Source organism: Cicer arietinum, chromosome 5 (genome assembly GCF_000331145.2).
Source record: "Cicer arietinum cultivar CDC Frontier isolate Library 1 chromosome 5, Cicar.CDCFrontier_v2.0, whole genome shotgun sequence".
Taxonomy (NCBI): domain Eukaryota; kingdom Viridiplantae; phylum Streptophyta; class Magnoliopsida; order Fabales; family Fabaceae; genus Cicer; species Cicer arietinum.
In genome coordinates, this window is record NC_021164.2 from 59,376,646 (window position 1) to 59,437,124 (window position 60,479).

At 28.6% G+C, this 60,479-nt stretch overlaps 5 protein-coding genes and 1 pseudogene across 5 annotated transcripts; 2 read left to right on the forward strand and 4 right to left on the reverse strand.

Annotated features, from left to right (window-relative positions):
• Positions 1–9,693: 9,693 nt before the first annotated feature.
• Positions 9,694–12,886, forward strand: LOC101510055 (cation/H(+) antiporter 15-like). Its single transcript, XM_004500464.4, has 3 exons — positions 9,694–10,223; positions 10,417–11,418; positions 11,498–12,886. Exons 1-3 carry the CDS (start codon positions 9,984–9,986, stop codon positions 12,743–12,745), a joined length of 2,490 nt encoding a protein of 829 aa, XP_004500521.1. The 5' UTR covers positions 9,694–9,983; the 3' UTR covers positions 12,746–12,886.
• A 1,636-nt stretch (positions 12,887–14,522) lies between these two features.
• LOC101500546 (uncharacterized) lies at positions 14,523–16,888 on the reverse strand. Its single transcript, XM_004500519.1, has 4 exons — positions 16,810–16,888; positions 16,578–16,712; positions 15,442–15,880; positions 14,523–15,351 (listed from the first exon to the last, which is right to left on the reverse strand). Exons 1-4 carry the CDS (start codon positions 16,886–16,888, stop codon positions 14,523–14,525), a joined length of 1,482 nt encoding a protein of 493 aa, XP_004500576.1.
• Positions 16,889–18,680: 1,792 nt separating this feature from the next.
• On the reverse strand, positions 18,681–20,500 carry LOC101500861 (uncharacterized). The gene is made up of 8 exons (XM_004500520.1): positions 20,404–20,500; positions 20,245–20,323; positions 19,934–20,140; positions 19,726–19,858; positions 19,528–19,634; positions 19,264–19,384; positions 19,075–19,146; positions 18,681–18,887 (listed from the first exon to the last, which is right to left on the reverse strand). Exons 1-8 carry the CDS (start codon positions 20,498–20,500, stop codon positions 18,681–18,683), a joined length of 1,023 nt encoding a protein of 340 aa, XP_004500577.1.
• A 4,147-nt stretch (positions 20,501–24,647) lies between these two features.
• Positions 24,648–29,041, forward strand: LOC101501189 (cation/H(+) antiporter 15-like; annotated as a pseudogene).
• Positions 29,042–29,234: 193 nt separating this feature from the next.
• LOC101510384 (laccase-12-like) lies at positions 29,235–38,521 on the reverse strand. The gene is made up of 6 exons (XM_004500465.3): positions 38,336–38,521; positions 38,096–38,247; positions 36,427–36,671; positions 35,916–36,044; positions 29,927–30,865; positions 29,235–29,606 (listed from the first exon to the last, which is right to left on the reverse strand). Exons 1-6 carry the CDS (start codon positions 38,456–38,458, stop codon positions 29,476–29,478), a joined length of 1,719 nt encoding a protein of 572 aa, XP_004500522.2. The 5' UTR covers positions 38,459–38,521; the 3' UTR covers positions 29,235–29,475.
• Positions 38,522–47,061: 8,540 nt separating this feature from the next.
• LOC101510712 (laccase-12-like) lies at positions 47,062–51,545 on the reverse strand. Its single transcript, XM_004500466.4, has 6 exons — positions 51,328–51,545; positions 51,092–51,243; positions 50,482–50,726; positions 49,674–49,802; positions 47,862–48,800; positions 47,062–47,602 (listed from the first exon to the last, which is right to left on the reverse strand). Exons 1-6 carry the CDS (start codon positions 51,448–51,450, stop codon positions 47,472–47,474), a joined length of 1,719 nt encoding a protein of 572 aa, XP_004500523.1. The 5' UTR covers positions 51,451–51,545; the 3' UTR covers positions 47,062–47,471.
• Positions 51,546–60,479: the final 8,934 nt, after the last annotated feature.

Below are 60,479 nucleotides of genomic sequence, written 5' to 3' on the forward strand. Positions count from 1 at the left end.
GGAAAGAGAAAGAAAGAGGGTGGAAAACAAACCATGACGTTAAGTGACGTAGTTGACTATGGAGAGAGTGAAGTGAAGAATAGGAAATCAGATTCTCTGCCTCCAATCCAAGTCTATTACGCACTCAGTGCTTTATGAACCGTTCGATTCAGATCAGACAGAAATATCGATTTTAAAATACGAACCGTTGATTTCAGTCTAACGGCTCAAGAAGTGTTAACGAAATGAATGCGCTTTTTATTGAGCGCAGGAAATCACAGTTTGAAGAGTGTGAGAAACGTTTCAAAAAACCTAAAATTCTGTGCGGATTCATATGAGAGAGAGAGTGGACGCTGAGAAAATTCGCGGTTTAAAGTGCACAAATGTAGGATTAAATAACAGTCAAACACACGATCTTAAAAATAAATTGGAATTTTTTTTAAAATATTCCTAAAAAAAAAAATAAATTAACTTTTTAGTATAAGAAAAATACTAAATATCGACAACTAAAAAAATTCTATTTTAGTATTTTAAAATTTAAAAATTTAAAAATGTATTTGTATAATTTATTTTTAAAAATTTTTATGTAAAAATATTTTTAATATTATACTTTTTAAAACTAAAAAAGCAAACCATATAAATAGTGTTTTACTTATATGTATTCAATTTTTTTAACTCTTTAGTCAAAAATTATTTTAATAATTGAAGTTGATAAACAAATTTTTTTAAAATTTTATTTTTAAAAATAGTTTTTTAAAATTTATTTATAAAATAATTTTCAAAAAACTAAAAAATAAAACACAATCAAATAAGCCCTTAAGAGTCTACTTGATACAGTTTTTAAAAACTGTATTTTAATTTTTAAAAATTTAAAAATTAAAAACTTATTTTTTAAGAATTTTTATATTCAACCATTTCGTCAAACTACGTTAATTTTCTGGTTTAAAAAGGAAAAAGCAAAAGCATTTTTTAGATATTTTCCTTTCCTATTTTTCAGTTTAAAAAACTTATGGGAAGAGAGAGTTTTCATTAATGGCATTTGTGTAATTACATAGAACTTTCTCTTCTGTATTTCTATTATTTTATTTGTTTTTTTTTTCACACACTTCTATATTTCCTTTCTATACTTACATTGGTTTAGATGTGAAGGTGAATTTTTTGTTTCTTTTGTCTATTAAAAAAATAATTTTTTGTCCTTAAATTATATCTCAAGTTGAATGTCACAAATTCGAACCGAGACTATGTGAGTTATTTATGATAGTATTTAATTATGTGAGTTATTTATTAATTATAATAAAATATTTTATTTGTATTTAAATGCTATTAGTTGAATTCTTTATCTTTTTTATTTTTATTATTTAATATAAGAAAAACAGATTTTGAAAATTGTATTACCAAATATTTTTTTTAATTCTCTATTTAAAATCTATTTTAAAAAATTAAATTATCAAATAGGTTTCTTTTTCATCTCAAAATAATTTTTAAAAACAAATATTTCAAACAAGTTTTTTTCTTTAATTCTATTCTTTAAACCAATATTTATAATCAAATTTATACAACAGTTTTTAAAAACTAAAATGCAGAAGTGTTTCAATCAGACCTGAATTTCTAGGATTTTTATCTCATACAATCTCTTTTGATTTTTTCTTCTTCCAACATATCCACCTTTCAACCTAATATACTAAAATATCAATCTTTTTGTGGACCTCCAGGATGTTGCAGACTGGAGATACGACTATGTAAAATTTTTTTTTTTACCTCATTCAAAAAGTTGCATTTGGGAAATATGACAATGTAGACATAAATTTTATTTTTTGTAACAAATAAAAAATATATTAAATTAATACATAAAATATAATAAAATAATTAAAAAAATTATATTAATAAAATTCAACAAAACATATTAAATGGAAAAAAAATACATCAAATTTTAATTAACCATATTAACCTAAATGCATTTAGTCCCACACTTAGGCAGTCGCTCTACCTCTTTAAACGACTTGAGATTGCTTTGGTTATCGTCTTTCTCATCGTCATTCTCAAATTTTGAAAATGTATGCAACTTAAAACTTTGATAATTTATGTGTGGATTAGAGCTACTACTTGTTTTCATATAATTTTGAGCCACATGACTATACATGGAATAAAAAACAACATAAACCGACTAAGGAATTGTGCAATGAATTTCAAACAAATTATAGAAAATCTCATATTTTATTGAGTAACCAGAGATTTGTATTTTTGGCATTGATGGAACGTAATATTGAGTCGACATTTCTATAAGTGTATGTAGATGTGGTGGTGGTAGACTTTAATGTAGATTTTCATGTCCTTTGGTGGTTGTGTTATTTGTTGATGGAAGCCGAACTGAAGTGTGAATTTATATGTTTTTCAACAATATGATAACAATGCCGATAGGTACGTCCATTCTATGTGACCATCTCTTCTTCGAACATTGTGTTAGAAACAGAAGTACGATTTCCAATAAAAGGTCCTCATTTGATGTATTTTGTTGAGTTTTATTAATATAATTTAGTTTTTAAATTATTTTTATTATATTTGATGTATTAATTAAATATATTTTTTATTTGTTAAAAAAAAATTACATCTACATCGTCACATATTCATTATGCGACATCACGAAGGAGGAAAAAAACATCTTTAACAAGTTCGTATATTTGCCCGACGAAAAGATAAAAAAATATGACATTTTGATATATTAGTTTTAATGTGGGATTTTTTTGTTCAAAAGGGAAATTATGTGGGAAAAATCATAATTTCTACCTCATCACACTTAGTTTGGTTGGTTAAGAAAGGAACATGAAAAAAGAGAAAATAAATAAAAAATAAGTTGATTATTTAATAGTTTGGCATAAGAGAAATAATTTAATTCATATTCACTATCAATGTAAATCATTTTTACATTGTTAGTCAATCACAACCGTTAGATAATTAAAGAGATTGACCGACAATGTAAAACTTTTTAGTGCATGACAATTAAACTCTAAGAGAAAATGAAAATAAATTATAATAAAAAATGTGTATTTACAAAATAACATAAATACCCTTAAAAAAATAATAAATAAAAATAAAAATTTCAATTTTTTTTACAAGAAGAAAATGTTTCAATTTAATAAACTAAAATATTTTATTTTTTTGTTAGCATTTCTTTTAATCATGTCTAATTTTTTATTAAGGATATTTATGTCATTTTATAAATACAAATGTTTCCTTTCGACACATTGATAGTGTAAACTTATTTGACATCATTATCCAATCATAATTGACATATTTGATAGCTTAACACTTAAAATTAATAAGCCTAAAAATAATCATAAGTGAGTACCTAATCAAATAACTCTTAGTGCAATTTTTTCATTGAATGAAGAGTATTAATTTTTGATTTTTTTTTAATTTAATTCCATTGAAATATTTTTGAAGTTCCATTTGTTGTAGATTATAAAAAAAAATTATTTTGATGCTGAATAATTTAGAGATTAATTTTATATTTTTTTACTTTAATTTTCTTCTTATATTTTTTTTATTGATTGTTCTTTGATCGTATCTAATTTTTCTTTAAAGACATTTATGTCATTTTATAAATACACATTTCTTTTATTATATTTATATTTTTTTAATTTTCTCTTATACCAAATTATTTAATATTTAAATTATTTAATATTTCTTTTTTCTTCTTTTTATTTTATTTTCTTTCTATATGATCAACAAAATAGAGTGTAAAGAAGGGAGGACTAAGTTAGCTCAATTTAATTTTATAAATGATTAAAAAATTACCTTGTATTTTGGGCTCAACAAAATAGGAACTAAATTTAGTAGAGGGATAATAGGAACCAAATAGGAACACAATAGGAACTAAAAGTTACCTTACAAATGACTAAAAGTTACCTTATATTCATGACTCTCCTCTTATATATTTTGGGCTTCATTACCAAACTTTCCTTATAAATTATTAGTTGATTCTAATCATCATAAATGCAAAGTAGAGGGATAATAAGTTGGGAGTAATGTATATAGTATTAGTTAAATGATAGAATTAGTAAAAAAAATAAAAATAAATTAAAGTTGCATTAAAAACAAAAAACGACAATTATATTAAGACATTTTTGTTTTGTTTTGTAAATGCAACAATTACTACAAGACAGAAGGAGTAAGAAAAATAATCACACCCAATTTCTTGCCATCCTTGATGCAAACCAAAATCCAAGATCAAGTTTTTACTTGAGCCAATTGTTAAGTGATATGCTAATCTCTTTGAAAATTAGTTTTTTTTGCATACCCCACAAACACAATACCACAATACTCCAAATAAAATATCTCATCTTTTGTTGTGTTGACAAAAGAAGGAATAAATTCTACATAATTGCAATAAAAAGTAATATTTTAATGTAAATAAGTTTTTTATTTAAACAATGATATCCACTAATACTTATAAATATTTAAAAATTCGTAAATATTCGCTAACGAATATAGATAAGGTACAACTATTATTTTTATCTAATGTGTAGGATAGTATATATGAGTACTATCCCTACATGTGATTATCCATTGCCATCCTTACTTAAAACTGGTTTAGTACGTTTAACTGTAAATTCACTGATTTTTGTTGGTTTTGACTAAGTTACATTGTTTTATACCAGGTCAACAACATATGACTGATCTATTAAGCCACCTGAATCAATTACCTTCCCAGTTGGTTCGATTGGACCGGTCGATTTTCAACACTTCCACCTAGGGGTGGACATCGAGCGGGTATGGATGGGTTCGGTCCTAAAATGTAAAACCGGCCCAATCCATGGGTTTGATGTTTTGGCCCAATTTCGTCTATATTTTAAATTGGGTACGTCGGGTTCGGGTAGATCGGGTGTCGGTTATGTATGGGCGGATAAAAATGGGTTGGATTTTATTGGACTTTTTTTGCTTTTTATTTCATTCTAAATTATTCAGTTTTTTTTGCTTTTATTTAAGAAAAAAAATCTGCTCTTTTATAATTTATTGGTCCAATCTGCTACCTAACTTATTTTTAATTGGGCTGAGTTGTTGGACTTGGTTCTGTTGTTGGGCTGGACTGCTTTTAAAAAACATTTGCCTTGTGGCTGGGTTTTTTTAATAAATTGGCTTTTTTTTTTAATTTTTGGCAAGTGACTTTTTGTGTATTTTAAATTTATATATTAATATATAATATAAAATTAATAATATTAATATATAATATAAAAATAATAATATAAATCGGTCGGGTTCGGGTATCAGCGGATCCAAATTACTCATCCGAATCCGACCGTATAAACTCATATGAACCCTTATTTTTCACCCGCTTAACCCATCAACCCGAGTAAACCCGTCCGCAAATTTAAATTTAAGTAAGCTTTTGTAAAAATCATTTTTAAAAATCTAAAATCAAATTTATTTTAAAAATATCTTAAACAAAAGACTTAGTATATATTTTTAATAATTATTATTCAACCCTCAATAAAAAAAGTACTCAGTATATATTTTTAAATAGGTTTCCATTTGTTTTATTTTACTTGTATATTTTTGGGTATATTATTCTAATTTTATAAAGCAAAAAATTTATTCGTGTAGTACAAAATGTCAAGTTGTTGTAGTTTGAATATAACAATAATTAAAATCATATTTTAACTCAATTTATCGTATGTACATTTGTAGTTATTTAATTTTGAGTGGCGTATTTTATATTTTATTTCCAAAAAATAAATTATTTGACTAATGAGCACTTTTTACATTAAACTTTTAAAGATTAGTGCAATTTAGCTAAACTAAATCACAACAACTAATAACTTGTTTATGAAAATGTGAGAACTTTCATACTCTTGACTTTTGAGTTTAATTTGATAAATTACCCAATTAATCATTTTGAAGTCACATCATTTTTTTTAATTTTGTCTTATAAAACTCAGTACATATAAATCAATTATCCTTACTCATTAAACCATGTACAAATGAAGAGAGAAAAATAGTTGTTTGGACTAAGTTAAAAGATTTAAACATAAATCACTAATTTAAACTCAATTTGTTAACAAAACTAATTTTCAAACTAAAGATCATTTAACACTTTAGATCATTTAACATTTTCAAACTAAAGATCATTCAAGGTCGGAAGAACATTCAAAGGAAATAACAATAAAAAGAAATAACAATAAAAGGAAATAGCAGTATTTAATGACCCTGAGATTGCACCGGAAGAATATCTCCTCCTGGGTTCTCATTTCCGGCGACATTGTTCCAGCAGTTTCCGAGAAAGCTTGTTAGGTTGAAGCAGTTTCCGAAAAAGCTTGTTACGGGGTGAAGATGAAATTAAGTCTTGTGTCGTTCTCGAATAGAGTGGTAATGTTATGCAAAACCTCCAAAGTTTGGCATAGTATCATTTTCCATTGAAAAATAACAATGATACCAAAAGGGGGAAACCACGTGAAAAAAGTAGTCAGAATAAAATGGCAATCGGAATATAGCATGCTAAATGCCAATCCAGAGACTACAGCGTTAAATAACATTGCAGAATGCATCCATTAAATTTCTCCATGGACAGAGTACCCATCATCATGATGAAGGACCAGGTAAGGACTTTGAAAATCACATTCAAAAACGCTTTGTTATGTTCGAAGAGGTTTGGGTTTGAAAAGACCAAGAAAGGAACCCATAATGTAATAAAAACTTGTGCTTAATAAAATGAACTTTTGAAAGCGCTCACTATCCTGGTTGTTGGGAGGCATGGTGTGAATAGAAAGATGATTGTGAGTGACAATGAAAACAGTGACAGAGACGCCAAAATTCTTTGCAGAATTTTAGTCGTTACCAAAATTTTTTGGTACAGAATGGATACGCCAAAACGAAAACGTTTGGTACAATTGGAGAATGGATATAAAGGACAAAAAATTATGTTAGTGAGTAAAGAGTAGGGGTGGACATCGGGCGGGTATGGGTGGGTTCGGGCCTAAAATGTAAAACCGGCCCAATCCATGGGTTTGATGTTTTGGCACAATTTCGTATGTATTTTAAATTGGGTACGTCGGGTTCGGGTAGATCGGGTGTCGGTTATGTATGGGCGGATAAAAAATGGGTTGGATTTTATTGGACTTGTTTTTGCTTTTTTTTCATTCTAAATTATTCAGTTTTTTTTTCTTTTATTTAAGAAAAAAAATCTGCTCTTTTATAATTTATTGGCCGAATCTGCTACCTAACTTATTTTTAATTGGGCTGAGTTGTTGGACTTGGTTCTGTTGTTGGGCTGGACTGCTTTTAAAAAGCATTTGCCTTGCGGCTGGGTTTTTTTTAATAAATTGGCCTTTTTTTTTTTAATTTTTGGCAAGTGACTTTTTGTGTATTTTAAATTTATATATTAATATATAATATAAAATTAATAATATTAATATATAATATAAAAATAATAATATAATTCGGTCGGGTTCGGGTATCGGCGGATTCAAATTACTCATCCGAACCCGACCGTATAAACCCATATGAACCCTTATTTTTCACCCGCTTAACCCATCAACCCGAGGAAATCCGTCCGCAAATTTAAATTTTATATTGGGTCAGTCGGATTCGGGCGGGTTCAATAATTATGTCCACCCCTATCCACCAATTTGCGAATCCACATTCTGACTACTAGAATCAAACTACCACAAAATCCTCACCAAGAATATGCTTATTTACAAACACATCATACAATGATGGAAATAGATCACAAAAAGCATTCATACCAAACCATTTATCCTCCTAAAATCTAACCACGTTACCTTTGCCTACCTTTAAAGCAACATCATCAATAAAACTAATAGAACTTCAATTTAGCAAATCTCTCCGCCACAAAGAAGCAAATCATGGATCAATATGCCATAATTATAAGATAACAATTCAAACCAATAAGCACATGTATTAGAAAGACAAAGCCACTTTGAACTTGCTAGTAATAGACTAGCATTAAAGATGTGTAAATTTTTTACTCCTAAACCACCTTTTTCTTTCGGTAAATAGATATTATCCTAGCTGATCCAACAAATTTTTTTAGTGTCAATTGCACAAAAACTTCGTTGCAAACTTATAACATGTAAAATCACATTGACATACTATTTACCGCGGAATTTATCAAAATCACTCTACTATAGATGCTTCTTATTTCAATATTGACATATTCGATATATTCTCGAAAAAACTAATTTATATTTTTTTTAATATTGACATTAATATTTGTTGAAAAGAAAATGAAATGGAAGCCACATCAATGATCGTTGATTTTGTAAGATATTTCGTAACATAACAAAGCTGTTTTTTTTTTTTCTTGATAATAAGTAAAGCTGTTTTTTTAAGAAAAAGGAATGAATTATTCACAACTTCTTAGTTCTTGCTGTGAATCACAGCCTTTGCTTCACCAACTCGCTTTGCAATGGTCAAGCAAAATTTGATTGGTTGGAATCTCATTAAAAAACTCATCAATTTTCTTGTAATTCTATTCCTATTATTTTTTCAACATAATTAGCTTATCTTGCCAGTTGGATACTAATTTATGTTTTCTTCATCTAGACATCGACAAATTTTAACATGGTTTGCTCAATTTTTCATCATCGACCAAAATTCCTTAGTTATATATCTTTTGTGCATTTCAAACATGAAAGAGATTGAGAAAAAACATGTAAAGGAATTAAAGAATGTTTTTACCAAAATAATGAAATCGAAACAATTTTTTTTAACAACCTATAGAGAATGGGAAAGCTTATAAGTGAGTACAAAAGTTCCTTCGTTTGTGTTTAATTGTGAAGCAATCAAATTGATCATGGTTGTTCAAAAAAAGACATCTACCATGGTATGTAGAGACCGGTGAGATGGTGGCGGTAAAACATTTAAAAATTGAATCACAAAAAGGAGAAAAAAGACATAAGAAAGTAGTGTTCAGTTTTTTCTAAAAAAAGACATATAGCGGTATTGTTTTTTTTAGAAAAAATCGTAAATTTTATCATAATTAATTGATACAACTTTTAAATTTAAAATAAGACAAGATGTCAAATCTAACAATATTAACAGTTGAGCTATGATTTAAGAACAACAATACTATTTTTTTAATTGAACATTTTTGATGATCCAATATATCTTTATTATCAGGCAATTCGAATTGAACCCTATATCCCACTCATAACAAACACAAACACATTTTACTTTAAAAAAAAAGCATAATTTAAAATAATTAAACATGTTAAAATTAACGCATTTTGACTTTTTTGAAAAATAACATGTTTTGACAAATTATTGTCCGACATCGATCCTTAATTAGGTCATTGTTTTCTACTTTGACATTGTATGAGATTAATTTTAGTGGTGTGCTACTTTTAAGTATAATTTTCTGAATATATCCATACACTATACTATATTTTTGCTAAAATAGCAATTTCTTAAATTTAGACAATTAATTTTTTAATAATAAAAAGAAGAGCAAACACTAGCTAACAATTATTTCTTTTTATTATTATAAGTTAAAAAATAGTATAATTTAGACAAGTATATCACATTTCTACTTGAAATATTTGCAAACCGTGTCCTATTTGTTTCTTTGATGTCTATTTCCTACTATTGTATGAGTGGCTAATAGTTTAGTGTCCCCGTTGGAGTATTATACTTACAACTCACATTTTTGACAAAAATATCAAGCGTGTGTCTATTAATATAGTTTAGTATCCTTGTGTATATTATTTCCTCACATCCATCACCTTTTTTATTTCATATATATAAAACCTTCCCACCTCTGCCTCTTGTATTTTTCTCTCCCTCTCCACTACAATTAAATTTTCTGTTCCTCTGTATTTGTGGTTGCGTTTGCAGAAAACTGCAAATACGCAACACAAACACAAGAGTGAACCAATTAGCATGCGTTTGGAATCACGGTAGTAAAATTTATGTAGAGAGGCATACTAGATTATTCATCTGACCGTGAATCCAAACACACGCTTAATTGATTTGATATATCAATCATTACAATGATGACTTCACGAGGCAACGGAACCGTCTCGATTGGTTACGACGACAAAGGAAGATGGCAAGTTTGTGTAAAAAATGATAGAAATGTTGGATCTTATGGCATTTTCTTAGGAGATAATCCATTCGATTTCGCGCTTCCTGCAACGTTGTTCCAACTCATAATCATTATCTCAATCTCTCAAGTGCTTTACTTTCTTCTCCGGCCACTAAGAACACCAAAATTCATTTGCAGCGTTCTGGTAAGTTCTAACAAATGAATTCTCCACCATCCATTTCATGAATGCACCACAATCACTACATTTGAATTCTATTTTCCCCTTGTCCTAATTTTAGACTCATATATTAATAGCACAAAGATACATATGTTAATTTATAGTATAATAGTTAAATTTATACATTTAAGTGAAAAATGTATGCATGTGTATTGTGCAGGGTGGAATTATTTTGGGACCATCCTTTTTGGGGAGAAATGAGATTTATTGGAATGCATTATTTCCACCAAGACAAGCAGAGGTTTTAATAATGATGTCAATATTGGGAGCAATATATTTTTTATTTTTCTGTGCATTGAAAATGGACATATTAATGACTATAAGAGCAGCAAAAAGTACTTGGAGAATTGGAGTATTACCCTTCATGGCTTCATTTATAGTTATATCAACACTCCTAAATCTTTTTTATTCACCACAAAATTTCCCTCATCTTCAATTAGATGCTTCACGTTCCGCATTAAGTGCAACAATGGCGTTTAGTAATTTCCCTGTTGTGTCCGAAGCATTAACAGAACTTAACCTCATAGCAACTGAATTAGGACAGATTGCTCTGTCTTCAGCCACACTCAATGATTGCATACAATTTTTTATCATAGTAACACATCATCTCGTAGACACGGATAAAGTTAAAACTTTAGCCTTAGGTTTGAGTTTTTGGTTATTGTTCATTGTTGGTAGTATCTTTATTCTAAGACCAATAATGAAGTTGATTGCACGCAGCACACCAATGGGGAAACCAGTGAAACAGATTTATATTGTGTTTATTCTTACTGGTGTGTTAGTTATGGCAGGTATAACTGACTCAATTGGGGTAACATTTCTTATTGGACCATTAATTTATGGTTTGGTTATACCAAGTGGACCCCCTTTAGGGACAACATTGGTTGATAAATGTGAAGTTCTTATCGCAGAGTTTTTGTTACCTTTTTTCTTTGTTTTTGTTGGCATGAACACTAATATTTCTGCACTACAAAAGAATTGGCGAGAGTTTGTAACTTTGCAACTTATCTTAATTGCTGGTGATATAACAAAGGTGCTTGCTTGTGTCTTGGTTTCTATGACTTATAACATTAAGGCCAAACATGGCACTGTGCTTGGCCTCATGTTGAACATCAAGGGTATTACTCATATTATAGCCTTTGCTAAATTGAGGAAAATCAAGGTAACTAACTAATTAAGCTTAACTTTGTTATGGTTTAATTAATAATATATGATTAATAAATATGAATTTATGTTTGCAGTTATTGGATGATGAGACGTTCAGTCACTTGGTGATTTGTGTGGTGGTTACAACCGCGATAATCACACCTTTGGTTAAAATATTTTATAAACATAGACCTCGAGTACTAAATTCATCGAGCATATACGATGAGGAAATGAGAACGATACAAAACATGCCGAGAAATTCAGAGTTTCGAATAGTGACTTGTTTACACAATGAAGGAAACGTGTGTGGCATGACAACATTATTGGAAGCTTGCAACCCTGTTCCACAAAGTCCGTTATGTGTATATGTGATACACCTCGTGGAGCTATTGGGAAAAAGTGCACCAATTTTACTTCCTATAAATTACAGACAAAATAGAAAATTCTTGTCAGTTAATTACCCCGACACTAACCACATCATGCGAGCCTTTGAGAATTACTCAAAAAACTCTGGTGGTCCTGTTACTGTTCTTCCATATGTCAACGTGGCACCTTATAAGAGCATGCTTGATGCCGTGTGCAATCTGGCACAAGACAAAATGGTGCCTTTAATTGTAATACCTTTTCACGAAAATGACCATATTGACCTTAGTGGCCACGTGGCTACATCTATTCGAAAACTGAATACTAGATTTCAAGCACGTGTGCCTTGCACGTTGGGGATACTAGTGGATAGATATTCACGTCTTGGCGTGAATAACGATCACTCCAAAACGTATTTTCATGTGGGGATATTTTTTATTGGTGGGCCCGACGACAGAGAAGCATTGGCTTTGGGTATTCGAATGTCTGAGCGAGCGGATATGAAGGTGTCTTTGTTTCGGTTTATTGTGATGAACAAGAAACCACGTGGATGTAAAATTGAATCAAGTAGAGAAGATCAACTAGATTTGGAAGAAGCTGAAGAAATGTTGGATGAGGGTTTAATTGATGAGTTTAAGAGTATGAAATTTGGAATTGGGAATGTTTCTTGGTATGAGATTATGGTGGGGGAAGGAGTAGAGGTAATGGATGCAATTCGTAGTTTGGAAGGAAACTATGACCTTGTCATGGTGGGGAGGAGACATAATATTGAATCTTTGAAAGATGAAGAAATGGGAAATTTCATTGAGAATGTCCAAATTTTAGGAATATTTGGAGATATGTTGTCATCAACGGAATTTTGTATTGGGATGGTTCCTGTTTTGGTCACACAATGTGGTGGAGACAAAAGGGTCAATCTTAACAAGCTTGATAGAGTAGGTTCAGTTAATGTCTCTCAAAGAAGTTTGCCGATTAATTGATAAATATCTTTTTTTTTTTTTTTTGTCTACCAATTAGATTTGTGCACATATTCAAGCACATTCACTTTTTTTCACTCATCAAGCACCCCATATGTCATTAAAAAGATGTACTACTAGTGTCAGTGTATTTCTTTTTGGAGATGTGTTGTCTTGTCTCAATTAAACCAAAAATGTCTAAAATCGTATTACTAGAGAATTAAATTATAGTAAATTTTAATTAATATGTGTATGTAGTAAAAAAGCAATTGTATTCTTCTCAATCGTTCTTGAAAATTTGTTCTACAGAAATAAAATAATTATTAAAAATAAAATCTTTATTAATTGAAATATATATTTTTAAATTATAGTTTAATTATATAAAAATAATTGATTATCATCGTATTTTAGACCACTAAATGTGAATTATTTTTCATCTGGAACATGTGATGTATTGATAATAGTTGAATTTAATATTCTATTAGAATAATTGAATTCGTAATCGTTAATATTCAAATTAAATGATAGTTTATAGATATTTTTACACCGTTAATTAATTATAATTTATTACATGATTTTTTATTTTATTACAAAGATTATTTATAATGTTTTTCAACTCAAAAAATATTATTTATGGTTAGTTAACGGTTAAACATACATCAAAGTTAAACTCAAAATAAAATTCAATTTAATTTTGACAAATGTCGCACAAATTATCACTTATCATCACAGTTTATTTAAAGGAAATCTTAGTTAAGAGCTGGATGGTCCAAAAATAGAAAACAACTTGTATGGCAGGATCCATACATCATTATTTTCTTTTAGGTTTAATTATAGTTTTGGTCTCCCTATTTTAGCTGAATTGCGAAAGTAGTCCCCCATTTTGTTTCTCTCCAGTTTTGGTCCTTAAACAGAATATTCGTCTAAAATTTGATGAAATTTCACTTTTTAAAGACGTACTACACCATTTATGATCATATATTTCAGATACAATTTTTGCAAATGAGATATTGAGGCATTGTCTGACTTAAATAAATGCAAAAAAAAAAAAATGAAATTTTATCAAGTTTTAGACCAAAATTATGTTTGAGGGACCAAAATTGGAGAGAAACAAAATGGGGGGACAAAAACTGCAATTAAGTATTTCTTTTATAAGCTCCATACATCAATTTTAAATCTATATCTATATTAAAATACAATAAAAATTTATATTTTTTACACTATTTACAATAAACACTTAACTCATTATTCACAAAATTAAAATTAATACGTGTCGCTTTTAAACTTATAATTTTGTCAAATTTCACATAATAATTTTACAACAATTTAATTTTTTAATTGTCAAAAATAACTTTAACAAAAAAAAATGCCAAAAATAACAATTGAACATAAAAGCTCTTTAAGAATTTTCGCTCAAATTAAGCTGCAAAGTTGTAGTTTTGATATTGTTGGTCAAAAAACAAAAAATTGACCAACTTTTGCCGATAAATAAGGTCAGATATGATAATATTTTATAGAAAAGTATAATCTTCTATGTGTGTGCTGTGAAAAAGCTAAAGCGTATGTTAATATATAAAATTGAATTTGACCTTTATGAGAAAGCTATAATTTTCATTGTAAAACGTATTCTAATTTTACTCAATTTTTCGTTCACCTTTAACTCCCTTCACTTATTATGTGATATCTAGACCATCACTTGCTTTAATTTTTTATTTCTAGCCAATTAGCATTGCACGTTAGAGTGATAAACAAATCAGGATACCCAAACTTTTTGTAAATCGCCATTGCATACTAACAGTTATTAAACATGTATCGTGACCTCTGGTAAAAGATGCTGACATTGCCAATTAGCATTGCACGTTATGGTGATAAACAAATCAGGATACCCAAACTTTTTGCAAATCGCCATTGCATCTTGACAGTTATTAAACATGTATCGTGGACCTCCGGTAAAAGATGCTGGCAATACTACACGTTTTCCAACTGCAAATGTATGGGTTTCTCCGCTATGAATTGCTTCTTGTAAACTATTTAATATGTCACATCTAATTGTCGATTGTTTCATTCGTATCCAGTATAACCTTTGCGACTCTATCATAGAGAAACAATCAACGACAAACTGTTGAAATAGTCTGTAAGCATTTACAATAATGCCATGTTCGAAATCTCTCTCTTGTATGCGGAATGCAATAAAGTCTCTCAACGTAACGCCTATCCTCTTTCGTTTTCCTTCCTTCATAACATTATCTCTAATAGGAAAGTTTTCTTGATATTGGTCCTCACCAAATGGAAACAACAACGGATACTGAAGGGGTAAGAACGAAGCATGAGTCTCTTTTATTTTCTCCAAGTAGCCGAATGTCTTTCTAACAATAATGTCTCGACCAGGATCAAGGTTGTCCAACTCACCAACTATTAAAGCAGCAACCTCATCACATGATGGCATATTATGTGTTCTTGGATCCTTTGTTCTGTTTCGAAACAACCTTAGGCACACATTAGATGTGCTATTGTGTTGTAGGTGGTCACGAACTTTCCTAAAAGACTTAGCTAAGACATTGTGTTCATCCACCATTCTTGTGAAGTCTTCAACTAATGTTTTGTCTAGATCTTTGTGTTGTTCATTTGATCTGGATAATATTTAAAAAAAAAAGTGGTCACATAAACAAAAACAAAATATTCAAAACTATTGTATAAAATGTACCAAATAAGATTTATACCTAAAATGATTAAATCTGTTAGATATCTCATTCACTGTGTCATAAATATATAATTGGGCAAATTTTGGAGTTGCTTCTTCCTCTGGAATTAGACTGCCAATTCTGTGGAAATTTTGTCCACTAAGAATACATTGTGGTGGTCTTCCACCCCTACTCGAGTTTGATTGGATCTTTCCACCAATAGAGGTGAAACAAAACATACTATTATATGCTCGAATATTTTCATTAAAATGTTTACTCCTTGGATCTTGTCCATGTATTAAGCTCATTAGCAACTCCGGAGGCCTTTTTAAGTATGGAATCTGTACTAATCCTTTCATACAACAAAGTGAAAACTTAGGTAGGTTGCTATTAACACTTTTCTCAGCTCGCTCCTCATACCACATTTGAGCACCACATTCAGAGCATGTATAAGAGGGATCTCCAAAGTCTACTATTTCTGTTGAATAAAACGAACTCAAATTTTAGGCAATAAAGTCAATTATGGTATTATTCATGAGTCTTTGATGGAAATAGGTTATTGAGGTGTGAATGTGACCTTGTGTTTCAGCAAGTGCAAACATTTCACAATGGAAAATAGTCATTTGACCACTTGTACTTGTACATGTTGAGTAAAAGAATAGAGATACAAATAGAAAATGAGGATTTGACTGTCAAAGTTTTTGAAAATGGAACCTATTGATTAGAAAAAACAAATACATTTTTTGTTCACTTGTTGGAATAACGAACCATTTGGAAAAATAATTACGAATGAAGATATCGATTCAAGAACATGGTAAGGTTGAGATACAAGTTTCGTAACATGTATTTATTACATCTAACATAGGAGTGTCATCTATCAATTGAGTAGCGCATATACAATATAAAATAAAGAAATATGTCATTTTAAATGCAATGAATCTTATAATTTGTAAATGCCAAAATGTAGAAGGTTAATAATTATCAAGAAAAAAAAATAAGAAAGCGTCCAATATGAAAATAGAATATACTAACCAGAAACAAAAACATGTTTTATTGGTTGTGCTATGTTGCTTCTCATTATGTTTTTCGTACGAATTACAGAGGAAGCTAAAATACAAACATAGTTTAGTCATATATCATTTTGAGTTGATTTTAATAATAATAGATTGCCGAACCTGCATCAACTGTATGGTCACAAGAGGTTGTAGTGAAATAAGTAGGCTTCTTACGTTTGTTGTTGTTCAACATGATTGATTGTATGTCAATTGAAGTTGTGGCAATGGAATTAATATGTGTTGTTCCATTTGTTGCTACAAAAAAAGATTGTAAAATAGAAATCATTGAATATTGATATGAATGATTGAATTCAGTTAAGCATTGAAGATGAAATTATGTATGTCTATTTACCAATGGTTAACTCAGACAATGGAGTTCTTGCAACAAAATTTTGTCCAGTGGTTGAAACACCACGTCTACTTGTATGCATGTGTGGCGTACCATTTTCATCTAACAAAGATTAAGAAAGTTTGTGTTAATTTCATAAACTTGATAGTTAAAAATTTAAGTCGATATATACATCATTTTGTGTGTGGATATATATAGTCCATGCTTTAACATACTATTAATACCTAAGATATTAATGTTTTGTTTAGATGACTTGGCTCTCATCAATATTTTTCTTCTCAATCTTCTAGAAGCTGAGTTGTTTGCATCCATGGGTAAAAGCTGAGTACACTGAATCTAATTTTGTGGCCGTAAACATGTAATAGAGAATTTAAAATCGGAGTTATTAGGACAAACCTTATCAATAAATGTTTAAAAAACAAAATAAAAACCGTCTAATCGTGTAATGGATTTGCTAAGATAGTGTTTTAAAAACTCTTACTTTAAAAAAAACAACTGTCAAATCTGGATTATATTTTTTTTTAATTCCTAAATAAATTTTATAGTTGCCTAAATAATTTTTTTTTGTTTGGATTACTTTCATTACATTTAATCTAATTTTGTGGCAGTAACCATTTAATAGAGAATTTAAAATCGGAATTATTAAGACATGTAACGTTTGAATAAATGTATAAATATGCAAAAAATAATAAAATAAATTTTTTCATTAATAATTTGGAGCAGTGGTTGGTAAAGTAGTATTTGAAAAAACCCATTACTTTCAACAATAAAAAAACTGTCAAATCATGATGTAATGAATTTGAGAACGTTGTTTGAAAAACCATTACTTTCAAACAAAAGAAACTGTCAAATTGTTTTCAAACAAAAGAAACTGTCAATCGTGATGGAATGAATTGTATTTTTTTTAATTCCTCGATAAATTATATATTTATCTAAATAATTATTTTTTTTTTGGATGACGTGGCTTTCATAGATATTTTTATTTTCAATCTTGAAGTTGAGTTGTTTGTTTACATAATGGGTAAAAGCTTGAGTTCCATATAGATTCAATCTAATTTTGTGATATCAATTATTTAGTGGAGAATTTAGAATCGGAGTTATTACAACAAACCTTACAAATAAATGTTAGAGTAGAGGCATATGCCCTACAAATTTTTTAGTAAAATTTAGAAACATACACAATAAAAAATATATAACAAAATAGAGACACCTATCTTTTTTTTCTTCAAACATCACAATTTGTACAATAAAATAATTTTTTTAATTATAGTTATTTAATCTTCATTGACAAGTTGAAGTGGTGGTTGTTAAAGCAGTGTTTTAAAAACCATTACTTTCCAAAAACTATGTAATGAATTTGCTAGTATTTCAAATCGTGATAATGTATTTGCTAGTATTTAAACAACCGTTACGGTCAAATCGTGATAATGGACTGCATTTTTTTTTAATTATTAAATAAATTTTATATTTGCCTAAAAGCTATGTAAATTCAATCTAATGTTGTGGCATCAACGATTTAATAGAGAATTTTAGAATGGAGTTATTATGACAAACCTTACACAGTAAGATTGGATATAGACATACAGATATCCAACACTTACAATTTTTTAAGACAAAATTTAGAAACATAAACAATAAAAAAATATATAACAAAATACAGATACGTGAATATAACATTGCAAAAAATGTATAACAATAAATGAAAATTGATAGAAACTTAATGTGTGAATATAACATTGCAAAACTAACAAATTTTAGCCAAAACCAATGCTACCATAAGTTAATTTAAAACAAAATAACAAAAGTATCATCTTTAAGTTAATTTATAAGAAATTTGATTATCACTCCTTCTCAATTTTGACATTTTTCACATTCTATGAATTGACTTCATCGTTATCATTAGCGACTTCTATGAATCTCCTTTTAAAAGGGGTACAATCATCAGAATCATATTCAACTGGTACGGATACATGGACAGAGTTTGGGGCTTGATATTTGTCATCAGTAGCTTCTTCTTCAAACTTATTATTCAAATCATTCATTACACCACCTTCTATGTCGTTATCAAGACCAACATCAACCTTAATCACGCGAAAATCAGAAAGTAATACATATTGATTTAGATAAGTAAAATAATTTACAAAAAGTAAAAGAATAGAAACCTTTTCAATAGCAACATATTTGAATTTTTTTTATAATATCCAAGTCACCACAAAGTTTTTTGACTCGAAATGATTTTTCAAAATTTGAGTTCACATCATTTTTTGCCTCTATCTTAAATAGCAATTGTTTTTCAACCAAATCTCCAATTTCTTTTGGCACGGTGTCAGATTGTGGATCCTAATATTCACATTGTTGTTAAAAACATTAATTCAGATCATCAAAATAAACATAATCAGACCACATCAATAATAAATAAAGGTTGAAGATACAATAAAATTGAGAAAATATACTGACTTGATCCATTTCATGAAACAAATTTAGACATGATTTGTTTGTTAGCGAAATTCCGTCATGATCAAATATGACAAAGGTAGCAGAATCAGTATCATCAACGACTCTAACCTTGATACGGTACCTTTTACCAAAATTAGATAATGAAATTTATTAGTATCAATAATAGTTTAAGGAATTGATAAATTAACATAAATGAATTTTATTTGTTAAACACACCTGGGCACAATTGTCCATACATATTATTTACATTTTGAGCAAAAAAACCTTTTAGATTCAATAACAACTCCTTTGTTGCATACACATGCTCCATTCCACCAATCACCTTCACCAAGAATATGTTTAAATGTACCAAAGACAACACAAACCATGTCCTACAAAAGAAGTAAAAATTATAAATAAAATACATGATTAACAAAACTAAATGAACTGTAATAGATATGACATTGAAAGTGTGAAAATTACATTTTGACAATCCTTAAGTTCCTCTATAGTCATGCGTTGGAAAAGACTTAAAAATTCTTCTTCTAAACTTAGATGAGAAGTATCCTTCTTATGAGTCAATGGTTGAATTGGCGAGTCAAAGTTATGCGAGTGTCTGATAATAAAAAGAATAAAATGAAAAATTTGAATAAGTTAGTTAGTAGTACTTCTAGTTTACTTTTAAACTTACTTGAGTTTGAAAGAAACTAACTCAGGAATTTCAGGGTTGAATAAAAGCTTAGTACAATTCATTGCATTTTGTAGTTTACTTTTACCATTAAACATCTTCACTTTTAGAAACTGAGCAAGTACAACAATATTTTTATTATAACCGGATTGCAAATATGCATCCAGTTCATCAACATAGGATCCAAACAGTGCACATTTAATCCTTATACTACATAAAGAAAATAAAATTAGTTAATAATTAATAGAGAAAGTTATTAAATATTAAAAAAAATTATATAGTATAAAAAGTCTCACCCATCTGACTCTAACTACATAACTTTAAATTTTGTAGTGACACCATTCCTTTCATAAACTCTGTCTTGTCCCACTCCAACTAAAATTCTCATGACATCTATTTAAAAATAATAATAATAATGATTAAACTGTGAATAACTAAAATAAAATAACAATGACAAATTGAAATAAACTTACCAATCAAGAAATCCATGTCAACATTTCGAATTTCTGGGAATGAAATCAATGAGTACGGAGAGGCTGTGACCAAACTGGTTTCTAATTCTTGGACCATTGTACTATTTTGCAAATTCAATTTAAATTGATGTCCGGTTGTTCTATATGCTCCAGAGTTAGATGCAACACCGAGAGAACGAAAGTTGTACACAACTCCCTCACGAATAGTAGTCTAAAATCGAGGAATAAGAGCTTTTCGCACTGTTGCTTGAATTTTATCACCCTAGCAATATGAAACACAAATTCGTTAAATTAATAACATAACAAATAAGTTTGTGTATAATTTAAAACTTTGATTTTATAAAAGAAAGACACAATATGAAACACAAATTTGTTAAATTAATAACATAACAAAGAAGTAAGTTTGTGTATAATTTAAAACTTTGACTTTATAAAAGAAAGACACAATATGAAACACAAATTTGTTAAATTAATAACATAACAAAGAAGTAAGTTTGTGTATAATTTAAAACTTTGAATTTATAAAAGAAAGAATTAAACCAATTTATGTTTGACATTGAGATCAGACAAAAACCATAATCGCACAACTCTAACAATCAAATTCCATTATTCCTTTTTTTGGAGAAATTGAAGCAACAAAATCTGATTTTTTTTTCAGACATCGGATAACGATAAACACAAAAATAAATAACAAATCTTTGAAATAGAAAAAATTAAGAGGAAATTGTGTATAGATGAGATAATATGAATGATATTTATAAAAGAGACACAAAAATTGAGAGAGATTATTGAGGAGAGAACAATACGAATTAAGAAAGAAAGTCTGAAGACACTAAAAAAATTCATAAAATAAAATAATTTTTTTAATTAAAATAATTTGAAGCAGTAGTTGATAAAGTAGTGTTTAAAAAACAGTTACCTTCAAAAAATTGTCAAGTAGTCGTTGTATTGTATTTTATTTTTAATTTTTTAATTGGCCATAAATTTTTTAATTAAATTAATTTGAAGTGGTAGTTGATAAAGTAGTGCTTTAAATAGCCGTGGTGTTGTATTTTATTTTTATTTTTTTAATTGGCCATAAATTTTTTAATTAAATTAATTTGAAGCGGTAGTTGATAAAGTAGTGTTTAAAAAACAGTTACCTTTAAAAAATGTAAGTAGTCGTGGTGTATTGTATTGTATTTTATTTTTAATTTTTTAATTCGCTATTAACTTTTCAATGGATGCATCGTGTATGAAGGTCGTGATATAATGAAAGTTTTATTTTTTTCTTAATAAAAAAATCTTTTATTTTTAATTCATTCTTCTTATTTTTTAATTGGTCATTAACGTCTCAACAAACTCATCATGTATAAAGTCGTGATATAATGGAAGTTTAATTTTATTCTTACAAAACAAAATCCGCACAATGAAGTATTATTTCTATTAATAGAAATTTGATATATTTCTAACACTCTATTTAGCCGACAGGTGTCAAACTTTGCAAATTATCATGTTTGCTTTATTATAATGTATAGATAACCATCGTTGTGCAAATTTTTTTAAAATAAAAAATAAAACTCCAATTGCATCACGATTTCATATGATGCGTTTGTTGAGAATTCAGTGACCAATTAAAAAAATAAAAAGAATGAATTAAAAGTAAAATACAATCAATTACATTTGAGACAATTTTTTTGAAAGTAATGGTTAATAGAAATAACCACGTCGTGCACATTTTTTTTTTAAGAAAAAAATAAAACTTCTTTTTCACCACGAATTCGTTGAGAATTTAGTGGCCAATTAAAAAATAAGAAGAATAAATTAAAAATAAAATATAATCAATTAAATGATTTTACAGTTTTTTATTTGTAAGTAATGGATTAAACACTATTTTAGTAACCACCACTTCAAATGAATTTAATTAAAAAAATTATTTTATGTTACTTTTAGTTCATTCATATTTTTTTAATTCGGCATAATCCATAAATGGTCTCTCTTCCATAATCTCGTACGGTGTCTTCTTTATAAATATCATTAATATTATCAGATATACACAATTCCCTTTTCATTTTTCTTTACCAAAGATTCGTTATTCGTGTTTCATTTCTCCGATGTTAAAAAAAAAAAAAAAAACTAAATTTTGCTGTTTCAATTTCTCCAAAGAAGGAGTCATGGAATTTGATTGTTAGAATTGTGCGACTATGATTTTTGTCTAAATTGTCTGATAAAATTTGTGAGGAGCTGTGTACAATTTTGTTTGTGTGTAACTCTGAAGCGTATGGAACAATCGAACACTTCTTCAAATTCAGTAAATTTATTTCAATCTGTTGCATCAATTCGAAATGTTTAATTAAAAATTTTATGTATCTATTTTGCTGGATATTTTGTTTATTTTTTTTATGTTTCTAAATTTTGTCTAAAAAATTGTATGTATATCTATATCTCTATCCTCCAAGATTTGTGTTACTAACCCCGATTCTAAATTCTCTGTTAAATAGTTGTTGCCAATTCTAATAATTGTAATTCTAAATTCTTTAATAAATAATGCTGACACAAAGTTATATTGAATATACGGTTAAAACGAATACAAGCTTTTACCTATGAGTACAAACAACTTAATTATTAGAATATTAATTAGAAAAACAATAATATTACAATATTAATGAAAAAAATAATAATTTATAGGAAATAAAAAAAAATAAAATCCAATTCGACAATTTTTTTTTTGTTTTGAAGTCAAACACTACTTTATTTTTTGTTTTAAAGTCAAACACTACTTTAGTAAATCCATTATATCACGATTTGACGATGTAATACTTTTGTAAAACTATAATAATTTTCCAAACACTACTTTTTTCAAAGGTTACATTTTAATTTTACTAATACACTATACATTTTATCTTCTAAATTTATTATTAAATATCGTGCAAATTCAAATGATTCATGAAGACTAACATGCAAATTCAAACATAAAAGATATAAAAGATAATCATAATTTTTATTATGTGTATTGTAATTTTTTTTTGTCATGGGAAAATTATTTTTCTTTAGTATTTTAGTACTGGAATGAAAGATATTTTGCCATTTGATACAACAAAATTTATATGAATTATTAAATGTCATGTATTTCATATAAGTAACATACTATGTTGAATAATAAAAATAAAAATTAATTATTAAGTTACTTACTCATCTTTACATTTACTAATTTACTAATTTACTTAATTTATATATGTCCATATATATTATTTTAAAAATTCTTATTTTATCTAATCTAATTATTGTTTTTATTTGTTTAAAATTAAAAGTGTTGTTTTATAATAAGTTTTATGGAAAGAAAAAAGATTATTTGGAGAATTAAAGAGTAAGGCATCATCGTTAAGAATAAAGAGCGAGTCATGCTTTTGATTGGTGACATTGACAATGTAAAAAATGATTTTTTAATTTAGTTTACGATTGGATTCTTTTATTTTATTTTTTTTATAAATTATTTATTTTTAAGTCAATTTATATATTTAATATCAATGTCAATAAAATTTATGAAAATTGATATATATAAATTAATATAATAATTTATCCTTTCTCCATAGCATCTTTATGGATTTAGCTTCAGAAACCCCAATAATTTCTCCTTCGCCGCCTCCACCTTCGTTTCCGGTAACAACCAATCGCACCTACCAACATGATATGCTTGATCCATACTTCATGCATCCAAGTGACAATCCTAGTGTCGCGCTGGTTTCTCCGCCTCAAATTATCACTTGTGGTCGCGTTCAATGATTGTTGCCCTCCGTTCGAAGAACAAATTAGGGTTTGTAAATGGTTCTCTTCCTCGTCCTTCTGATCTTGATCGTCTTTCTATGGCGTGGGATCGCTGTAATACTATGTTGATGTCTTGGATGACGAATTTTTTGGAGCCGGATATTGCTCAAAGCGTGATGTGGATGGATTTCGTTGCTGAAATCCGGTCTGAACTGCGTGAATGATATTATCACGGAGATGTGTTTCGTATCTCTGATTTGCAAGAAGAGATTTATGGCCTCCGTCAAGGTGACTCTTCGATTAAATCTTATTATATACGGTTAAAGAAACTTTGGCAAGAGCATGAGAATTTTCGTCCCCTACCTTCTTGTACCTGTGCAATCAAATGCTCTTGTGCCCTGATTCCCAAAATTCGTGAGTACCGGGATGGGGATTATGTGATTCGATTTCTTAAAGGTCTAAACGACCAATATTCTAGTGTTCGGTCCCAAGTCATGCTCATGGATCCCCTCCCTAATATCAACAAAGTATTTTCATTGTTAGTGCAGCAAGAACGTCAAATCTTTCCTAATTCTGAAGAAATTCCAACCATTGCTAATGTCTCAAACTCTAATCGTGCTAATTCAATGGGGCATGGTGATACTCGTGGTCGTTCATCTGGTAGTAGTGGTCGTCCCTCAAGAAATTGCTCTCACTGCCACCGTTCAGGTCACACTGTTGACGTTTGTTTCCGCAAACATGGTTTTCCTCCTCATTTTCGAAAGAATGGAAATTCTTCTGCCAATAATTGTGTTGCATCTGATGTTGATAATGACGATAAAAAGTCCAGTTGTGCTGATGATTCTCTAGGTGATTTTCCCCAATCTGGTTTTACTACTGAGCAACAAAAGGCTTTATTGGCGTTATTACACACATCTCAAACCAGTTCTTCTCCTGTCGTGAATCACCTCTCTAATTCATCTCATACAGGTTCTTTTTCTTTTCCTCATATTTCTAATATCATAAATACCCAATCTTGGATTTTAGATACTGGTGCTACAAATCATGTATGTTATTCTGATACTCTTTTCCAATCTTTGAAACGTATTAAACCTGTTCGTATTCGTTTGCCTAATGGTTGTACAATCATAACTGAACTTGCTGGAACTGTCTTCTTTAATTCTGAATTTTACCTATGTGATGTTCTTTTTATTCCAGAATTCTCTTGTAATTTGATTTCCATTCCTTGTCTAACTATGTCTTTAAACTGCAATTTAATTTTTAATGCTCATAATTGTTGGATACAGGACAACCTTTCCCAGAAGAGGATTGGTACAGCTGATTTAATTCATGGATTATACTTGCTTTCTGATCCATGTTTACCTATTGTTTCCACTCTTGTCGCCAATTGTACTTTTTCTTGTTTAACAAATGTTATAGGTTCACCTGTTTGTAATATTTGGCATAATCGCCTTGGACATGCTTCTTTTGATGTTTTGAACCATATGAATAAAAGTTTTTCCTTTGTTAGAATTTCTAAATCTATTTCTCCATGTGATGTTTGTTTTCATGCTAAGCATAAACGTTTGCCTTTTCCTAATAGTACTACTATTGCTGATTGTTGTTTTGATTTAATTCACATGGATATATGGGGTCCTTTTTCTATGCCTTCTATTTTGGGTTACAAATATTTTTTAACAGTTGTTGATGACAAATCTCGTTTTTGTTGGGTATATCTCATGAAATTAAAATCAGAAACTTCGCTTCTAGTTAAATCTTTTGTTTCCATGGTCCAAACTCAATTTCATAAAACCATTAAATGTATTCGTTCGGACAACGGAAGCGAGTTTTGCCTCAAAGAATTTTTCCAAACCAACGTGATTTTTCATCAAACATCTTGTGTGGAAACGCCTCAACAAAATGGCATTGTTGAGCGTAAACATCAACATATTTTAAATGTTGCTCGTGCTTTAATATTTCAATCACAGTTATCAATTAACTTTTGGGCACATGTTGTTATACATTCTGTTTTTTTAATTAATAGGTTGTCGTCTAAGTTTTTAAGTTACAAGTCTCCTTTTCATATTTTATATGGTTTTTTACCTGATATTTCTGAAATAAAGGTTTTTGGTTGCTTATGTTATGCTTCTACCTTAAAATCAAATAGAAAGAAATTTGATCCTCGATCTCGTAAATGCATTTATTTGGGCCATAAATTTGGAACTAAAGGATATATTTTATTTGATTTACATAATCGAGAAATTTTTGTTTCTCACGATATTGTTTTCTTTGAAAATGTGTTTCCTTTTAGTGGTTCTCAACAGGATAAACTACCTTCATCAATTCCTATCATCAATCCTACTTCAATTGATTCTCTTTTTGATTTTAGGGGTTTCTGAATGATATATTAAACTTCCAATCTTCACATTTTATTTATTTAAATGCAGAGGGTGGTGTTCTCATCAGGACCAACATTTTTAGGCCGCAGCATAACATTGATTCCTAACAACATTGTCAAAACTCAAAAGTAGGAGCCGCATATTTTGTGTTCATCTACGCATTAAAAACAGACATAACAACAACCTTAAAAGCAGCCAAACGTTGTTGGCGATTCGGTGTTATTCCTTTCTACTCTTCATATTTCGTCACAGCAATCCTCTTGGATTTGTATAGACCAAATGGTGATAAAGAAGAATCTCTTACAGGCTCAGTATATTCCATCCCAAATGTTTTCACCGTTACAAGTTTCGCCTATGTTTCCCAAGCTTAAACGGAACTCAACCTTATAAGTACGGAATTAGGACAAATTGCTTTATCTTCAGCCATGATAATATGGGTTACTATAACACTACAATTCAACTCCGAAACAAGTTTCATGCTTTCCGTTGGATTCTTAACTTGTTCATGTTTATTCGTTTTGTCTTTCTTTTTAATCGTGATACGGCCGAGTTGATTATTCGACGAGCACGGGTCGGAAAACCGGTTAATGAAATGTATATTATCTCGATCTTTGTTGGTGTTCTAGTTATGGCAGCTCTTAGTGATGCAATAGGATTGTATTTTTTTATTGGGCCTATTCTTTTTGGTTTGGTTATGCCTAACGGACCTCCTTTGGCAACTACTATAACAGAGAAGAGTGAATTGATCATTCAAGAATTTCTTATGCCGTTTTTCTATCTATATATTGGCATAAACACAAATCTTTATAGGATAAGAAATCATTGGAAAGTGGCTATTACTTTTCAAGGGATTTTATTTGCGGGATTCTTTACAAAGGTGGTTGCTTGTGTCCTTGTTTCTCCAACATATGATATTAGGCTCAAGCATGGCTTGGTACTTGGGCTTATATATTGAGCATCAAGGGCATCATGGAACTAATCTTTTTTGCTAAGCTCAGGAAACTCCGGGTACCTAGTATTCTTTCTTGTTTTTCATCTTACTAAGTTTTTTTTTTAGTCAAAGACTTTATAAAAATTTTAAAATAATTTTAAAAATTGGTAAAATTGATCTAATGAATAAGACTTTTAATTTGATGAAAATGTGTTATTATATTCATGTAATAGTTGAACATGCCTTAATATTTTAATGAATGAATTGTTTGCAGATTATTGATGATGAAGTATACAGTCAAATGGTTGTATATGTGGTGTTAATGACCGGGATATGCGTACCCTTAATAAAATGGATATATAAACATCACTCTCGGGTGCTAATAGCAAAAAGCATACACAAAGGTAGAGTGAGAACAATCCAAAGCACTCCTCATAACTCCGATTTCAACATAATTTGTTGCGTACACAACGACGGAAAAAGCACAACTATGTCCCTTATGTGTCCGCGTCATCCATCTCACCGAGTTATTAGGAAAAAGCACACTGATTCTTCTCCCTATAAATATGAAAAATAGAAAAGCCATATATATAAATTACCCAAATAGTAACCACATTTTACGCGCATTTCAAAATTACTCCTAAAATCCCAAAGGTTAACTATTTTTTCCCATGTTAATGTGTCTCCTTACAATGGCATGCATGAAGCTATTTGTAACCTCTCCGAAGATAAATTAGTTCATTTCCTCAATATTCCATTTCACGAAAGTTTGGGTTGCCACAGTTGCCAATTTTATTCATGAGTTTAATACTAGAACATATCCAACAGTAAACTCAACGGGAATAATGTGAATTCATTAAATAGGAACACTTCATTCATTTTTTACTCTAACAGTAAATTTAATACGATTTCATTAAATAAGGTCCACTAATAAATTTATTATTATTATTAATAAGTTAATAAATATCGTTTCTTCACGAGAGAACAGTCATGACAGTTTGACTCAACTCCAACACAACAGTGAATTTGTCAAAAATTGAATTTTATATGACTAAACGTTGGAAGTGCTCTAATTTTCAAGTGCATGCGCAATGTACGGTTGGGATTTTGGTGGATAGATACTCACGAATAAGTATGAGTACAAGGAAGTTGTCGTTTCATGTTGCTATTTTTTTCATAGGTGGACAAGACGACATAGAAGCATTGGCTTTGGGTACTCGAATGTTGGAGCCACCAAATACGAGTGTCACATTATTTTGCTTTGTCATTCAAAATATTAATAATAATTTAGAGCTAAGAAAAATTGATGAAGAGGAGGAAATATTAGACAGTACTATGTTGGATGAGAGCTTGATAGATTAATTTAAGGCTTAAGAAAATTAATGTTGATAATGTGGTTTGTCATGAGATTGTGGTAGAGGATTGTATAGAGATGTTGGAAGCGATACGAGGTTTAGAGAATGAAGACTATGATCTTGTGATGGTGGGTAAACGGCATAATATTGGGGATTTGACTAATGAAGAAATGTCGAATTTTATGGATAATGCAAATCAGTGGGGGATTTTTGGTGAAAACCTTAATTAATGAAAAGTCGTCTATTTGACTGCTTTCTATTTTTGTGTTTCATAGTTTCTCTGCACATATATATATATATATATATATGGATAGTTTTTAGAGGAATTTGTAAATTTTAATAATGCTTATTATCCATAAACATCACACCTTATAATTTGCCTCTACAAGGTAGGGTTCTTCGATTCAACTCGGATAATAAAACTACACAAGAAATAACATATATATTCAAAACTTTCAATATACTTGTTTTTTTATAATAAAACTTCCACTACATTCGGAACATAAACTATAGGGAAAAATTTACCTAGTGAGATTTGTGACTATTAAGATACATAAAACATAAAAGCTACCCAAATGCAGAGTAACACAAATCAACTTCCAAACTAAATAAAAATTAAGAGCCTTATTATTGGCCTTGATGAATTTATATGATTTTGATTATCCTAACATCGAGGCAAGTCTGCTGGAGGGGGTTCTATGGATTGCAATTTCCCAACTCCATTCTCTACCAATAGCACAGTGGCCAAACCCCAATTGATGTGAACATCCAAGTGACAATGCATAATCCAAGCACCTATAATACACACGCAACATTAAACAAAGCCACTAATATAAGATGAAATATCAAATGATTTGCTCGAAGGAAATTCTCAAAGAAAAATGTAAAATACTTAATGTTTTAACTCATTAAATTTTGTGGCAAAATTATAAGGAGTCAAATGGACATACATACATTGAAAGTGTAAACTAATTTTTCTATATCATATCACCACTTCAAAAGTGGAATGACATAAGAAAATAATGAATTATATATCATTGTATGTGAGAGTAAAATAGTTTTAACTCAGCTTTTTATTAGTGATGTAAAACAAAATTGAAAAAATAAAAATGTACCTGGATTATCAGCAACAAATCGAATAACTGACCAACCATTAACAGGTACAGCAACTGTATTCCTCTTAGGTGGATCAACAAGGTTGAATTTTGCAGAATCTTTCTTAGGATCAAAATTTCCAAATCCTTGAGCAACAATGTAGAAATCATAGCCATGAAGGTGAGTTGGATGATTCTCTCCGGTGACAATACTTGTATCCTGCAACACAATCTGCACTCTTGATCCAAACTTCAACTTATAAACTTTAGTCCCCGGAACAGGTTGCCACAAAGGACGACTCACGTTTCCGGTGTAATTGAAATTCACTGGAGGCTTAGCAGGAAAATCAGTGGTGAAAACACCTGGGATTCCAAAGTAATGAGCCTGCAAAATGGATAAATTATTTGGAAGGGTAAAAGAGACATTGTTCATGCTTGCAGTCAAGCGTGACCCATTAGGACCTTGACACCTTCTTTCCCTGAAATTTTTGGGGCACCCTTGGAGTCCTAAACCAATTGTAAAAAGTAGATTTTCGTCGATTACATTGGAGACTTCAACTTTTTTTAGGCTTTTAAACCTTTTGCTGAATTTAGTAACGGTGTTGGTGTCATTGAAAGAAGGGAGTGAAGGCATGATCGGTTTAGTTTTGGTTGAGTTGTAATATTGGAGAATAGCAGTGGTTGTAGTGTTATCAAACGCTGCGTTTTGAGCTGATTGATAAGCAGATGCTGCTATGTAGTAACGAGAAATCGGTTGGTTTGCGGTTATTAAGACATCAGTGGTTTGGCCTGGTCCTAACATAAGGACATTGGTTGTGAATGGTTTAAGGTAAGAGGCATCAGCACCAACTACAGTTAGTTTGTGGTTAGCGATTTTGAAGAAAAGTGGTTGGTTCAGTGCTGCGTTGATTACTCGAATGAGGTTTGTTTCGCCGTAACGTATCGGAACAATTGTTGTACCTGCATTTTTAATCATGTTAGTATATTCTACTTTATGGTTATCATAATTGATTAATACATGTATCAATGTTTAACACAATATCATTTTTGTGACAATTTTTGCTTTGATTTTACCATAATCTAAATAACATTTGATTGGGTTGATCCTCCAATTGATTTTGGAGATTAAATTTCCACCGAAAAAATGAGTTTAGACATCCACTTATATAAAAAAAAAATACTAATTTAGTATAGGTTTAAATGTGTATTTTGTCTTTGTAAATATTACAGTTTTTGGTTTTAGTCTGTCTAGAATTTTTTATTTGAATTTCATCCTTGTAATATTAAAAAAAAATTATTTTTGGTTCTTAACGTCAAGGAGACGTTGCAAAAAAACTTTAATTGACGAAGGAAAACGTAGTCCAAACATTTAAATATGTTTTTTGTCTATGTAAACATGATATTTTTCAGTTTTAATCTCTAAAAATATTTGTTTGAATTTCATTCATACAATATCCAAAAACTTTATTTTTGGTCATTAACGTGAGATAGATGTTACAAAAATGTGAGTCGACAAATAGAGAAAAATGTATAATATAAATTTAAATAATTATTTTAAATAAATTTAATCGAAACAATATTTGAACGTGGAATACAATATTTTTATTATGTTATCACATTTATAGATATTTTATCATTTTATGTTATTAATCTGAACGTTGTGAATTTATTCCCAAATTCATCCAGATTCATTTTAGCAATTTTAATTGTAATGTTTGCGATTTTCATCAATTTAAAAGAAATGAATATCAATTTTTTGTCAAAATAAAATTGCTCTCACGCTAATTTTAAAATAAATGCTATCTCAAAAACTCAATTTCAATAAAAAATTTAACCATCTATTTATTATTGTACATTAATGATTAATGATGTATTGTTCGATTGTACTCATTATTTATAATATTTGAAAACCTCTACGGTTTATGAGAGGTTTTGGTCCTCAATTCTCTCATATTTTTTCGTTGACGATCTTGTTTTCATTGCAGAAGCTCTGTTGGACCAAGCAAACATGATTAAGTTGTTGCTAGATGATTTTTGCAATGCTTTAGTTGTTGATGGATGATTTATGTCCTACTTTGGGCATAAAGCTTGCCCATGACCTTGGGCGTTATCTTAGAGCGCCTATGCTCCACCAGAGTGCCAACAAGAATTCCTTTTCATTTATTCTTGATTTGATTAAATTTAAATATACTAATTGGAATGTTGACTCTCTATTATTCGCAGGTAAAATGACTTTGGCCCAATCATCCATCAATCTCATTCCAGATTATGTTATGCAAACATTGGAGATCACAATGTTCATATGTGAAGAAGCGGAAAAACTTTATTGCAATTTTATTTGGGGCAGTACTAATTAACACTGATAATTTCATCTCTTTTTATGGGAACAAATTGGTAAACCAAATAATGAGGGTGGCCTTGGTTTTTAGGAATATTCATATTTTAAATAAACCCTATATTTATGTTTGAGTAGATATTGTGCGAACCAAATATGATTGTGGGTCGATGAACCCCCATATGAAAAGTCGAAACACTGTTTCCCAAACTTGGAAATCCATATGTAAAGTTTGGCCCTCAGTTAATAGCAACATTCATTGGATTATTTGTGATAGGACATGTACCAAATTATGGAAAGACTGTTGGATCTCCAATTGTGACAGGTTAGTCTCTAATATTTCTCATGTTATTCCCAATGGTGGAGAGAATTTTTATATTGCAGATTACATCATGGAAGACTTATGGAATTGTACCAAACTCAATAGTCTTCTATTAGGCTCTATCCTGACAACATTCGGCCTATTCAACCTCTAGTTAGAGGTCATGCAAACTTTGCTTATTGGACATCATCCTCTAACATTATCTTTAGTATCACAATGGAATATGCAGTTCTTACTAAGAACCACCAACCTCATAGTACCATTCCGCTCTTCAAGGAAATTTGGAATTGGAAAAAACCAGCTAGGGTGCACACTACTCTTTGGAAGACGACTCATGGAAAAGACTTACCCTTGATGCAACCTTGCTCTTGAAACTTTGATGCATGTACATCGAGATTGTGATGTGGTCTAACCGTTTTGGAAAAGATCTATACAATCAGGTATTTGGAGTTATTTTTTTAGTTTGGGGACGTACACTTGGATTGAATGGAATTTCTCTACAATTGATATTGGCTAGGCCCTTTGGTCGTGGCACCTCATCTATAGGGTGGTTTGTCAACCTCCTCTAGAAAGATCGTAACTCTTTGGTTTTTCTCTCAACACACTATCTTGGAAACTGACATATGGTATTAGGTTATCAACTAAGTGGAGTTCATTCATATCTCTATCTACCACCAACATTTGAGTAAAATCAATCTTCAACCCCATTCAGTGTGGTCCAAACTATCGTCGGGTGAGCTTAAAATGAATATCGATTGAGCTTACTTTACTAATAATGGAGCATCAACTTTTGGTGGTCTCATTTGTGACCTTAATGGTTCCTTCATTACAGGTTTCTACTGCAAGGTTAGCTCTAGAAGCTCTATTTTTCCGTAGATGTGGGAGCATTAGATAGGCATCTTACTAGTGCGTGATCTTCACATTCAGAAAATTACTTTTGAAACTGACTCTCGATCTCTCCTCAATATGATCAAAAAAGGTCATACTACTTACCCTGAAAGACATATGCATCATTCTTATGGGCTTGACTTGGATGACTTCTAGCTGCTTCTCCCCTTGTGAGGCATATAATTGTGCTTATTCACTAACTCAATGTGGTTTTTCCTCTTCTTTTTCTATTACTGTAGTCGAGTATGTTGCTCCCATTTTACATTCTATGTTGATGTATGATGTTGGGGATCTTTCCTTCCAACTTTATATGAGTTAATAATACAAAGCATTCTTTATAAAAAAATAAATAAATACAAAAAAAAAAATTATTATTTCTCCCTAATTAATTTGTCGAGTGTATCTTTCTTTCTATAAGAAGTAATCATGTGCAAGGAGCACAATGGTGCTTGTCAAGACACATGTCATAAAAGGTTGACTTTGGAGCCACCACCTCCCACTAAAAAATAATCTTAATTTCTTTTTTCTCTTTTTTTCATTATAGGGGTGATGTAGGGTCATTTTTGTTATGAAATCACTCATCCTAAATCATTTTATTCTCTCATTCTATTTAAATAAGTGGTTTTTCACATATTTTTATTTTTATTTTCTTCGTATTTTATCTATGATTTCCCATATAAGTTCGGTGTTGGTTTGTTCGTCATTATGGTATGACATTTTTTGTTTTCCCGTCTTGGTGAAGTGTTCGCAGAGGCAAATGATTCATTTTATAGGTATCATATTTTGAGTAAGAGAATTATGAAAGCTACCACTAAACACGACATTCTTTGAGTCTTGCAAATAATTTGTCAATACGTAGTTAAATTGGTCATGTTATATACTACATATAGTCGATATGAGTGAAACCAAACAAATATATACTACCTATAGTCAAATTTTCTTAAAAATATTTGTAAAATGATAATAGTTTCTCCATTATAATAAATTAGATCTCATGGCCACAATTCCTTATGAAACATTTATTTTCCTTTTATATTTAGTTTATTGTTTTATTATTTTTATGTATTTTTATATTTAATCCATATTTTATTTGTTTATTTAATAAAAAAAATTATGTTTTGTTTAAAACTATATATTGTTTAGAAGTTTGTTTTAAATTGATGTATCCAACATATCAATAAAAATATTAATACACTAATAATTTAAATTGCATTTGCTTTCTTACTAATTTAACACTTTATTCTCATTTATTGAATTTATATACTTTACATCATTAAAAATATTGTTATTGTACTAAAAATAATGCATAATATTCCTTCAAAACTTAGACATACAATTTTTTAAATCGATTGAAATATTTAATTCTAAAAGGTTTTTTTTGTGGAGTTTTTCGTAAGTTCTCTATATTATAAGTAATCATATTTAAGGAGTATCGAACACTAAATATTCTCTAATTTTAAAATTTACTTTCTATTGATATTTGTTAAAATATATGACATATTACATCAAATATATATGAATGACGTTTATTAATTTATCACAACAATGAATACTACTTGAATATTCATTTTTGTGATAAATAATAATTTTGAAAGACCATATTACAAAATAATGTTTTAGATAATGTAAATAATTAATTAATTCAGTTATCTCATATTAAGAACTGAAGTTCAGTTTATCATATTATAAACAACATAACTCTTTTGTTATAGTTCCAAATAAATTATATTATTTTTATATTTATATAAAATTATATATAATTCCACATTATAATATATATTTTTATTAATCAATGTTAACAAGTGGCACATGATTACTTATACTATGTTTAGGATTATACCATCTACCAATAATTACTCTTTTTTTTTTTTTATTGTTATACAATAGTTATTTCACATTTGGGTTAATAAAACCGATCTGTATGTTGTCAAAAAAAAAATGAATTCACTTAGGATGAAAATAATAAAAGTTCATATAAATAAGTTGAGTCAGCAATGCCAATTTTTTGTATATTATTAATTATTATTAATATTGAATATGACATAAGAAATAATTTTTATTAGATATTAATGTCAAATTATTTTATATTATCGGTATATATATTAAACTATGTAATAATATTACTATTAAAATAAAAATTTAATTTAAATATAAATAATGGTTTTCAACTGTGCAACGCACATACTCAACCCTAGTTTCACATTATATGAACTTTCTAGGGACATTTTTTCTTTCTAAAAAAAGCAATTCTTTAATGATTACTTCGTGTTTAAATTATGTCAAATTTTGTAAATAATTTTTTTTTGTTAAAAAAAGTGGGCAAAGCCCAATTTGTAAAGTTAACTTTTTTATTTATTAATAAAGTTAATTTATTAAAACAAGGCATGCGATGCAAGTTTAATGTAGAATCATTTGTTTTAAAGGATGTTTAATATGTAATAATCAAAATAAAGAAAGTAAGAAACCTTTGGTAGAGCAGTTGTATAGGTCACCGGGTTGACCATTGATAGTGTATGCATCGGACACATTTGGAGCTGCCCCTGTTCTTTGGGCCTGCCTCACAACATCTATGGGGTTTCTGTCCCACCATTCCCCTATAATCATCATTTTTAACCGTTAACTAATTTGTCGACATAATCTTTGTCTAAAAACAGCCATAATTTCTATGTTCTTTTTGCTTCCATCAACTTAATTTTCTTACCTCCATGTTTTGATCATTATTTTAAAGAGTAATTACATTATTTTATAGAGTAAATATTAACAAATGCTCTGAAGGCATATGTTAAATAAATAAATATAAAAATATCATATTGAAAGTGATGTACTCAATTTATCAAGACTTTAATCTTTTCAACATAAAACTTTTAATTTTTGAATCCTTAAAATGTGTTTTAAGGAGCAAATCATTTTTTTTATTTATAATAAATTAAAATTGATCAAAAGGATATTTATACTAACTAATTAATTAATTATTACCTAAAAGAATGGGTGTCTCACGGTTTGGCTTAGGAAAAGGGTAAGTCTCTCCTTCCCTAGGACGAATGATTAAAGCTCCATAAACGGTGGCTCTTAGCCATGAGCTATGAGCATGCCACCAAAGTGTCCCTTCTTGTCCTTCAACAGTGAATCGATAAGTGTAACTTCCTCCTGGACGAATGGGGCATTGAGTTATAAATTCTGGACCATCTGCCCATCCTGTTCTCACTTGTCGAACACCATGCCTAACACACATACAAAAAACAAACATTATTGACCAACAAATCTTTGTGAAAATGTTTAGTGTTTTGAACAATCAATAACACCATTATAGATAGACTTCACTTTTTGTTTTAATTTATGTCGATTACTTAATGTTTTTAATAAATTTAAATACTATTGTTGATCATATATATGTGCGAATGCATGTTTTCTTAGTTTAGATTTAGTGTTGCGATGTATTTCAAAACTAGGATTAGTTTAGATGGTTTTATGTCTTGAATCATAAAAATATTTGAGAAAACTTCTTTTTATCAATCATAATATGCATGTTAGAAACACTTTTGAAGATCATAAAAAAATGCATTGAAACTATTTTAAAGTAAATTTTGCTTCAGTGAATCGATTCATAGTATGCCTAAATTGACTTACGCTTGCCTTCTACGATGCAAGATATCAACTTCATCGTGGAGGTTTTTTTGAAGGATAAGGGGTGTCAAGTAGGGGTGAGCAAAGTTCAGTTTTGAACTAGAACCATTTGAAAATTGAACCGAATTGGTATTCAGTTTGGAAAAACCGAACTGAACTGGTTTTCAGTTCAAAGAACCGAACCGGTTTATAAAAGTGGTGCACCGGTTTATTATTTTGAACCGAACCGAACTGGTTTAACTTAATTTTTTTGTTCATATAGGCCAAAATTTACATAATTACCCCTAATTACTTCTAAAAAAAATTAAGTTCAAATTTTTTGAAATAAAAACCGGTTCGGTTCGGTTTTTCTTAACAAAAAACTGGTTCGGTTCGGTTTTTTAAATTGAAAAACCGGTTCGATTCAATTCTAATTTTATAAAATCAGTTCGAAAACAGTTCGGTTCTTAAACCAGTTCAGTTCAAAACTAATTTGGTTCGGTTCGGTCCGGCAGTTTAGTTTAGTTTTTGGTTTTTTTGAACACCTCTAGTGTCAAGTAGCACACGTAAAAGACATGATCATGCAAGGATGTCAATTGATACCCGTAAGTGGAGATTATCCTATTTGGGGCCCTATGGAGGGAGAGTTTTCCCCTGCATGGATGGGGTGAGGGAGAAAGTCCCCCATAGTTGTTTAGGACATGGATCATATTTGTTGCCCCGTGGGGACCCATCTTCGAACACGTGTGTCAAATGAAATTTTAATACTACACGTTTTGTTGTTAGATGCATTATAAATTATATGAATTCATGGTATGATTGATTATTTGAAGTAGAATTGAACTTTGGCGATTACTATTCATGGCATGATAATATTCTATTCTATATTAAGTAAATTGAAAATCCGTGAACATATCAATCAAGTACTTATATATTTGAGTATTGCATCTCATATCGTTTTAATTTAGTCATTTGTTTGACATTAAATGAAGTTAATGCAATAATTGACATATATTATATATAAATAAATAATGAATAGTACCAATGAATGGTGACATTGTAACGAGCTTTATTAGTGACTTTAATAACCAAAGAGTCTCCATTGTTGATTTCCAAAGTGGGGCCGGGGTATTGCCCATTCACAGTGATAGTGTTGTGAGTTTTGCACAGCCTCTTCACTGGAGTTGCTTCAACCTATATATATAATATATATTATAATATATATATATATATAACTAACTAGATAGAGAAATTAATAATAATAATTAAGTAAAGAACTTACTACAAATTCGTGGTTGTGAGTTTTGGCATTTGCTAAAGACAATGCGGAAGATAAGAGAACAAAAGTGGCTATGAAGATGAAAGAGCATTTGGCTTTGGTCATAATGTTTTTCATACCCTCCATCACTTACCATGCAATCACTTTACCTTTTAGTGTGTGAAAATGTTTCGAGTTATAAGGTTGCAATGCAAAATAAGGGTGGGAGAGACTTCTTTTATAGGGGGAGATTAGGGCCTTGTAATGCATATATAAGCTATATATAAATTTATGCAATTAATTTGGCTGAACAAATTTTCAATTAGCCATATATCATCTATTGGTAAGTATTTGTCATACAAATATGAGGTAATTTATGAAAAAAAGAAAATATGAATAGTTTATGCAATTGCCACATATATTAATCGAGTAAAAGTATCATTTTAGTATTTGAAAATATAAAATATTGTCAGTTTAATCTATGACTTAATTAAAAAATTCAAATTAATTTTTAAATTATTAAAACTTCAGGCAATTTAGTTGTTACAATAGTAAATTATATATTTCAATAGATTTTACAATAGTAAGTTGTATTTTTTTTAAACTATTTTAATAATTCGATTACTAATTTGAAGTTATTGTTAAGTTAAGACCAAAATGAAAATATTCACACTTTTAAGGATGGTGGTTTACTCCATATTAATTACTCACTTCCATATTATGCTTTTATTTGACAAATAAATCCTTCTTTTATTTTTTTGGAAAAGTCTCCCGATTGTGTAATCATCAAGCCACTATGTACCACAGTTGTGAATTGAAATTGTAAAAAAATGAGATATAGTTATTTTAAATTTTTAAAATGGAACTTTTATTTACTTTGTTATCTATAAATAATTATAATATTTTAAAATTACTTCAAAATTTCCCAATTCTATGGAATATCATCAATGCTACAAGATATGTTGAGTACATTAGACATCTAACATCTTATGGATAAATTTATTTTCCAAAGAAAACTTATAAATAGAGACAGGATCCCTTTACATAGAAATTTGTGGATAAATTTATTCCTCAAAGAAAACTTATAAATAAGGATAGGATACATTGAGAGACATTCTATCCCAACTCCCAAGCCAGATGTTTTGGTTTTTCAAAAAACCGTTATTTCTGTGAAAACGAAAGCATCTTAAAACAATGAGCAGTTAAGAAGCTATAACTAATACACAAATTAACTTGGTAGAGTTTATTAAGGCTTCCGTTGATAGAGTTTCTTACGGCAGTAATTAAAAAGTTTAATATTGTTAGTATTTATTTGAGTGTGAACATCGAATTCATGTATCTTTTATCATTTTATTATGTAACTTTTCCACCTAACTCAACCTTATAGTTATATCTCCATTATCCTCGATATATAAGTTAAACGATTTTCTATTTTTAAATTGAAAATTTCAAATGGATTTATTTTTTATATTTTACTTTAATATTGATAAAATATTTTTTATTAAATACTGAATACATAATTTTAGTTCTCATATCGGTGATAGAATGATGATTGAAGAATGAAGATGATATTTACTGCTAGCTCTTCGTTAGGAGTGTACTTACACACACTTCGATGATCAAGTAAGAATTTATTAGAGAATAAGATATTTTTTAAGATTAAATTTCAATGTACTTTTATACCCCACAAGTCTCCATTATATATTAGATTCCTCTTGAGTTTTTAAAAGGTTTCCGTTATGATCGTTATCGGGGAAACTCGTGATTTTTTTATCACCCTCTAATGTAGAATGTGTGTCTTTCTAATCATAAAATGGTAATTGTCATCCGATAGTCGTAATCGCGGTAGAATAGTCATCAAGTGGCTCCAAATATGGATATAGATGAGTTATTGTGGGCATCATCACCGGTATATATATATATATATATATATATATATAATTCTTTTAATCAAATAATTTTCTTATGAAAACATATTTTTTACTTAATTTTATATCTATGTTAAAGTTGTTTTGAATTTATTCGCTAATTTGAAATAAGTTTAATGTCTCAACAATTTTTATATCTATGTTTTTATTTAGATTTAATTGCACAATAAAACTAATTTTATTATTATTTAAATTTTATACTTTTTCTTTTATCACATTCACTTAAACAATCTTCCAATTTTCAAATTAAACTTTTTAGTCCTTTTTCTACATTTATTGTAATTTTAGTTCCAAACTAGAATTTTGATTTATAAAATGGTGATATTTAGTCCAAAATATGGTGATTCATAACCTCAATTATAAATTTGAAGGTATATCACTGAATGGCTAAAGTCAACGGGTATATGGATTTTTGTTTAACGCTTACATCTGGATTAAGTTGGATTTACAAATTGAAAAACTGAAAAATTAGGATTTTTTTTATTATTCAAATACTACTCATTGAAAAAATATTACACTATTGTCTTATTTTTTCAATTTAAGAGGAAATCGTTTTTCGGATAAGCGACTACCTAAAATAAATTTTTAAAAAATTATTTAGTATATTTTTAAACGTTTGTATAAAGTAAACAAAATAGTTTTTTATTTATATAAAAAAAAATAATGTTTAAAGATTATGTATTCACATCATTAAAAAAAATGTTAATATACATAAAAAATATAATCATATCTCAGTGTTAATGTTGTTAAGATATTTGGACATCATAGAGAAATTTATTAAATTGCATGCGCAAACTAAATTATACGTTATCAATACATAATCATCGACTCTTTACAAATAAGTCACACGTGTATTTAAAAGGTCATTACTTCTGCTGTTTAAGGTCATGCACACTAGACATGGCCTAATTTTAATTTAAAAAATAAGCTTTCAAAATTGATCATCACTATATTGGAAAATCCAACAGTTTTGATCACTCATATTATTTTAAAAAAATAATAGTGATAAGATATGTTTTATTTATCGTGACATATAATACAATAATATTAAAAAATTAATACTCATGAAATTATAATAAAATCTTCTAACAACTTTAATTTTAATTTATGAAATTATTTATTTTTCTAATTTAATTAATAACATATAAATAAATAATATGTATAAATAATTTTACATCTACAAGTAGAAAAGTGAGTTTTTAATACCGTTAGTTAAGTCGTTTTAGTGCCACCAGACTTAACGAGTGAGACAGAAGTATATTTAAGTCGGTTGTCTGCGTAAACGAGTTAAGAAAATAAAGTGGTGTCAATGAAACGCTTTTAAAGTGGTGTAAATTTTGTATAACGATGTCATATTGATGACTAGTTTAAAGGCGAATGTAAAGAATATGAAAACACTTAGTGTTTTATCTTCCACCGTACTCACACAAACGATATTTTATTTTACCTTAGTACGTACGCTTACTTAATTTTAAGAAATGATTATGGATCATAGTTGAACGAATACTAATTGTTTGAGTAAGTGTATAAGTGTGGATAAATTTTTACAAGTTACTTACAAAAAAACTTCATAAAAACCAAAGAAAATTGTATTGTTGTTAATTTTTAAATGGAATCGATTACGTTTTGAAAGAAATAAGAAATCATTATGGAATTTGTCATAGTTATACAAAATAGATATGGTACGATGATTTGTTAAACATGACAAATCTATGAGTATGACTACTATATCATGTTACATATGTTGAACATCTTAACATATATAGTTGTTTCATGGATGCAAGTACGTAATTTTTTACACGTTGTTATTGATTGTATTTTTTTATATTTGTATGATAAAAAATTAAAATTGTTATTGATTGTATATTTTAATGTTTACGATAAAAAAAATTAGGATTCAGCTGATATTGATTGTGTGTTTTTTTTTCTTCAGATATTTGATGACTCGAGATCAATTCACCCGGATCAAAGTAAAGAAGTTCGAAAACATTGTGTGGATTTTATTTTGAAATTAATTGAAGAAAATGATGATGTTAACATATGTCTATTGAATATTGCTACATTGTAATTTTGTAATTTTGTTAATGAATATCTATTTTTTTTTTTTCCGTCTTGTCAAGATTAGTCGGAAATGGGATACATCTTATTTGTACTCTATATTTTTTTTGTATAAATATGAGATATTGTGATATTGTATATTTTGATTATTAGATGGTTATATAAAATTGTGATTGTAAGTACAAAACTCTTATTTGAAATTTAATATGAAATATTGTATGGATTAGGAGCATGAAAACAAAATGAGAAATTTATATAAATAAAAAATAAAATAAAAATATTATTTTAACTATATCTATTAAGTTTGGTCAAAATATCCGACTTAAAAAGACGATGTGTTGTCCTGAATTTATGATGTTTAAGTCGGTTAAGCTGAATCGACTTAATATGATGAAGCTCTGTTAAGTCGGTTCATTAAACGAGTTAAAAAACATGTGTTTTTAAGTTGGTTGCTGTTAACTCATGCACGGAACCGACTTAAAAAGACAAAATATGTCAAATCATTATTTTTTTAAGTTAAAAAATAATGATCAAGACCATCAAATTTTTAAAATTAGGAGACAAATGATCTGAATTGATGAGAATAAAGGATCAAAACAAGAGAAAATGAGATGTCATATTTTGTTTTTAGGCTTGACGAGGGTAAAGGGGCAAGAGACTTGGTTCTATTAAAATGATCTTGTTGTCAAGAGGAGATGGCTTTGATGGAGGTCGATTCATTAAGTGAGAGACTATATCAATTTTATTTAGATCAATCATCTTGAATAAAACTGAAAGTCTTACGAGAAAACACGAAAAAAAGAAGAAGAAAAAAAAAAAGAAATTTAATATATCTTTATTTATAGATGCGTCGACGTATGATACTAATATAAAACCTGGATAGAAGTTCGTGCATAAAAATTGATGCAATTTATAATATTTTTTGGGTTCAATTATATAATAATAATAATAATAATAATAATAATAATAACATTTTTCAAAAAATTATTTAATAATAATAACTTTAACAATAAATTTTAGTGAAATTATATTCCATTATAATTTCTAATATTAACATATTAACATGATGTGTTGACCCTAATTATTTTTAAGAGATAAACTCCATTCTCTTTATTTATTTTTTTATTAATCAGAGGATAGATGGTTTTAAGTCATTTTTTACCCAAAATCACTCAGGTACATCTTTCCCGTTTTTAATCTAAAGAAATGGTTTTTATATAGACTATATTTTTTTCTCGTGATTTAGTGTAGTGTTTGAGTTTTTCACGGAGAATAGGTACAAATGTGATTTACACTAATGCCTATAACTCCATCATGTTCAGAACGTGTCCAATAAGACAACCAAAGAAGCACTTTAAACCTTCTTAAAAACAATTTTTTTTATTTAATAGAAAGACCTCAGATATTTTTCAAATTTTTTTATTTAATAGAAAAACCCTTAAAAAAATTTATTTAATAAAAAAGACTCACATTATAATATTCTTAAAATTAAAACTGATAAAATCTTATATAAATTAAATTATTTAATACTCTTCTTCGTACGAGTAAATTGACTAATGAAAGATAGTAGGAATGAAAGAAATATTAGTTATAAATTGAGAAATCATAAGACAAGTAGCAAACATATTACTACCATGAGTTACTAGAGTGGTACAACGTATACACACGGTTTTCTTCTTCAACTAAATAAAAAATTTTACATTAGTTCTTGATGGTGCATTAGAACACTTAAAATGTCTTATTTTTTTTTTTTTTAAATATAGATAAAATAGATTTGAAAATGTCATTAATTTGTTTAAGAAATTTTCTATAGTTATTAAATAAAATTTTAATAATTTATTTATTAACTTTTGAAAAAGATCTCGTCTAATAATTTCGCATTAGTCCTCATAACAGTATCTCAAATATAATTTCTGTTACACCCCAATATTTTCATATATATTATATATGTGTCTTTTAGTAATTTTCGTAATTTATTATTTAATTAATATTTTATTCTATATGTGAAGAAATTAAATTAAATAATTATAATTATAATCTTTATTTTACTTGAATAATTATAATCTTTATTTTTATTTAGTTGTTTTGGTGTGACAATTACATTAGAGCGGTTTATGACATAATTATTTCCTCCGTTATTTTGTTTATTGGATTAGTTTCGATAATCATGAAATTGATGTGTTAGATATATTGGATTTATTTTGTTATGCGTGACCTGCAGTGATATTTTTGTCTTACTTGATTTATTTTAGTTGATGAAAACATTAGTTGAATTATTTAGATCAGATAAGTATTCGACCTAGGAGATAGTAGAGTTAGTGAAAATCCTTAGTTTTATTTATATATTATATTTAATTAATTTAGTGTGACAATAATAAAATAATTGTTCCTTTAATGTTTAATTATTTGATGAAGTATATTTATATTAATTTATTAATTAATTGTTGGTAAATTTATATTAATCAAAAGAGAGGGTGAAAATAACATAGTGGTAAATTTTTTTTGAGTGTTTTATACAAAATAAAAAAAGCAAAATAATGAGGATGGGAATGAGAATGGAAAGTGCACGTGGAAAGTGCACGTACAATTCTCAACTGAAATTCAGCTAGTTCTAACTAGATGACTTAATTAGACCCAAGGCCCATCAAGTAAACTCCCACCAACTGAAATTGTTTATATTTTATTAAATAAATTTTAATTTGGCTCTTACAATATTTTTCACAAGAAATATCTGGGACAAACAAAATATTCCGTTAATTTTTGAAATTAAAAAATATCTGAAATTGTAGATTTTTTTTAACTTAAAAAAAATAGAATTCTAGAATCTTTACATTTTAAAAAAGGTGAAATATAATTAAAATTTTCAGATAGAAAAGTAGTTTCAAGAAGCCACATGCGTTGTTGCGTTGGTTTCATATTTTACGGGTAACGGGTAACGGGTAACGGGTAACGTGAATACTGTTAGCCTACTACACTAAGGTCGGTGCTAACTTTTTTAAATAAAATGTTCAAATTTATGGTAGGAAATTTTCAAAATATAAACAATTTCAAAATACATATAAATTTTTTTGCCATCAATTGTTTGCCTCCATTTTTCGCTTATCACAACAATTTCATATGACTCAAGATCTGAATGTTCTATTCTAGTCTTAGTCTCATTAGCTCCATCAAATCCATCATTGTTTGAGTCAACACTATCTGCATTTGACTTTGGTCATTAGCCTTGTGTTTTTCACATTCTAAATCAGCTACCACTTCATCCTTGTGTGTTTGACTCCAATCCCATTGAGCTTCTTCTTCAAATACCATATCTCTATTTACAATGATCTTTTCTGCAGCATGATCATACAACCTATACCCCTTGAGTTTCTCTAAGCCCCAAAATGGAGCTTTGATACCACAATGTTAAGAATCAATCATGATGATAAAAAAGCTTGATGTATTATTCTAGAAAATATTAGATTATATTATTAATAAGGGTATTGTATATTTTTTTATTCTCTTGTATTTATATTTATTGTAACCTTATCACACTATATATTTTGTTCATTTTGATTTATGAAATTCTAGTGGATTCTTTGTCTTCCTCCTCTCTTCATCTTCCTCCTTTCTATGTTTATCATTATTAACAGAAAAGCTAATTATTTAGAGTTTATGTGTTTATGGCTTATACTTGTACTTTATCATATTAGAGTGACATATGGTTTGCAGACTTTGATGTTTAACCATCTATTATATATATTTAAAATACACTCTGTTGCCACCTCATACTATTTCCTTCACATATATAAACATTTCTTACCTCGGCCAAAAAGAAAGCTGACGTGTACGTGTTAATAGAGATTTTCCTCTACTCAGTTTTTAAATAGTTTTTCCACAACTTATATACATCATCCATTATTTTATACTATATCTCCTATTTAAATATTATTTTATAACGTCTACTCAAATTTTTTTAAATTAATCTCACATTATTATTTCATAACGTCACATTATTATTTCATAACGTTTGACCAACATCTTTCACATTAATTCCACGTTACTACTCAATACATTTTTTTCTTCGGCATTAATCAACTTCACATTTTTAGAATATATAATATTGAACTTAATAACATGAAAAGTTTCTTCAACTTCTTCTGAATTGAGAGTACATATGTCTCTCTTGCTTACCTCTAAAATATATTTCGACTATTTATATTTATATGTGTCTTTTTATTGTTGGGTGTGTTTACCATCTTCTAAAAAAAAAGAGATTTGTGATCATATTAAGAACAAGATTAAATAGATTTCTAATTAAATAATTAATCAATTGATATTAAGAGCGTCTCTATTCAAGATTACCACAAAGAGATGACTAGCTATGAATTCAAGTATTTCTATAATCTTAATATTTTTGATAAATGCAGGTATTCTTAAAACCTTAATATTTCTTATAAATCAATATGTCGTAGATCCTAGAGTACTTAATCAATATTTATATGCGTTTTGTTTACTTATAAAATATATTTTGACTATTTATACGTACCTTTTATTGTTGGGTGTGTTTGCTAACAACATTCGTCTAACAAGAGTACTTCTCTTCTATAAATTACATTGATAAAATCGAATATATATATATTCGATTTTATCAATGTAATTTATTGATATATATATATATATATTATTGATATAACTACTATATCAATAATCATTTGACAATTGAGACGTAAAACTTCATATTAATTTTTTTAAAATTCACTTAAATTAATAAATTAAAATATACCCGTGCAACGCGGAAGTTAGCATCTAATTATAATAATTCGACATTTGGCATCTTTCAGATAGAACATTTTGATCCGAATCGAATAATAAGAGTACATACAACATATACTACAAAACTTGCAATGTCTCCAATACATTGGTAACATAAACTATTGACAAAAATTTATAACATCAATTTACCTAGTAAGACTTGTGACTATTAAGAGGGTATCTCAAGTTGGAACCATCTGACAATATATCCTTATTTCTAAACTCAATTTATCTCGATATAAAAAGGAAGCTGAAAATTGAGGAAGATACATAAAACAGAAAAGCTACCCAAATGCAGGGTAAGTAAAATAACTTCCAAACTAAATAAAAATTAAGACCCTTATTGTTGGCCTAGATGAATTTTTGAGATTCTGATTATCCTAACATCGTGGCAAGTCTAATGGAGGGGGCTCTATGGATTGATATTTCCCAACTCCATCCTCTACCAATAGCACAGTGGCCAAACCCCAATTGATGTGAACATCCAAGTGACAATGCATAATCCAAGCACCTATAATACACACACAACATTAAACAAAGCCACTAATATAAGATCAAATATCAAATGATTTGCTATTTTATCAGTCTTTCTTTCACTATAATAGACATACACCGGAAAGTGAAAATTAGTTTTACTTTATCATCTAACAAGAGGTCATCATTTTCCATATCATACCATCAGTTTCAAAATATCCTTAAAAGTAAAGTGATGTAGCAAAATAAATGAAATATCATTGTAAAACAAAATTAAAAAGAAAATATTTTTGTACCTGGGTTATCAGCAACAAACCGAATAACTGACCAACCATTAACAGGTACAGCAACTGTATTCCTCATAGGTGGATCAACAAGGTTGAATTTTGCAGTATCTTTCTTAGAATCAAAATTTCCAAATCCTTGAGCAACAATGTAGAAATCATAGCCATGAAGGTGAATTGGATGATTCTCTGCAGTGACAATACTTGTATCCTGCAACACAATCTGCACTCTTGATCCAAACTTCAACTTATAAGCTTTAGTCCCCGGAACAGGTTGCCACAAAGAACGACTCACGTTTCCGGTGTAATCGAATTTCACCGGAGGCTTAGCAGGAAAATCAGTGGTGAAAACACCTGGGATTCCAAAGTAATGAGCCTGCAAAATGGATAAATTATTTGGAAGAGTAAAAGAGACATTGTTCATGCTTGCAGTGAAGCGTGAACCATTAAGACCCTGACATCTTCTTTTTCTGAAATTTTTTGGGCACTTGTTGAGTCCTAAACCAATTGTAAAAAATAGATTTTCGTCAATTTCATTGGGGACTTCAACTTTTTTGAGGCTTTTAAAGCTTTTGCTGAATTTAGTAACTGTGTTGGTGTCATTGAAAGAAGGGAGTGAAGGCATGATTGGTTTAGTTTTGATTGAATTGTGATATTGGAGAATAGCAGTGGTTGTGGTGTTATCAAACGCTGCGTTTTGAGCTGATTGATAAGCAGATGCTGCTATGTAGTAACGAGAAATCGGTTGGTTTGCGGTTATTAAGACATCAGTGGTTTGGCCTGGTCCTAACATAAGGACATTGGTTGTGAATGGTTTAAGGTAAGAGGCATCAGCACCAACTACAGTTAGTTTGTGGTTAGCGATTTTGAAGAAAAGTGGTTGGTTCAGTGCTGCGTTGATTACTCGAATGAGGTTTGTTTCGCCGTAACGTATCGGAACAATTGTTGTACCTGCATTTTTAATCATGTCAGTATATTCTACTTTATATTTATCATAATTGATTCATATATATATCAATGTTTAATAAAGTATCTTTTTTGTGACAATTTTTGCTTTGATTTTACCATAATCTAAAAAACTTTTGATTGGGTTGATACTCCAATTGATTTTGGAGATAAAATTTCCACCGAAAAAATGAGTTTAGCAATACACTTATAAAAATATACTAATTTTGTGTTGTTTAAAAGTGTATTTATGAACAATTTAGTGCATAACCAATCACTTTAAGAAATACACTTCAAAAAATGTGAATTCTTTTAGTAGCGACGGGTGAAAAGTAATCATAAAAGGGAGTGTTTTTAGTAGCAACGCTTTTAATTTTACCATTAAAACTACAAAGGTTAAGTGACGGATAGAAAATGTTTTTTCTAAAACAATTAAATAAACTTTTGTGAACAAAAAATTAATTTGACAATAAAAGGTGCACATAGAAAATACTTTTTCTAATATTTTGTTGAAATTTTGCTTCGGAGAAATTGTTAATTTGATAATCATAAATATTTTTAATTTAAAATTAAAGAATAAACAAATGGCCCCGTCAACTTTTTTGGTGAAAAAAGACCCATCATAATAGACCCTTTACCAAAAAAGGAACTTTATTGACTATTTGTTTCATGGAATCATGTAAATAATTTCACATTATATGAGTTCTAGCTAGGGTCTTTTATTTTCCCTCTAAAGCATCTCCCTTTCATATGATTACTTCATGTTTAAGTTATGTCAAATTTTCATAAAGTAAATTATTAAACAAGATATGCGATGCATGTTTAATGTATCTTTAATCCCAAAAAAATGTAATCATCAAAAGTAAGAAAGTAAGAAACCTTTGGTAGAGCACTTATATAGGTCACCGGGTTGACCATTGATAGTGTATGCATCGGACACATTTGGAGCTGCCCCTGTTCTTTGGGCCTGCCTCACAACATCTATGGGGTTTCTGTCCCACCATTCCCCTATAATCATCATCACTTTCACCGTTAATTATTTTGTCCTCATCATATTCATATTCACAAACATAAATCTTTTTCTAAAAACAAAACCATAATTTCTAGTATTTTCATTTTTGCTTCTATTCCACCTACATTAACCCGATTTTCTTGCCTTCGTGTTTTCATGAATGTTATCATTGCAAACTGAAATAATTAATCTTTTTTTCTTAGAAAAGATAATTAATATCACATCATTAACTCACATAATTACGAGATTTCAAGTTCAAACTTAAGACTTATTATTCAACTTAACAATATCAATATTTACAGTTGAACTAGTAATTAAAAACATGATCATTAAAAAAAATTGTAAGGTAAATGTGGAGTAGTAGTGTCCAAATCACATATTAAGCAACTAAATATAAAAATAGTGTATTGAGAGTGATGTAATCAATATATATGTGTTCTAAAGACACAATTAGCAAAATCTTTTTTATAATAAATTAATATATCAAATGTTAACAATAGAATCAATTGTAGAAATTTTGTTTTGAAAGTGATGTATTTGTAGAAAGTTTTAAAAAAAATCAATGCTATTTTTATTTTTAAATTTTTCTACAAGAATTACTTCGTCCCAAAATGTAAACAAAAATTAATAATAAAAAAGTGATTTATTCAGTAAAAAAAATTAATTAATTATTACCTAAAAGAATGGGTGTCTCACGGTTTGGCTTAGGAAAAGGGTAAGTCTCTCCTTCCCTAGGACGAATGATTAAAGCTCCATAAACGGTGGCTCTTAGCCATGAGCTATGAGCATGCCACCAAAGTGTCCCTTCTTGTCCTTCAACAGTGAATCGATAAGTGTAACTTCCTCCTGGACGAATGGGGCATTGAGTTATAAATTCTGGACCATCTGCCCATCCTGTTCTCATTTGTCGAATACCATGCCTAAGTACCACACATACAACAAACATTATTGACCAACAAATTCTTTTTAAAATGTTTAATTAAACTTAAAACTATTTATATTTATCACATAAAAGGAAAAATAAAATCCACATAATTGATTGCTTAATTCTAAAAAATTTATTTCACTTTGTACTGACATATTTTAAGTTAAGTGTAGTTGCGTCCATTACACTATATGTGAATTTTTATATTACAGTAAAATATAGACAAATTATACTTTATGTGGCCATAATTTACAATTATGTTCTCTAATTTAGAACTATGTGTACCACCATGCAATTGAAATATATGAAGTTAATGCAATAATTGACATATATTATATATAAGTAAATAATGAATAGTACCAATGAATGGTGACATTGTAACGAGCTTTATTAGTGACTTTAATAACCAAAGAGTCTCCATTGTTGATTTCCAAAGTGGGACCGGGGTATTGCCCATTCACAGTGATGGTATTGTGAGTTTTGCACAGCCTCTTCACTGGAGTTGCTTCAACCTATATATATAATATATATTAGAATATATATATATAACTAACTAGATAGATAAATTAATAATAATAATTAAGTAAAGAACGTACTACAAATTCGTGGTTGTGAGTTTTGGCATTTGCTAAAGACAATGCGGAAGATAAGAGAACAGAAATGGCTATGAAGATGAAAGAGCATTTGGCTTTGGTCATAATCTTTTTCATACCCTCCATCACTTACCATGCAATCACTTTACCTTTTAGTGTGTGAAAATGTTTCGAGTTATAAAGTTGCAATGCAAAATAAGGGTGGGAGAGACTTCTTTTATAAGGGAGATTAGAGGTGAGAGATTATATAAGTCATTTATGGTTGGCAAATATTAGATTTCGTTGAGATCAAAATTCTAAAGAAATTAACCCTATGATAGTTGTTGCACCCACTAGTTAATCAAGTTCATAAATGCTTGCTTCATAAGTCTTCATTTAGAGTTTGAATTTTGAAAAGCACAACTATATATTTTCAGACTTTGTTTACTAAGATAGGTTACAAGAATCAAATTACTTTATCATTTTTTAATAATTAAGAAAAATGTAAAAAGAAAAAAAGAATAGTACATTTATTACATTAATTTTATTATGTATTGATGTATTTACTATTACTATAAATCTAAAGTGAAATATATTAAGTAAAATTAATGTGTATTAAATGATGTAACTGGAAAAATATAGCTAATAAATATTATTTTAAAAATTAAAAGGGTAAATTATTTTTATAAATAATTTTATTGTTGTAGGATGGAGGGAGTAGTATAGTTTAAGTAACATATTTTCTTTCTTCCATTTTCTTATAATATCATCATGTTTATAGCAAAAGTATCTCATTCCAAAAAAACCGAAACAAAAAAAGCAAAGTACAAAGGTTATGTTATGTTGTTATAAATATAGGATTAGTTAATTGCTTAGGTAAGTATGTAATAATATTATTCAAAATAGAGTTCTTTAATTTAGGTGTTTAAAGCGAGTCTTGTGTGTAAACATGAATGATTTTATAATTTTTAAATGTTAGCACTCAATCTCTCTAACTCAACAACTAAAAATAAATAAATTATTAAATGGATGCCACCAATAAATTTATCTCATTGCATTTCAACAATAACTTATGATTTTCAATATTGAAATGAGTATATGCTGTAAAAGAGTACACACGAGGTCTACAAACGATAGAAGAAAGATTGTAGCTGTATAAATACTCATCTCTACAAGTACCATTTTTTTTTATTCATAGTGAGAGTGTTTATGTAAATGGTGCCTAAAAATGGAAATGAACCCATTAACAATGGCCCAACTCCTTTTAAGAGTTAGACATTATGATTAGGACTGTTTAGGATTGTTGACATTTAAAATGATTTAAATAAAATCTACAAATAGATCTAAAAATATTAAAAATCCTATAAAATTAAATATTATTAAAACGTATTCAATCGAAATAATATTCTGTAATATTATGTTTAGTGTATATATTATGCTATATTTCCTTTAAATTTGCTAGTGAGTTTAATGTAACTTTATAATATTAACATCAAAGTAATTTCTATAATTATAATTTAAATCAATCAAAAACCACTTCAATTTAATTAAACCGCAATCATTCAAAACAAAATAATTTTTTAAAGAAATCATCTAAACCGAACTGAATCTTAAATATTTTAATATTTAGATCGATTTTTTTCTTCAAAACTAATCAAAACCGCGTTGAAAAACATTTAATTAAAATGATGTGTATATCAGGTTACTTAGGCCAGTAAGTTTGATTGGTTAATTTGCTGGAAGCGAAAAACATTAGAATGTGAAAAGTTGACTTTTAAAAGGTGCAATAGCAAATATTATATCAAGAAAGTACTCCATATGTCTATATTAACTAAAATGTTTTGATTGCGTCTAACAAGAATTTAGTTAGAGATACTTATGAAAAATATAGTTTACGTAATAAATTAGGTGGCCTATCCAACATATATAGTAGTATAGTAGTTTAAATTTATTTTGTGCATGAATGAGAATTACACGCACAAAGCATTTCATGTTTCAAAGATACGACCTTGGCTTTACACGTCACCCATAATTTAATCATTTTGATATATATCGTTTATTAGGTGACCACCATTATGCCACTTATTAAACTATATTAGTGTCAAACATGATAGTTTTTCAAATGTTTGAAAATGTGTATGTATACGAGGATTTGGTTTCCTAATTATCGTGTATTAAATTTTTTATTCTCCTCAATTGTTTCTTCTCGGAATGTTTTTTTTTTCTTCTATAATCAACAAACTAAAAACACCTTTATAGACATTTTTGTGCGTTTTTTCACTTTCTTTCTTTAATTTTTTATGTTTTTTTTAATGTAGACTGAGTAATAAATAACACTTAAAATTTATATACAACGGTAAAGTTTTAAATTTGAATAAAAAAATTTTAACATAATAATATCAATATTTACTAATTAAATTAGATCTTTCAGACAATTCTTTCTACTATTTATATGCCATATATTGAACATTAATTTTTAGAAAAAGTAATTACATATACATATTTTATATATTCCATATCTTCCCAATGAAGTACAAGCAAAATTGACTATTTTTTAGAATGAAATACAAATAAATCACAGCATATTCTCATATTTTATATTTTATGATAGTATTTCTAAAATACCGTTCAGTAAATTTAAATTTTAATATTTTTATTGACTCAATTTATTAGTCATGAATAGTAATTTAGTTAATAGATTTATTTTTAATAGATCATGTGGTTCATATATAATCAAAAGAAAATGACGGGTAATATATATAATAGCCGGCCCAGCACTTCTAATAAGTAGTATTATTTATTCATTTTCACTGTCAATTGTAACCATCTCCTCTTCTATTGTCCTTTCTCGAGTAGAGTTTGGTTAATAATTTTTTTTTCAAAAGCAAAAAGGTATATTAATAAAGCAAATGATGTGAAAAGGATAAAAATAGTTTTTGGAGTACAGCAAAAAATACTGCAAAAATGCACCACAGCCTATGAATTGAACTAGGCTAACAAAATCACCACCAAATATAAACGCCTTTGCAGAAATATACCCATTACAAAGCTCCTTATTTTTCTTAACATTTTTATATATTTCTAAGAAAATGAGCTATAATAATTTAGAGTTTGATCAACAGATAAATAAAATTTATTAAAAATTTATTTTAGTCAAGATTTGAATTCACATTGTTTTTAATAATTTATTTTTAATTAAAACTCATTAATTATTTAAATTCAATCGTTTTTTATAGATTAATGAGTGGAAGATGAAACACGGACAAATTTGGAATAACAATCAATTTGTCCATAAATTGTCCATAAATATAAACATTCACCGAGAAGTTGTTTTGTCTAAATATAAACTCTATTTTAAATTATTAAATACATTTATTATATTTTACAATCATAATCCTGATTAATATTACTAATTTGTCTTAAAAAATATAAAAAGATACACACAAAAAATAATTTAATTATATTTCTATACAAAATAAACATATTAATTACGTTATGAAATATGAATAAATATTATATTTATTGTGTCCGGTGATATATTAATCCATAAAATTCTAATCTTTAATCATATGCGTATTAAGATGTTGATAGGGAAAAATGAATCAAAGTCAAATTAAAAATCTAGCTTTCCATAATTTTTAATATTTGAGTCAAACGTGGTAGTGTATCATTTTCAATCCTATCTTTTTGCACGGATGATGTAAATGGTTCTTCTAATAGTTAGTTATCTCAGGCCTTGTTTTGCACGTATAAAGTGGTATAAAAGATTGGTGGCTGCATGTGCTAACATCATGGGTCCATGACTACATAATTACAATCATCAAACATCAAACATTTCATCATTAAAATGAGAGAGAACCATAATACCCCTTAAATGTATTAAAATATATAAGAAAAACATATTAAACATATTTTTAATTAGTTATTTTGAGTAAAAAAATTAGCCGTTTTAATTATCAAATATATATTTTATAATTAAATTTAGTATTCGAATGTATCTAGCTAATGTCAGACAGACATTTTGATCTATTAATATACTAACTAAATTAAGAGACCTTTGAGGATATATATATTTTAAACTTTGATACGTTTAGCTGTTACAAGTGATTATAATTTCTCGCATAGATACTAAAATAATTGTTTTATCCCAACTCGACCCTAAGCCACTAGATTTTATATTTTGGTTTTGTGAAAACCGTTAGGCATGTGAAAACGAAAGCATGTCAAACAATTGTTGGATGAGTGATTAGTAATTAATAAAGAAATCAATTAAATTAGTAAGATTTGATAGGATGGGTTGGTAGAGTTTGTTACTGACTTTCTCAGAATCTTAAGAAGGGCTGACATAAGTACTATATAACAATTAGTGTATTGGAATTTAAATATAGATAGTTTAGTCCCAGAATCAAATTGTTAGAAATAATGTGGAAATTGTTTAAAATAAATCTGAATACAACAAATGACACAGGAGAAGAAAATTTTACCACTCCTTCTCTTAAAGGAAAAATGAAAATAAAACAACTCCTTATCAACATTTATTTCTCGTATTTGATTTTTATTTTTGTTTTATGTTTAGAAAATTTTTAAATTTAAATATAATTTTAGATCCTATAATTATAAATTTTTTGTTTGGACTCTGTTTCTGCAGATTTTTAAATTGTTGCTTTTAATCCTTGTCGATATACCTAGATAGTTAATCTCATATAGCGGTGTGTCGCGGCCAACTTCAGAAACTGGGATAGCAAGTTGCGAGATACCAGAATTACTTCTATTTTTTGGACAAATTACATGAATAATACTATATAAACATGCATAATTAACCAATATCTCAAACTCACAAATATTCATAAATAGTAATAAAAACCTCAAGTCTTAATCAAAACATACATTTAGATACCAAATATCATCATCTTATTCAACATAATAGAGTAATAAAATAACAAAATATTAAAACTAAAATGCATGTTATAGGAATCGAAGATCATCACCATCTTTAACATAGTCTTCTTCCTCCTCCTCTTCCCCATCAACTTCAACATATTCTTCGTTCTCGTTCTCGTTCTCCTCCTCCTCCCCATCATCTTCAACATAAATAGGTTCAACTTCTTCGACATCTTCTTCTACCACTACTTCTTGTGATATTGCTTCTTGTGATATTGCCTCTTGTGTTATTGCTCTAGATGCACTTGCAGCTGCCTTTTCTTTTGATTCCTGTCTAGTGTAGACCACAGGCTCATTAGTCCCACTTGCATTGACAACATCAATCCAAGTTAGATTATCACTGACATAAACTAATTCTTCAATAGGTTCATCATCTTCTCCCAAGTCTCCCAATTCAAATTCATTGATATAATCATCATCATCATTCAAGATGATTGAATCAATCACATCACGACAATCATAGTGCTCTTTCAAAGTCTAGTTATACTTAACGAAAACCAAGTCTTCCAACCTCTTATGCTCAAGTCTACTTCTCTTCTTGGAATGAATCTATGTATTATAATTTAAAATGTTAGTTTACTAAATTAATATAAATCTACATAGTAGAATACTCTATAACTTAATAACAAGTATTATTTTACATGCTCAAAAGTACTTCAATTGTGCTCACATCCTGAAGAACTGCATGTAAACTCAACACTTTAATGGTCAATACTTGCAAAAGTGGAGTTTGTGCTTCATAAGTCTTCCACCACTCAGCTGCAATGAAACAATCATTTTCATTTTATACAAATTGTTGTGTACTAAAAGTTTTAAGAAGAAACTAAATGAACTTCCAATTACCGGGAAATAATGTTGCCCTTTGTCTTACTGTTCCACCTAATCCAAAGAGACAATTAACAATCTTATATTTCGTCAACTGTGCAGTAGTCATGTCACTCATTTGATGACTTTCACTAAGTGTTTCGATGCATAAGTGAAGACCTCCCACCAATATAGGATCATTCTCAATTTTGGTTTGCTAATAAAAATATTTTGGATTTAGGTAGTAGCCTGCAGCCTGCAATAGATGATGAAGTTGACATTTCCATATTTCATCAATAATTACAAAAACATCTATGTACTCGCTTGCTTGTTCATTGAAAGCTTTTCGAATATTCTTCTTGGTCTTGATCATTGTTGAATATATGTATCTCATTGCAGGTTTTTTCTCATTATAAAAAAGTCTTAACACTTGTACAAGAGGTCCTATTACCTTAAGAGTGTAGATAATTTCATTCCAAAATGATGTCATAACACTACAAGAAAACAAGAATTTGTGGGTGCCAAATGCCCTCACAAAGGGAGAAAAACAGCCACAACAAGCATATTTGACAGCCACAAATACGCCAGTCACAAAAGTTTGTGGTGGCCAAAACGGCCATAAAATTGAGGTTTTTTTGTTACATTTGTGAGGGCTTAAGCCCTCACAAAATTGTGGGAAAAGTCCGCCACAAATTTGTAAGGGTTTAGACCGCCATAACAGATAAAGCAATTTAAAAAAAGTAGGTTTGTGAGGGCCAATGCCGCCACAAAAGCCGTCCTTTGTGAGAGTTTAGGCCGCCACAAAGGATGAAATGCCAAAAAAGAAACAGTTTGTGAGGGCTTAAGCCGCCACAAACTGTCCCATTTGTGGGGGCTTAGGCCGCCACAAATGTGTGACTTTATTAAAAAAAATTGTAAAATTCAACATTAATATTAAAAAATAATATTATATATAAAAATTAATATTAATATAATTTAGAAATTAAAAATTTAATTTAAATTTAAAATGATAATATATAATAAAATAATACATTATTATTACTACCAAACACAATAAAATATTCCAAAATTAATAAATTATATAATACAAACCAAAACTTAAACACACCATAATTAAATAATAATGTATAATAAAATAATACAAATCAAAAATAAAAATAGTCAAATAAATCAATCATCATAGTAATTCCTCTGATCATTAGTTTCAATCCCTCAATCATTATTTGATGAAATATTACTCCATGACAAAAATCCCTCAAAAGTATTAGGCGTTGTCGCACTCAAACCACTACTAGAAAAACTGAATTTAGCGTCAGCCAAAAATCCACGCTAATCGGCCAAAAGCCAACGCTAACATTGATTTAGCGTCGGTGTCGGGCCTAGGCTAAAACGGTTGAAGCTAATACATAGCGTCAGCCAAATATAATCTGACGCTATATTAGCGTTGATCACGTCTACTCTAAGCCGACACTATCAACAAAAATAGAACATCTGACACTAGTTATATCCGTTGACAAGTTATATGAAAAAATTTATTTGTGTCGGATGGCCGACGCTAAATTCAACAATTTACAAAATAGTTAGCGTCGGCCGATCGGACGCTACAGTCAAATAAAAGTCAACAAATAATTAGCGTCTGACAAAGCCAACACTAATTGTAAATGTATTTAATTTTTTATTTTTTTAGCACCTGCTCAATTATATTTTAACGTCTTATTTTTTAAAAGCATTATATATATTGTTATTAACATCTACAAATTACTAAATAATAAATTATGACATACTTTATATGTCAATTAAGTGAGCATTTACAAACAATATAATAAATCATAATAAAGACTATATAAATTAAAATAAAATTTTAAATGATGTTTAATGATATTTTTCATAAAATAAGTCCTTATAGACAAGATTAAAGACTGTAAAAGTATATAAATTTTTTGTACAAACTCAACTACAACTCTTTGTAATAACTAACAACAAAATATTAATATCATTGATTTTAATAATATTTTTAATATGTTTCAAATTTTTATTCATCATATATTATGTAAACAACATAGTTTCTATATTTTTTTTAGACAAATCTACTAATATTTCGAATGATGAACTTTTTATGTATTTTAAAAATAATATAAATATATTTTATATTTATAATGTTACATATTTTATGATTAGATCATTATCATAAATCTTGTTTTTCATAAGTATTATTTTATTGCTAAAAAAATTACAATTTCTTAATAAAATTATAATTTACTAACATAATAAATCATAATACCAAAAATAACTATAGTAAAAAAATAAACTTCATCAACAATTTAAAAAATAACTACATTTTAATTTGAGTATAAATTTTACAATTTAAATATTTTACTAGTACTTTTTTTTAACAAATCTTACTAATGTTAAAGTTTAAAAATAATATTATACTCAATTTAAAAAATAATATATTAATTTACATTCTAAAATAAAATATTAAATCTAAAAATATTTTATAACCATATAATAATAATTATATAATTACTAACCTATATTTAAAATGTATTATATACTTGATGTCGAGTAGTGTCTGACTTGAAGGTTACAAACAAGTAACAACTATTCGTAATAACCACAATAACACTACTGTCAAAATAAAAATTAAATAATATTCATTAATAAAATAACTTCAAATCAAAAATAACATTAAAATATAAAATAAAAACTGTAAGACCCGTAATTTTAAATTATACTTTATGTATTTTAGTAGATTGTGGTATTGAACTCAGGGGCTTTTTAGCTAAGTTATTAGTATTTTGGAGTTTATATGATCAAAAAGATATTTTGATGCTCGATTAGAATTACTCGTCGATAAATAAATTAAATTAACTGCAGCGAATCTTTTACGAAGAATTAATGCGTTATGGGAGAAATGGTAATTTAACAAATATCTAGATATTTTTAGATATTTGTTAATTATAATATATAAATAATGAATATATAGGAAAGGAAGGGAAGGAATTGGGGAGAAAAGAAAAAGAAAGGAAAGAAATAGAAAGAAAGGAAAATAGAAGGAAGGAAAAACAGAGAACAGAAAAATATCTTCTTCCTCCTCCAGACTCGCGCGCCCATTCTTTCCCCTTTCTTCTACCATCCATTTTTTCTTCCTCCAAGTTCAAGAAAAGAAACCCAAGGTTGGGTGGGTGATAGAACAAGGATTTCTCAACTCCACTCTTCCTCTTTGATTCGAAAACGAAGAAAAACGGTATTAGGGATTCAAACACAAACCTCCTCGTTTCACCTAGATCTAAACGTCATTTCAAGAAGTGATAGAAGGGAAGGTTGCTCACCTCCGTGCTATGGTGCTAGTGGACCAATTATGGAAGCGGCGTTGCGAGCGGAAAATTTACCGGATTTACTCACGGTGTTGTAATCGCACGTTAGAGCTA

Excerpts from the sequence above, each read along its gene's own strand:
- LOC101510712 (XM_004500466.4), bottom strand. The coding sequence starts at position 51,450 with ATGGAGGGTATGAAAAAGATTATGACCAAAGCCAAATGCTCTTTCATC. Across the intron at positions 51,244-51,327 it reads CTCACAACCACGAATTTGTA|GTTGAAGCAACTCCAGTGAA; the intron begins GTACGTTCTTTA and ends TTATATATATAG. Across the intron at positions 50,727-51,091 it reads TACAATGTCACCATTCATTG|GCATGGTATTCGACAAATGA; the intron begins GTACTATTCATT and ends TGTGGTACTTAG.
- LOC101500861 (XM_004500520.1), bottom strand. The coding sequence starts at position 20,500 with ATGGTCCAAGAATTAGAAACCAGTTTGGTCACAGCCTCTCCGTACTCA. Across the intron at positions 19,385-19,527 it reads GTTGTTATTGAATCTAAAAG|GTACCGTATCAAGGTTAGAG; the intron begins GTTTTTTTGCTC and ends TTTTGGTAAAAG. Across the intron at positions 19,147-19,263 it reads TGTTTCATGAAATGGATCAA|GATCCACAATCTGACACCGT; the intron begins GTCAGTATATTT and ends TGTGAATATTAG.
- LOC101500546 (XM_004500519.1), bottom strand. The coding sequence starts at position 16,888 with ATGCATACAAGTAGACGTGGTGTTTCAACCACTGGACAAAATTTTGTT. Across the intron at positions 15,881-16,577 it reads TGACCATACAGTTGATGCAG|AAATAGTAGACTTTGGAGAT; the intron begins GTTCGGCAATCT and ends TTTATTCAACAG. Across the intron at positions 15,352-15,441 it reads AACAGATTTAATCATTTTAG|ATCAAATGAACAACACAAAG; the intron begins GTATAAATCTTA and ends AATATTATCCAG.
- LOC101510055 (XM_004500464.4), top strand. The coding sequence starts at position 9,984 with ATGATGACTTCACGAGGCAACGGAACCGTCTCGATTGGTTACGACGAC. Across the intron at positions 10,224-10,416 it reads AATTCATTTGCAGCGTTCTG|GGTGGAATTATTTTGGGACC; the intron begins GTAAGTTCTAAC and ends TGTATTGTGCAG. Across the intron at positions 11,419-11,497 it reads CTAAATTGAGGAAAATCAAG|TTATTGGATGATGAGACGTT; the intron begins GTAACTAACTAA and ends TTATGTTTGCAG.
- LOC101510384 (XM_004500465.3), bottom strand. The coding sequence starts at position 38,458 with ATGGAGGGTATGAAAAACATTATGACCAAAGCCAAATGCTCTTTCATC. Across the intron at positions 36,672-38,095 it reads TACAATGTCACCATTCATTG|GCATGGTGTTCGACAAGTGA; the intron begins GTACTATTCATT and ends TATGTGTGTTAG. Across the intron at positions 29,607-29,926 it reads ATTTGTTGCTGATAATCCAG|GTGCTTGGATTATGCATTGT; the intron begins GTACATTTTTAT and ends TGTGTATTATAG.